Genomic DNA, 72,089 nt, shown 5'->3' with positions numbered 1-72,089 from the left:
TACAGGTAGTGATTTTTGGTAGAATTGAGTACTTGTGGGTTTCTGCACGTATGTTTCCATATAAACACGTGTTTATAAATACATTGTAGATGTATGCATATGTTTGTTTTCAGACACCACATATTAAGCAAAATGTATCTGAATAATGAAGATTAAGATCTCAGCAAATTAGGTATTTAACAAACAGTTAATGAATGCTTACCACAGAGGGTGGAGTCAAGATAGCAGAGTAAAAGCAGAGACTTGCTACAGCTCTCAACTCAAACCAAAGCCAAGTACCTGTAAAAATGACTCAAAAAAAATTATGGAGCTATGGAATCCATAGAATGATGGGTTGAAGCAAATCGTCAGCCTAAAACAACCTGGAAGGTCAAAGGGATATATCTATCACCCCACTGGGCTCTGGAGCAGAGCCCAGTCCGACATCGACCACTCCAGCACAGACTGGACCAGAACAGGCCTGGGGGAACTGCATGTTAGGCACCTGTGTCAATTTCCAGACTTCACAACCCCAAAATGCAAAGGAAAAATCAGAAGGTCTGTGGAAAACATCTGTTGGACCTGTGTGAGAGAGTAGAGTGGTCAGGACCCAGCTTTAGGGTGGCAGAGGGGTTGGAGGAACTCGAGGAGCTCTATTCCCATGGACTGTGGAGGTACTGTGGGGCTGACAACATGACCCCACACCTCACACACACTGGAAACACAGAACTACCTTGACAAAGAGCTCAAAAGTCAAGTAAATGACTGGGAAAATGAGCAAAACTTGGAAAAAGAAATAGACTACAGAATTGTGGGTGACAAGGAATACTAAAATATGCAAACAGAAGAAAGCAACAAAGTCAAAGTGCTACATCCAGTGGCACCAAGAACAATATAAAATGGTCTCAGGCCATGGAAGATCTCAAAAAGGATTTTGAAAATCATATAAGAGAAATGGAGGAAAAATTGGGAAGAGAAATGAGAGTGATGCAAGAAAATCATGAAAAAATAATCTGCCACTTGGAAAAGAGCACCCAAAAATGCTGAAGAAAATAACACCTTAAAAATAGAATAACCCAAATGGCAAAAGAGATCAAAAATGCCAATGAGGAGAAGAATCCCTTAAAACTGAGTATAATCCTTCAGTGGAAAAATTGTTCATTCGAATAAATAGAGGATTTTCAAGCATTCTTGAAGAAAAGACCAGAGCTAAATAGAAATTTTGACTTTAAAGCACAAGAACCAAGAGAAGCATGAAAAGGTAAACAGGAAAGAAAAATTGTAAGGGCTTTGCTAGAGTTGAACTGTTTACATTCCTACACACAAATATAATATTTGTAACTCTTGAGACTTTTCTTACTGTTAGCGAGGGAAAAAAAATATATATATATGCATTCTTATATAATTTTTATATACATATATAATATACATATACATATATGTGCTTATATATACATGCTCACATACACACACATATATTTACAGAAGGCGGAGAGCAAGTTGAATATGAAGTTATATCTAAAAATAATAAAATTAAGGGGAGTGAGGAACATATTGGAAGGAGAAAGGGAGAAATAAAATGGGGTAAATTATCTCTCACATAAGAGAAGGAAGAAAAATCTTTTTAATGGAGGGAAAGAGAGGGGAGGTGAGAGGGAAAACATGAACCTTACTCTTACTGGATTTGTCTTAAGGAGGGACTAACATGCACACTCAATTTGGCATGAAAATCTATACACTATAAGAAGGTAGAGGGCAAAAGGATAAATGGTTGAGGAGATGACCCAGGGGAGGGCAAATGGGAGGAAGGAGGAATTAGAAATACATACTCTTGAGGAGGAACAGAGTAAAAAGAGAGAATAGGATAAATGGGTCACAGGATAGGATGGAGGGAAATACAGTTTCTCTTTCACAATGTGACTGTTATGGAGGTGTTTTGCATGACTACATATGTAAAACCTATTTCAAATTGCTTGCCTTCTCAGTGGGGTATGTGGAGAGGAAGGAGCAGAGAGAAGTTGGAACTCAGTTTTAAAAATGAGTGCTAAAATTGTTTTTACATGCAGCTGGAAAATAATGCATACAGGTAATGGGGTATAGAAATCCATCTTGCCCTATAAGGAAAGAGGGAATGGGAATAAGAGAAGGAAGGAGTATGATAAAATTAAGGGCATATTAGTGAAATTGGTAATCACAATGCCTGCTGTCTTGGGGTGGGTAGAGGGGAGAGATAGGAAGAAAATTTGGAACTCAAAGTCTTGCGGAAGTGAATGTTTAAAACCAAAAATAAATAAATTAATTTTACAAAAGAAAAAAGATAAATGCTTACTATGTGGCAGGCATTGTGCTGAGCAGTAAGGATAGAAAGAAAGGAGGGAAAATTGTTCCTGACTTCTGGGAGCATAAATTGTAAAGAGGGAGAAAGCATGTAAACAACATTAAATACAAAATATCTACAGAATAGATCCATAGCTAAAGAAAAAAATGGCAATAGATTCAAGAAAAAAGATAGTCCATAAACTTGATAGAGGAAGGAACTAGAAGCTAGAGGTACTTTAAAAGGCATCCTGTACAAGAAGGTGAGACTTGAACTGATTCTTTAAAATCTGGGCAAACTAAGAAGCCTAAGTGAGGAGAAAGATTATTGCAAGCATGGGGGAAATCTGGTAAAAAGGCATGAAGAAGGGAGATAGAGAATCCTGTGAACCAAGTCATTAGAGCTGGACTTTAAAGTTTGATGAATGCTGTCTGTCTGTGTTCTTCCTTAGTTTTCAAAGAAGACCATGACATCAGAGAAATGATGACATGACTTGCACTTGACTTTGTTTTGAGTGAGGGAGGGCTGTGCAAGGTCACCAGCTTCACTTCTCCTCCTGGGTCATCTGGATTCAGTGAGCAGATATTCATCAGGATGACTGGAGAAGGCCCAGAATGCACTAGGAGACCTTGGCCTATTAAGGTACTCACTTAGAGTGAGGTAATGCCCATTCAGTGAATAGGCCTCTTTAAGAAGTGAACAGGGATGAATGCAATAACATTCCTGCAGAGTTAGGAAGGGCCTAAGCTATAAAGAACTTTAATATCCAAATAGAAGTCTTTATATTTGAACTAGTAAGCAGTAAGGAGACAAAGGAGATGATTTAGCAAGAAGATATTGTCAAACCTGGGATTTAGGAACATCATCTTGTCGTTTGAATAAATAGATTAGAGTGGAAAGAGACATAGTCAAGGAGATTCATTAAAATACTATGACAATTGTCCAGGGGAAAGATAATAAGGAACTTAACTATGATGATAGTCATGCCATTTACAGGGAAGAGTAAATATTTGCAAGATGTAGTGAAGAGATATATTAAGGCAGCCAAAAATAATGGATATGCAGGATAAGAGTGAGTAGTCTATATCTAGATTTCAAACCAGGTTACCTTGGAGGATGTTACTGGATTCAACAATAAAAGGGGAATTGAATTGGAGTGAGTCTTTTAGGGAAATAAATCAGTTTTGTTTTGGACATATTGCTTTTGAGATGACAATTGGACATCCAATTCAAGATTCCAAGACAGTCAGGAAATATTTAAGGCTGCCTGTAAAGGATTTGGTTTGTCCACAAGAAATGCCACCTCTTCATTTGAGACTAGAATTAAAGAGGAGATAGAGTATGTGTATGAGTGATATCAAGTGTGAATGTTAAATGGGGTATCTTGACAAATGGTTTGAAATTTTTCAATAAAGTATGAAATGAGGTCTTCAGCTGAGTAGTAGGGAGATTTGCAATAAGAATTTTGAGAAACTTGAAAGTTTGCAACAAGCATTGTGGATAGTGGCATGAGTAAACCAATTGGCTGGAATAGGCATAGGATGGTAAAGGTTTTATTAGAATGTTTGCCTTGCTCCAGAGAAGTCCCAATTGAAATTAAATAACATAAATCTAAAGGTGATACAGTCAGCCTAATATCAAATTCCTCAAACTGTTCAGCAGAATTTGAACAGTTACCTGATGGTAGGAGTAATCCTCCATTTGGGTTTGTAAGACCATGACTGGCCATGGAAAATGGGAAAAAAGCTATTCAGGAGTAGATGGTAAATATAGAATTGAGTTGGTTCATCAAGGGCTTAAAATTGGGAAGAGGAGAGTTAGCAAGACAGAAATAATTGCTTGGCAAAGAACTGAGAGGTAAAGGTAATGGAGATCTTAGTCATGGTGAAGAATATAGTTGAGTCTTTAGGCACTGGGAAAGATAGAATAACAGATATGTTGAGGTTAAAAAAAAGGAGGTTCATGAAGATGGCAGTGGAGTATCAGGGTGATGTCAAGATAAAATATTTATCCCTTTCTCCATGTGGCTGGGGTAGAAAAAAGTAGGATATGACAAGTGAGTAGATAAGGAAAACAAGTTTTGGTATTTGAGAAAACATCAATATATATGTTGAAGTCTCTTAGGATGGAGAGAGATAATGTAAGTAAGGTAATGAACTCACTGAGGAAAGAATACCCTGGTCGACATATGCACAATACCAGTATTTTGAATGGGTGAATCTCAAAAAGGGGAGATGTTGCTAAATGATGGCCATAGAAGAAGAAACTGGAAGTGGCAATGGGGAGCAAGGAGCATTCTATCTCTTCCATTTGGACCAATGATTAGAGGTTATTAAAGAAAATCAAGCAATGCTATAAAGGGTATCAAGCAAAACTGTATCATCAGGAGGGAACTGGATCTCAATAAGGACCAGAGTGAGAAAGAAATAATTTTAAGAGGACATGAAGTGTGTTAATTGTGTAGCATACTTTCCAGACGAAAGTGGAAGTGAAGGGATAGCTATGGACTGAGAAATTGAGAAGGGACAGTTTTTAATATGGATAGGACAAATGGAGCAAGCATTTGAAGATAGCCTATTGTGTTTATATGTTTATATATTCCCAGATTTAGAATTCCTGGCATGAGGAAATATTAAGGAGTTCTAATATGCTAACCTTGGAGGAATTATTTCAACAGACTATTTATAGGTTGAAGAAAAGTCTTTTGAGGAAGGCATGGTCTAATTAAAAAAAAAAAAGTTCTCTCATGGTGCGATATCCTGGCATGTGGAGATGATCTGCACTATGAAATTCTAGGAGACCAGCCTGATAGCAACACTGTGAGAAGAGGAAGTAGGGGAGGCCAGACGGGGGTGGGGTCGGATGGGCTGGTGCAGGTTGTGCATTGGAGAAAATCCTAGGGAGTTGGAGGTGAAAGGAGATCTTTTCCTGGGGAAATCTGCTCTAGAGAAATCCCCTTAGATTATGGAATAAGGAAGGTAGGTGGCTTGGTTTAGTCCCAAAGCATCACACAGTGTTTTTTTGTTTTTGTTTTTTTTTTATATTTCAGAACCAAATGTAGTTTGTGTACAAATATAAATACACACACGTATGTATACACACATGTATTCTAATACAACAGCAACAATCTAGCCTCAGAACTAATCGAAAAGAAATGCTGTTTTTAAAATCAAAAACAGAGTTTTTGTATTTATTCAAGAAGACTACTGGAAATCAACCTGAGGCATCTATACCTCTATATGACTCATCAACTCGTGCTTTGTACATTTTTCAATTCTTTTTTCAGACCCTTATGTATTTTATTTCACTCACTATGCTGTACATCCTGTCATCTCACTTCCTGACTGATATGAATCAACGGGCAAGATTCCTTTCTGTTATCTTTCTAAAGGAATATCTGTTACTGAGCTAAGCAGGGTAGAATGTACAAATTAGATTTTACTTTACTCATGAGTCTCAGTGGGCAAGGAGCAATTTCTAATATGAAGAATATTGAGATTTTCCTCTATCTTGAACTGCCTTTCATTCTCAATATCACCATCCTTTAATGTCTTTAAAATAGTATCACAAAAATATTCACTTAAAATAGTCAAAATAGGAAGTTGTTTTAAAGGCCACTAAAGAAACACATTGACTCATTATGACAAAGTTAAGGCAAATAACTTATCTGAATGTATGCCAACTAGAGATGTCTAGTAATAGACACCCATGAGTCTGTTAAAAATGATTTTAAAATTAAAGTTATATTTCTCAAAGAGAGTTGATAGGGTTATACTAGAATACTATTTTTCCCAAATTTTATTCAAATTCTAACCCAGTGATTTCAAATATACACAAGTCTAACTTCAAATTACTGAAACGTGTTTTCACCTCACTATTTTTTCTTTTTTTTTATTACAAAGAAATTTTAATCAAAAGAAACTGGTATTGGGCAAAACAAAAAAGAAATAAAGAGAAACATGACATGAAACTAAATACATATAAGGAAAAACATCTGTGGAAAATTTTTAAAAAGGGTAAAGTATTTTTATTTAATATTTACATCCAAGTCTCACAATATATATCATATTAAATACAGAATGAGTTGTAGATAAAAACTATTATAATACACAGATAATGAAAGAATAATAAATTTCTCTAAAATTTCCAAGGGAGATAAATGTTCAGTTACTAAACAAATAGAAGTAATTATAGGTAAATACTAGTTTTCTTGAAAATGAAAAAAAAAAAAAACAAAACCTCTCCCCAGATAAACAAAATAGAAATAAAAAATAAATTGGGGAAAACTATGGCAAATATACAGGTAAAAGTAGAATATCTAAGAATTTTTTTAAAGAAATTTTATTTATTTCTTTTGTTTTTATATAACAGTCATTTCTGGATACCCCTCTGCTCTGCTTCCTTCAACCTGAGAATTAAACGTTCTTTTTGAAACAACAGGAAATTAAGAAACACAGGACCAGATAGTTACGGTGTCTAGCAATGTCCAAAAATGTCTAAATCCGTGGTCAGCTCACTCTCTGATGCTTCGTTATCTTTTCTGAAACCAAGATTTGTTTACACAACTACTTAGAATTCAGCTTTCTTTTAGTATTCTATTTATATTGTTGCGTTCAATCTGTTCTCTTACATTGTTGCTATCAATCTGCACATTGTTCTCTTGGTACTTTTCCTTCTGTAGGAGTTCTTATAGATCTTTCTATGATTCTCTGAATACATTTGTCATTTCTATTTGCACAGTAACATTCCGTTATGTTAATACATCAGAGTTTGTTCAGCCAGTCCCCAACTGATGGATACCAACTTTGTTTCTAGTTCTTTGGTATCACTAAAAATGTTGTTATTAATTGCTTGGTTGTTTTTTGTTTGTTTGTTTTGTTTTGTTTTTGCATATGTGAAGCCTTTCTTCTGTCTTTGGCCTCCTCTGGTATATGTTCAGCAGAAAGATTGATAGGGAGGGACCAAGGTTCAGCCGACTCACACCCTCCTACCCCTTGGCTCCTCCTGCTGGGGCAAGGCGGAAATCCCGACCAAACAGACCTTATCCCCCAGATGGAGGAGCTGAACCTGCATCAGCTGCAGCTGCAGCTCCAGACACAGCCTTGACCCGGTCCCTCCAGTGGGTAATCATCGAGGCAGATGAGGAAGAAGCTTTGGAGGGCATCTGGTGCCCCTTCTCATAGTAGAGAGGAGGCAGCTGAGGCTCAGAGAGGGTATTGCCGGACTCCTCTTTTTTTCTTAATATTAGAATATTAGAAAAAAATATCGGGGTGCCTCTTTGGCACAAGGTAGAAGGGCAAGGGGTATTTTTTATTTTTGTTGATCCCGCTACTAAATGCTATGAGCGTTTTGATGTGCTCAGTTTCTTTCTAATAGTGGCACTATTGCTGTGGCTTGCCTGGTGAAGTCCTTAGATCTCTTGGGCTGGAAAATTTTCTCACCCCAATCTGTTGTTGGCTCTGCTACTCTGAAATTTGATATGATACATGATTTTAAAATTGTTTGGAGTTGAATATTGAAAAAGCTTAGCCAGGTTGCTGCCTGTACTCCACTACCTTAGCTTACCTTGGAGTAGAGACTTCCATAGCCCTTGAGCATGGTTGGATGAATTAACAACTCAATCAAGGGTGCATTAGAATCCTAATTTTCTCACATCCCTTCCAACATTTATCATTTTCCTTTTCTGTCATGTTAACCAATGTGATAGATGTGAGGTGGTATCTCAGGCTTTTATTAATTTGCATTTCTCCAATTAGTAATGATTTGGAGCAGTTTTAAAATATGATAATTGATACTTTTGATTTCTTCTTCTGAAAAATATCTATTCATATCCTTTCACTATTTAATAATGGGGAATAGCTCCTGCTTTTGTTATGAATTTGACTCAGTATCTTATATATCTGAGAAATGAGGATTTTATAAAATTATTATAAATTATATATTTTAAAATTATAATTATGTAATACATAAAATTGCAAATTTCACTCCAATTTTCTACTTTATTTTAAATTTTAGAGGTGTCAGTTATTTTGTAAAAAATCTGTTTAACTTCATGTAATCAAACTTATCCATTTTAATTCCTGTTATTTTTTAATCTGATTGAGAATAAACTCTTTATTCATCCATCTAACAGGTAAACTTTTTATGCTCTTTAATTTTGTTATTATATCACCTATTATTTAACCTCATTTTTAGTATAATCTGTGAAATTATGTCGAGTTTCTGCCAAACTGCTTTCGAGTTTTCCCAGCAATTTTTGTCAAATAATGAGATCCTGTCCTGAATGCTTATATATTTGTGTCTATCAAAGAACAGATTACTAGGGTCATTTGCTACTGTGTATTATATAGCTAATTGATTCCCCTGAGACAGAATTCTATTTCTTAACCAATGTCAAATTGTCTTAATTACTACTGCTTTGCCATATGGTTTGAAATATTATATTGCTAGGCTTCATTCCTTCACATAACTTTTCATTGATTCTCTTCATATTCTTGACATTTTGTTCATGCAGACAAATTTTCTTATTATTTTTTCTAGCTCCATAAAATGATTCTTTGATAGTTTAATTGGTATGACATTAAATAAATAAATTAATTTAGGTGAAATCATCATTTTTATTACAATGGTTTGGCCTTACCTATGAGCAATTCATATTTCTCCAAGTGTTTATATCTGACTTTATTGTGTTAAAAGTATTTTATAATTGTGTTCATAAAACCTTTGGGTTTGTCTTCGCATGTAGGCTTTCAAGTATTGTATATTGTTTGCAGTTATTTTAAATGATATTTCTCTTTTTATCTTTTACTTGAGATAAATACACCCATATATAATACATATATATGTATATAGAGAAGAGATTTATCTACACACATACAGATAGATATAAGTATGTATGTATGTGTGTGTTGATGATGACTAATATAGATAGATTTATTTTATATCCTGAAACTTAACTAACATTATTAACTGTTTCAGCTAATCTTTTAACTGTTTCCTTAGAGGTTTATAAGTATATCATCACGTCTTTCACAAAGATATATGTTTCCTCATTTCATATATTATTCAAATTCCTCTTTCTTGTCTTATTTTTATAGTTAGCATTTCTAGTACAATATATAAGGTATACTTCTCCCTCTCTCTCCATATATTTATATATGTATATACATACATACACACACATATGTGTGTGTATATATACATATATACTTGCACATACACACACGCACATATATATATAGACACTGAATGTGTGGTGTATATGTATGTGTGTTTATATATACACATACATACATACATACACATACACATATGTGTGTACATATATGTGTGTGTATATTTTTTTGAAGTATTCTAGATGAAAATAAACAAACTAGGTTTGAATACATTATTATGCTTGCAAACTTCCCTGACAAAGAGAAACACAAAAAGGTAAATAAATAAAACTACTGAGGAAAGAATAATGAAATAAATTACCCAATTTTTTCAAACTATTGATCTGAAGAGAGATGATGCATAGGGAGACTACCTTGATTGAAAATACTGTTTTATATTTTTGGAGGGATAAATTCTCTCTTCAGAAAAAGAGAAATAAAAATTCTAGGAGCAACTGGCATCCTGAGAAGTGGGAATACTTGGATCTAGAAAAAGAGATATCATAGAAAACAACAAATAAATTAATGATAGAGAGTGCAGGTCTTAGAATTTTATAAACATTTTGGGACAGAAGGAAATTTTCTGCCATAAGATTGTGCTTCTATACTCATGATCTCCCCCATGACTTGATATTTCTAAGACTGAGGTAAAATAGCAAAATGAGAGAGTGCCAAGATCCAAACCTTTATAGGGAAATTATTTAGAAGAGGAAATTCATATTTGGTACTTTAGAAATATTCTTTAAACTGAGGCTAAGGAAAAAATTTTTAAAAAAGATGATAGATCAAGGCATAAAAGTTTAGACTATCTATGGGAGAAAATGAAGTAAGACAATCTTTTCTAGAAAAAAAAGTGACAAACCAAAGCAAATACAGGGCAAAGACAAGCTATTTTGAATTAACCATTTAAACATGAACACAATGGTAAAAATGAGAGGAAGAATTAGATTACTAAACATATGTAAGAATATATATAAATATACATTTATATTTATATATTTAAGAAGGTTGTATGTAAATATATGTAAGAAATATATGTAAGAAGGAAAAAGTAAATAGACAAATAAACCGCCTAAAGTAGGGAAAAGTTTGAAAAATGTGAATGGGTTTTCAAGGATTAGGGAAAGGCACAGTATAGGCATGGTTAAACTTAAAGCAGAGGGGTAAGGGGAGGGAAGAGAAAATTTAAAAGTAAAAATTTTATGGAAGTGAACGCTAAAAACTAAAAACAAGCCAATTAATTTGAAACTTCTTTTTCAATTACATGTAAAAATATTTTTTAATCCATAATTTATCTATTTTCCATTCTCAACACTCACCTCCACAAGGACCTGACTTTAAAATTTTCTCTCCATTTCTCCCCATCCCTCATCCCAGGAGAGCATACACCCCATCCACTCCTTCCTCCAGTCTATCCTCTCTTCTGTTATGTACCCTTCTTCTCTCCCTGTCCCCCTCCACTTTCCTGTAGGGAAAAATAAATTTCTGTACCCCATTGCCTATACAGCTTAATTTCCAGTTGTATGCTAAAAGAAATTTTAACATTCATTCTTAAAGCTTTGAGTTCCACATGCTCTCCCTCTCTCCCCACCTACCCTCATTGAGAAAACAAGCAATTCAATATGTCCTACACGTGTAACAATGCAAAACACTTCCATAATAATTATGTTGAAAAAGCCTAACATTTCCCTCTGTCCTATCCTGACCTTCATTTATTCCATTCTGTCCCTTGACCTGTTCTCCAACAATAGTGTTTGTTTCTGATTATCCCTATCCCTAATTTGCTGTCCCTTTTATTATCTTCCCTCTCCTATCCCCTTCCCCTCTCCTTCATGCAGGGTAAAATAGATTTCTATATGTGATTGAGAGTGTGTTATTCCATCCTTAAGCCAAATCCCATGAGAATAAGGCTCAATTAGTTCCTTTCATCTCCCCCTCTTCCCCTCCATTGTAACAGTTCTTTCTTCCCTCTTTTTTTGTGAGATGATTTGTTTCATTCTACCTCTCCCTTTTTCTTACTTCTGGTACACTCCACTCCACAGTAAATTTTACTTTTGGGGGGAATTCTTCTTTCATATTCAGCTCACCCTTTGCCCTGTCTCTAAACACACACACACACACACACACACACACACACACACACACACACACACTCATGTTCATATACATACCTACAAATATATAATACAAAAATACACATATACCCACACACACCCCTACATATCTATCTATCTATCTATCTATCTATCTATCTATCTATCTATCTATCTATCTATCTATCTATCTATTCCCTCTAAGTACTCTAATAAAAAGGGTCTCATGAGTTACAAATAACATCTTTTCATATAGAAATGTAAGCAGTTTAAGTTTAATGAGTTCCTTAAGGTTTCTCTTTCTTATTTAAATTTTCACGTTTCTCTTTGAAAGTCAAATTTTCTACTCAACTCTAGTCTTTTCAACAAGAATGCTTGAAAGTCCTCAATTCCGTTGAAATTCCATGTTTTCCCCTGAAGTACTATACTCAGTTTGGCTGTGTGGGTGATTCTTGGTTTTAATTCTATACTTCTGGAATATCATATTCCAAGCCCTTTGATCCTTTGGTGTAAAAGCTGCTAAATCCCGTGTTATTCTGAATGTATTTCCACAATACTTGAATTGTTTCTTTCTGGGTACTTGTAATATTTTCTCCTTGACCTGGGAACTCTGGAATTTGGCTACAATATTCCTAGGAGTTTTCCTTGTGGGATCTCTTTCAAGAGGCAATTGGTAGATTCTTTCAATAACTATTTTACTCTCTGGTTTTAGAATATCAGGGCAGTTTTCTTTGATAATTTCTTGGAAGATGATGTCTAGGATATTTTTTTTTTTTTTTGATCATGACTTCCAGGTAGAACAATCAATTTTAAATTACCTTTCCTGGATCTATTTTCCAGGTCAATTGTTTTTCCAATGAGATGTTTCACATTGTCTTCTATTTTTTCTTTCTTTTTTTTTTTTGTTTTCTTTTATAATTTCTTGGTTTCTCTTCGATCTGCTCCATTCTAATTTTTAAAGAACTATTTTCTTGAGTGAGTCTTTGAAAGTCCTTTTGCATTTGGCTAATTCCGCTTTTTAAAGCATTCTTCTCTTCACTGACTGTTTGGACCTCTTTTGCTATTTGGGTTAGTCTAATTTTAAAGGTATAATTTTCTTCATCAGTTTTTCAGATCTCCTTTTCAGTTTTCATGATTTTCTTGCATGGGTCTCATTTCTCTTCCCTGTTTTTACTCCATCTCTCTTACTTGATTTTCAAAATACTTTTTGAGCTCTTCAGTGGCCAGAGACCGTTGCATATTTTTTTGAAGGTTTTGGATGTAGGAGCTTTGATCTTTTTGTCTTTCTCTGATGGTATACTTTGTCCTTGCTCATCTGAAAGGATGGAAGAAAATACCCGTTCACCAAGAAAGTAACCATCTATAGACTTATTTTTTTCCCTTTTGGGTAAATTCCCAGCCAGTTACTTGACTTTTGCATTTTTTGTCAAGTTAAGGTTATACTGTAGAGACATGTAAGTTCTCAGTTTCTCCAAGGTGACACAATCAAGGGAGAGAAGTTTACTCCTCTCCTGGCCTGCAGTGTGATCTGTGAGTAATCACAGACACTCTTCTCTTCCCAGGATCTGTGAATAGGATTCCCTCTCCATTGTCTCCACTAGCTCCACCACACCAACACTCTGCCTCACCCCAAGACCTCCAATCAGGGCTGCGATCCAGATAAGCTGCTCAATTCCCCAGGGTCTTTAGGATGAGGGCTTCATAAGTAGGCACTGCTGCAGTGACTGCCACAGCCCTGAAGCCAGGGCTTGGACCGGACCCAGGCCCCCCCCTCTCACCCAGGTGAAAGAACTTTCTTACAGACTTGAAGCTGTCTTTGGCGTTTGTGAGTTCAGCAATCTGGTAACTGCAGCTACTACCCGTGATTTTGTGCCCTGAAGCCTGTGCTGTTCCTGTCTGTGAAGTGTGGTGGCAAAGGCTACACTGTGCTCTACTCTGAGCTTGGTGTGATCGAACTTTTCTATCTGCCTTCCTGGCTCTATTTTGATGACAATTTGTTTCACTCTGTTGTTTTCTGGCTTATGCTGCTCTAGAATTTAGTTAGAGTTAGAATAGGTTTGTCCTCATGGAAGTATGTTTTATATAATTTCATGTATTTAATTCATTTCACATTGCTTTTTATTTCTCAAGGGTTGGAGAGGTAGATAGAGAAAGCATCGAAACTCAAAGTAAAAAAAAGTTTTAAAAATTTCATGTAATTGAAAATATTTACCAAAATGGATAAGAAATACTAAAAATGAAAACAAAAAGTGACAGTGACATCACAACAAAATCTCCCCAAAATGCATTTTCTGAACTTAGTATGTGCATTCAACTTCATTTGATTGTATCCTACTAGTTCTTTATAGATTTTTTCCTGCATACATTTTAAAAATTTTTTTTGTTCTTTATTTTATGGAATCAAAATTTATTGATAATTCTTTGAATCTGGAAACTAATAAAATTTCATTTATTTGAAGATTACTTTTCTTCACACATTCACTTTTTTCATAACGGATACAAAAGTTATCTTAAGTGACTTGACGTAATCTCTACAAAGTACTTCTGTCTGTTGCCATTCTTATAAAACAAAAAAGTTATTCTGCATTAACTTAACTATATATGCATTTTTATTGTAACATTTAGCACATGAACAGACTATTTTTCACTACAACAAAAAGAGTACAATATTTCCTTCTACAGACTATCTGTATTGGATTTAAAAAATGTTAACATTAAAAACAAAGAACCACTTTTCCTTGGAAACCCTTAAGCATCTTGCACATCTTAAACTTCTTTCTTGTGCCTGCGATCTTCTGCCAATTTATTCAGAAATTTCTTTAATTTCTGATAATGAGGCAAGCTGTTGCATCTTCCTCATTTGTGTAGAAGAGCGAATAGAATTTACAGTAAAATCCTGTCTTGGGTATAACACAGTCCATGCCAACAGGAATGTTGGGTTGATATGGTCCAATTCTATACTCATCTGGGATATCCTCCCTTTTAATTTCACTTTCACTATCTATATTTTCACTTGTCTCTTGGTTCAGACCCATTCCCCCAAAGTTCTCAGCAGATTCGGCACCTCTGGGCTCTGTACTGTCTTCATTTTTAATTGTATTTTCCAACGATCCATCATTCTCCTGATCAAGTTCCTCCATCTTGTTCACCTTAATTTCAACCAAACTATCATCATTTTTGTCACCAGATTTAATCGCCATTCCCAATTTACGAAGTTTCTGAAGTTCTGAATCTTCCTCATCACCAGCCTCATCTAGAGTGACAAAATCTTCCATACTCCCTGGAAAGTGATGCTTTTTGAGTTTTTTTCTTTGCTGCTGCTGAAGAACTGAGACTGATTTTCATTTTTTTCAAAGCTTTTTCTGAAGGTTCTTAATATCAGCAGCCACATCACCTAAATTTGCAAAGTCAGTTTCATCTTCCACTCAGCTGCCACTTTCTAGCAGTGCAGCTGCATCTTCTTCATCTACAAGTAGCTCATCTTCAGATGAAAGAAGCAAACCAGGTTCTTGCTCTGCCTGTTCATCTTTTATATCTTTATCAACATCTTCACTTTGTTTCTCTTCCTGTTCTTTTCCTTCAGCTCCAATATCACTCTTCTGGCTGCCATCAGTCTTGGATGTTTTATCACTTGGAGAGTCTTTGCCATTTGAAAAGTAAGATCTCTTTCAAGATTTATCTTTCTTTAACAGATCAATTCTCTGTTGGGAATCCGCAAAACTAATTTTTAGCATTTATCAGGTAAGTCAACCTTCACATATTGGCCCTGGAACCACAGTGCCTTTTTTCACAGTGCTCAACCATAGCCATGGCATGCCCTCAGGTCTCCATTTCTATGAAAGCCTGGCTCTTCATCCTCATCAATATGTAATTCCTTATCTTTCCATATGGCTCAGCAAGTCTGATGATGGCATTGTCAGAATAGCAAAAATGGGGCAAGTTGCTGAGATGGATCACCTGTCCAAGCTCAGGCTTCTGTTCAAATTTCTGATCAGTTTTCCCACCCTCAGGTTTCTTTATTATTTTATACTTCTATGACAAATGAACTCTTACTGGCTTCCCAAATACTAGAGCTGGTGTGATTGTGTAATAGTCCACTGCAGCCTAAGCATCTACTGTGGTAGACATTTCAATGAATGTCTCATTGATTTTATTTAAGATCAGATGATTTGAAATTACTCCAAATGGTTCAACCAGCTGCAAAAGTTGGTATCTCAAGGTTTTACCCCACTGAAAATCCATAATGTGAACAATTCTAATAGTTTTCATTCTGTCTTTTTGCATGTGTCTTAGTCCTTGCATATTTCAATTTCCGGCACCCATATTTCATCTTAGTCCAACAGGTGGTCCCCCAAGATGGAATGAGGGAGGAGGGGGCCCCAAAATTCCTGGTGCTGGATTTGTAGATTGCTGCAACATGAATAGATCACCTCTTCTAGATCCAGAATCATGAGGATTCCATTCTGGATAGATTTCAAGAACTTGGCAGCGTCGACTGTGTGTTGCTCCATTGATGTGTTGATTCCACTCCTTATTAAATGAACTGGCATATCACATATAAAGCACAGATCAGGATAACCTTTCAGTAAGAATCCATGGAAATCTTCAATATTGCTACTTGGAGGAACGCCTTTCTTTTTCTCAAAGAGAGATCTCTCTTGTAAAGGACCAGGACCAAGACCTATTCTCTCATACTCACTGTCAAATTTATGATAATTATGTGAGTGCTCACTATAAAAAAGATTCATCCCTACATCTTTCTCCTTGTCTTAATCTGTCATATTCATAATCTATTCTGTCATAATAACCAGATTCTTGACAATGATTTCCATGGTCATAATCAAGCACTGGGTTGAAATTTAGGACCACAATCATCAAAACTATCTCTTCCAAAGTGCATTTTTTCTTCCCAGTCATCCCTAGGTACTCTGTATGGTGGCTCCTATGTAGCAGGTCTGCCATCTCTACCATAACTCAATGAAAGGCCTTCTTCAGTTCTCCTCCTATTAAGTTGTAGAAGGATCTGGGGCAAATTCTCAGGAGTAATCTTGTCCTCTGGATAATGACTCAGTTCATCTAAATCTCTAGCAGACAGACCAAAACTGGCCAAAATGTTACTGGCCTGGTCTGCATCTGCACGGTGTTGAGAAGACAAAGGTAGTGGACCTCTATTTCCAGTGTTAAATATAGATTGCAAATTATGGTAAGAAGTTTTAGCAGAAGACAGTGCACTATGAGATCCTTGTTGATTCAATGAAGAACTCATTCCAAGATTCACTAAACTAGATGGTGTGCAATACCCTGGTTCATCTTTCCAAGAAATGCTGGCATACTTAAAGACTGGGTAGCAGCAGCAAGAAGGCCTATTCCTGCAGATAGGTGACACACCCATGACCTTGTGAGTCTCTACTGAGAGATGACTGCTGGAATGACTTGGACATTGTAGAACTATCTCTTTTCTACCTTGTGGATCAAAAAAGAAATTTTTTTAAAAAGACAGTTGAAAAGAAAGTTCAGACTTGAAAGCTAGTTAATTTTGCTTCACAAATGGTAACACCAAGAAAAAAGGATCTATAAGGACTGTAGATTCTTCTTCAAGCTAGGAATCAGCAGACATCTCCGATCCTCACCTCTTTCACTACTACCTCAGGGAAGGGGAGGAGGAGGAGGAAGAATGATGACACCTCTCTTCCAGCGGGACTTGAAAGCTCCCACAATCCCCCAGAGCAATGGTGGTGTGGCCCCTACATACATTTTAATCCTCTATGATTAAGACTTTTATATAAGTTGAGAGTTTTCAAGACTATCTTCTTTCAAATGCTTATCATAAATACATATATTCAAGATATATAAATATCCCATACAACATTTAATATTGATAGCTTTGGCCCAACAATAATATTAAGTTCATCAAGTTCTTTCTTTGTCTCTTAAATGAATACTTGTAACAATGATTACTTTGACCTACGACTTCATTCTGGTTTCACTTTTTAGGAAAAATTTCAACTGTGATATTTTTCTACTTCTTAGGAATGAAAGTTGCTCATATTTGGAATACCAAATTAAAGTTTATAGAAAGTCTAAAATATTGTATTTGTTATAAACCTGTTTTCCCCATTTTCTCTGCTCTGCCCCTTTTACTGAAAAGGTGGAATGGGGCAACACAGGATGAAGTTTTTGGTTGTTTGTTTCATTCATGGTAATGGAAAAGTAATTCATCACCAAGGGATCAAAGTTCTAATGATAAGCACTTTCTGTTCTTAGCTTATTCATGAAAAATATATGCTTTTTGATATTGGAAACCACTCAAAACTTTTCTAATGTAAAAAAATCAAACAAACTTGTTTTATTTTCAAAAGCCATATAGTTTAGCAACTCATATTCTACATGGAATGATGAAGCTTTAGGGGAAGACTGGAATAAAAAAATGCATATTGTACTTTATATGACAATTCCAAAATGTGAGACACTCATCCTATGTCTAGGTTTTTGTTCCTATGCTTTTTTTTTAAATTTCCAATTGGAACTAATAGTCATTTTTATATTAGATTAACTTCCTGTAAAATGTTTTATCTTTGTTTTTTTTAATGATCTGAATTTCTCTAAGTGTAAGGGACACTGACCACCACACCATCTGGGATGCCACACTGCCGGACATCAGTTAAACTGAGTCCGGTGCAGGGAAGGGTGAACAAGATGGTGCTGGAAGGGACAGCCCACACCTGGTTTGTTTTTGTTACTAGAGTTCCAGCTTGTGTTCATTACTATAGTTTCAGGTTTGTTGCCATGGTTCATTGGGCTGGCTGGCAGAGACTATATAATCAGAATGCTTGCTTGAATAAATAGGAATTGCTTCATGACCCACTCTCCCGCCTCATTCTTTTACTTGCGAGCTTCACAGGAAGATGAGCAGCCTGCTGGTCAGGCATAAGACTTGTTCCTCTCAGTGTGCTATGCTGATACAATAGAAACTTGACACCCAAACTGGGGCCACAAGCAGGGGGAAGGAGCAGGAAGCTCAGCCAAGGGAGTTAGAACCCTCAAGAAACTCAGCCGAGGGAGTCAGGTCCCTCAGGAACCCCAGCTGAGGGAATCAGGTCCCTCAGTAACCCCCCCGAAGGAGTCAGGCTCTCCAGAAGCCTAGACAGTTAGGACTCATAGAGTGTAGTGTACAGGAGCTATCAGGACAGGGTCAAAAGCAGATACCTGAGTGTGACAGGAAACCGTAGCCTGTTTGAATCACCGAGTGCCGCTGGGAGCGGATCCAAGAAGCGGACGCAGGAGAAGACATGCACATTCAGCTCGAGTGAGATGAGGTGTAACTGTGAGTAAAATTGAAATGGGGAAAACCTCACAAAAGTTGAGTCAGGGTCAGTACACATTCTTTCTATATAACATGATGAAGAATGTGTTCATAGAGGAAGACGGTGGCAAGGCAGTGCAAATGAGAACATTCACCACATCCTCACAAACAGCCCCGTCAGGGTCAGAAAGTAGTACAAGGGACAATAGCCCAGAAAGGCAGCCAACACCCATATATCCAAACTTAGAAGAGAGATGGAAGAACAGACAGATGGTGCAGGTTTGCAGGACAGTGTTAAAGAGCCAACTGATAAACTGAGAAACCTACTGAGGAAAGAAAAAAGACACCTCAGAGATAAAGCTTTGAAACTCCCAGGTGTAAAGGAGGAGACTAGGAGCCACTGTACTTTGTTCCAGAGTCTCCCTCACTTCCACTTGCAGTTTCACAACTTTTTCTTTCAAAAACATTTTTAAGGAGTGGCCACAGATGTGAATTTTTCTTGAGTAAAAGTTAGAACCATAAAGATTTTTATTTTACTCTATAATCCAGAAATGGTGTTAGAGAAGGCAATTTGTAATCTGAATTTTGTTGAAACTAAAAGATGTTGGAAAAGTTATGTTATTTAGAAAACCAGGTATTTTCACCTTTGCCTGTTAAAAAAGTTACAGCTAAAAAGCTGTTGTTATAATGCTAAACCTAAAATTGTTAATTGATTACTATATGTGGAAAGAAATGAATGGAGTAATAATTTATTTAGACTGGGTCTGCCCATTCAGAACAGTCCTTCTATATGTTTGGGGTTGGCAGACATGGGATCCATGCCAATTCCTTTTATTTTGTAAAACTGCCAAGGCTCCTTTCATGTGGACACAGTCATCAGTACTAAGAAAATTGTTTGGCTTGTATAATTCATAAATAATGAACATGACTTGCTCAAAAGTTGTAACAATTGGCTTTTATATCAGGACAAGTTTTAAATTTGAGAAGGAAGGATCTGAAATGAAATCTCTTATGTATGTGAGTCCTGTTAATCTTCATTGCTTATTTCAACTCCATAGGAATACAAATAACTGTATTTGACTTTAAGTTGGGATTAGTGAAATTTGCTGTTTAAGGTAAAAGCATTTGGGGCCATAAATATTTTTGCTTAAGTTTGAATTTGGGCATAGTTGTCTGCATTACATCAGTATCTGAAAGAATATGCCAGAAGTTACTCAGAGGGACTGTGATCCTTCATCCTGTACTGTTATCAGGTGAAATTTGTATCTGGAGAGGAAACACTGAGGGGACAATTCTAGACTCAATCTAGGATGGGATTCTCCTGGTCAGTTTCCCCACTGTGTCCTTTTATAAAGGAGTGTTTCCTACTTGACTGTTCCTGAGTATGGCTATAATATAGATACTGCATGACTGGAAAATTTCACTCCTATCTGAATTCAAACAGAGTCAAAGATGTTTTATATTTAGGAAATCTGTAATACCTAAGAATTTGGTTTGTTATAGTACTTGCATAGTGGCTAAATAAAATTTCTCTTCCATAAGGTCTCTCTTCTTGGATACTTGAGTTTCAGGTATCCAGGACTTGTGGATGGTTGGTTGGTTTTCCCCCCCTTACCAGCTACCAGCTTTCTTTGTGAAAGTGCTGTGGGCTGTAGCTGAAACTTGGAAGGTACCCAAAAGTTACTCAAATCTCCCCTCTTTTCTAAAGCCACATAAGCAATTAAGTTGGATTCTCTGTGTTAGGGTATAAAAATTGTGCTTCAGTTTTTGTAAGTTGCCTCCCTCCACCAGGTGGAGAGACGACCCTTTCTCGAGAATTGTAATATCACCTATCACCCTCTGAATCGTCAAGTTCCTCATACTGGTTAAAGACCTAACCCCTCCAATGTTGGGACCCTGTGAGGCAGGGTCAGCTCTACGTCCAGTCTCAGCAGGAAGCAGTTTCAGAAGCTGAGACCTTCATCCCTTATCCCAAAATATGTTGGGTCCCATCTGCTTAAAAGGGGACAGAGTGGGGTGTTTGAGTACATGTACTTGGACCCCAGAATTCAGGCCAGGTAGAAAGGATGAATAGGATCCTGAAAGAGAATATTGCTAAGCTTAAGGTTGAAACTGGCAAGACCAAAGGTGAGATGCTTTCCATGTGCACAAATAGGACATCACAAGAGGGATTGTAGAAACAACTAAGAGCAGAGAAAGAGATTTCAGGGCCAGGGAAAGAGACCAACTTTTAGAAGGAGACCAACCACACTGTGCCCAAAATGTAGGAAGTGTGCTACACACTGGAGAGGCAGTTAAGGATGTGCGTAGGCATATGCTTCAATGTTTTGCCACCCATGGTGTCCCACGACTATTAAAGACAGACAATGGCCCAGCATACATTGCTTCGGCCTTCTAAAAATTCCTCTCAGAATTCGGAATCTCTCATGCGACTGCGATCTCCTATAACCCCACAGGACAAATCATAGTAGAACGTGCAAACTGCACCATAAAACAATATGTCCAAAAACAAAAAGGGGGAGTTTCGGGACCCAGGTCCACTGCACACAATCACAGGTTCACGGTACACAATCAATTTTTGGAAATTAGCACTGGCACTATACACATTTAATTTTTTAATCAATTGAAATTAGCACTTTACACAATCAATTTTTAAAATTTGATGAGCACAGTCTTACGCCTGCCATGAAATACATGGTCAGCTCAGACTGACTGCTAGAACACATACCATACTAACTTGGGGCAAGGGTTATGCTTGTGTCTTTACAGGAGACAAGGACATCTGGGTACCAGTGAAAAGACTATGGATCGTACAGCACCAGGAAGAAATCACAGGGATTATGCCAGAGAAAGAAGAAGAAACTACAACCCCTGAGCTATGAAATTAGTCAGCTGCATCTTACTGCTTCTAACAGTGAGCCAGGCCGAGGACCAGTATTGGACCTTCGGACATTAGCAGACATTTGAACTTTACAGGACTGGAGAAGGGCCATCCTTGGTGTTTGTACAAAAAATGTAGCAGTGGGATTTAGGGAACAGTTGAGGATGGATCACGAATTCTATCAGGCCATTCTAATGTTATAAAATGATGTAATAGCTATTGGAGATGAACTGCAGGCCATAGAAACACAATTGGCTTTAAGATGTGATTACAGATATCGTCATTTTTGCGTGATGAACAAATTGTATGATGATACTGAATTTAATTGTGAAGAAATAAGAGCTCAGTTACATGGTTTAACACTCGCCAACATTTCAAGTGAAATGAAAGTGTTGGAAAAATTGGCATTGGATATAAATACTCAAGGGACAAAAAAGTTAATACCTGAAAATTTTGTTTTGGACATGATGCAATTGTTTGGTCATTCCACCTCATTGTTTAAATGGTTAGGTCCAGTATTGTCAGGAGGCATTGTTATCTTGATTGTTATATGTCTTATACCAGCATGTCTCAAATGTGCCCTACAAACTGTAAAAGATACAATGTGGATGCTTACTGAAAATCAATTCAAGTTGAGAGATGTACAAACCCGTGAAGGTCATCGGGTCTAAAACAATAAGGGGGAGTTGTAAGGGACGCTGACCACCACACCATCTGCGACACCACACTGATGGACATCAGGTAAGCTGAGTCCGGTGCAGGGAAGCGTGAACAAGAAGGTGCTAGAAAGGACGGCCCCACCCCTAGTTTGTTTTTGTTACTGTAGTTCCAGCTTGTGTTCATTACTATAGTTTCAGGTTTGTTGCCATGGTTCATTGGGCTGGCTGGCAGAGACTACAAAATCAGAATGCTTGCTTGAATAAATCAGAGTTGCTTCATGACCTGCTCTCCCACCTCATTCTTTTACTCGTGAGCTCCACAGGAGGATGAGCAGCCTGCTGGTCAGGCATAAGACTTGTTCCTCTCAGTGTCCTATGCCGATACCATAGCATCTAAGTATTCTCTCCTATTAACAGAACAATCCTAGTTTACAAATAACAAAAAAAACATGAAAAATAGCAATAATTGATTAAAAGCAGAACAAAATTTATCATGACATCAAAAAAGTCTGCAATATATGCAACACGCCAGTCATAGATCTCCCAACAACAGAAGGGAGTATTCTCATCTCAAAACATTTTTGGGTCTGTTTAAGGTTTTAAATTTGGCAATATGCCCTTTCATTTATTTTGTGCTGGTTATTCTTTTCATTTACCCTACTATGGTCAATTTCCATATTTTTTTGTCTACTTAATTCATATATACTCAGGGGTATTTGGGTATCTTTTCTGAGGGATCATTTACTTCCTTGAAACAGCTCCCTAATAATGTAATCTTGGGGTCAAAGTATATGATCAATTTACTTATTTTTTATTTGCAATAATTCAAGTTGCTTTATAAAAGACAGTACTAGAAATGGAGCCAAGATAACAGAGTAAAAGCAGGGACTTTTAGAGCTCTCTCCCCAAACCCAGGCAACTACCTTTAAAACTGACTGTGAACAAATTCTGGAGCTACAGATCCAAAAGAATGATAAAGTGAAGCAAAGCTCCAGTAGAAGACAGCCTGGAATTTCGAAGAGAGGTGGCTATCATTGCTGGGCCAGGAGCAGAATAGAGTCCAGCTTAGGCTACACCAGCACATACAGGACCTGGGCAGGCCTCCAGGGACTGGATTTCTGGCACCTGTGATGGTTTCCATACTTCACAACTCCAAAACACAAAGAACAAATTGGAAGATCAGTGGGGAAAAAACAAAACAAAACAAAACCTGTTACACCTGTGTGAAGGGGTAGAGTATTCTGGCCCCAGTCCCAGAGCAGTGGAAGGGGTAGAAGACCCCTCCACAGCCATAGCAGCAGCAGGGGCAGAGGCAGTGGCTATTTATGGAGCTCTACACACATAGAATGTGGGAGGATCAAGCGGCTGATGGTATACTCCCCAGCCCCATGGGAAGCAGAGAACTACCTTGACAAAGAGTTCAAAAGTCAAGTAAATGGCTGGGGAAATGAGCAAAAAACAGAAAAAGATTAAGATTAGAGAACCTTACTTTAGTGACAAGGAAGACCAAAATATACAAACAGAAGAAGACAACAAAGTCAAAGCTCCTATATCCAAAGTCACCAAGAAAAATATGAAATGGTCCCAGGCCATGGAAGAGTTCAAAAAGGATTTTGAAAATCAAGTAAGAGAAGTAGAGGAAAAATTAGGAAGAGAAATGAGAGTGATGTAAGAAAATCATGAAAAACTAGTCCACTTCTTGCTAAAGGGGACCCAAAAATGCTGAAGAAAATGACAGTTTAAAAATAGATTAACTCAAATGGCAAAAGAGATCCAAAAAGCCAATAAGGGAAAGAATGCCTTAAAAAGTAGAATTGGCCAGATGGAACAGGAGATCCAAATGGTCTTTGAAGAAAATAATTCCTTAAGAATTAGAATGGAGCAGATGGAAGCTAATAACTTTATGAAATATATATATATATATGTATGTATTATATATATGAATGTATGTAATATATATACATACATATATATATATATATATATGTATAAAACAAAAGCAAAGGAATAAAAAATTAATGTGAAACTTCACATTGGAAAAACAACTGACCTGGAAATTATATCCAGGACAGATAATTTAAAAATTATTGGATTACTTGAAATCCATGATAAAAATAAAAAGCCTGGACATCATTTTTAAGAACTCATCAAGGAAAACTGCTCTGATATTCTAGAATCAGAAGGTAAAAAAATTACTGAAAGAATTCACCGATCATAGAGTGAAAGAGGTCCCAAAAGGAAAACTAGGAATATTGTAGCCAAATCCCAGAACACTGAGGTCAAGGAGAAAATATTGCAAGCAGTGAGAAAGAAGTAGCTCGAGTATTGTGGAAATACAATCAGGATAACACAAGATCTAGCAGCTTCTACATTAAGGGATTGGAGGGGTTGGAATATTTTATTCCAGTGGTCAAAAGAGCTAGAATTAAAACCGAAACTCACCTACCCAGCAAAACTGAGCATAATACTTCAGAGAAAAAATGGTCATTCAATGAAATAAAGGACTTTCAAGCATTCTTGATGAAAAGATCAGAGGTAATAGTAAATTTGACTTTCAATATAAAGAAACAAGAGCAGCACGGACAGGTGAAGAGAAAAGAGAAATTATAAGGGACTTACTAAAATTCAACTGTTTACGTTCTTACATGGAAAGATAATATTTGTAACTCTTGAGAATTTGCTCAGTATTAGGGTAAATATAAACATGAAACATAAAAGAGGCAAGAAAAAACTTTTTCAATGGAGAGGAAGAGAGGAAATGAGAGGGAAAGAGTGAACCTTACTCTCATCTGATTTGGCTTAAGGAGGGAATAACATACACACTCAATTTTGTATGAAAATCTTCTTACACTACAGGAAAGTAGGAGCCAAAGGCTTAAGCATTGGGTGGGGGATAGTAGAAAGCAAGGCAAATGAGATGAGGGGGTAGTTAGAAGTAAAAACTTTTGAGGCTGGACAGAGTCAAAGGAGCGAATAGAATAAATGAGACCAGGATAGGATGGAGGAAAATAAAATTTGTCTTTCACAACATGACTGTTATGGAAGTATTTTGCATGACTACACATGTGCAACCTATATTGAGTTGCTTGCCTTCTCAATGGGAGTGGGTGGGGAGTTAGTAAGGGGGAGAAGTTGAAACTCAAAATTTTAAAAACATGTTAAAAATTGTTTTTACATGCAACTGACAAATAAGACATACAGGCAATAGATATAGAAATCTCTCTTGCTATAAAAGAAAATAGAGGGGAAGGGATAAGAGAAGGGAGGGGTGTGATAGAAGGGAGAGAAGATTGTTGGAAGGAGTAGTCAGGATGCAGGATGTCTTTGGCTGCATGGAGGGGAAAGGAGGGGAGAAAATTTGGAACTCAAAATCTCATGGAAGTAAATATTGAAAACTGCAAGTGAATAAATAATTACTTTTTACAAACTCTGCACTGAATTACAGGTCCACTAACAATGTACTGTTCTTTTTATCTTCCCACACAGTTCTGCCAAGAGTGACTATTCCACTCTTTTGTCATCTTATCTGATGGGCTGAATAGGAGGTGACTCCTTAGGTTTATTTTAATTTTCATTTTTCTTAGTGATTCTTTCTTTATGAATTCTTCTTCATTGTGAAATCTTTGGAAATGTCAATCTTTTTTTATATTCCCCTATCACTCACTTTCTGATTCCTCTTTCTTTGTTGTAGAATCTCTTGAAGAATGGAACTCAAAGCTGTCTCAAACTCCTCCCACAGTGAGAAATGAACTTTTGACCTGCTACAGTTTCTACTTCAAATCATTTTATGGGGATAGAACTGATTCTAAATGGATAAATGAACATTTGCTTTCTGAGACACTTGGTGCAGCCACATATAAATTATGGTCCCCTACCTTAGCACATTCTGTTTTTTAGTTTTTTTGGTTTAGCACTTCAGTGCCAAAGTGAAGTTATAGCCATGGGTTCTTCCCTTTTTATTAAGGGCAATAGAATTGAGGTCTGTTGTTCATTATAAGAGAGTGATATGGGGAAGGTAGGAGTAGGATAAAGGTAGGCAAAAACTTTAGCAATCATGAGGAAATTGCTAAATTATAAAATCTTTGAGGACATGGACTGTCATTTTCCTCTTTGCATTCTGAACACTTAATACAGTGCCTGGCACATAGCAAGCACTTAATTAATTTTATTGAATGTTAATTTATTAAATGGATATATTTAAGATCACAAATGGTTAGATTCTATATTATTGCTATAACTCAATTCTGAAAGCCCATTGACATGGGATTCTCTCATTCTTGGTAAAGGTCAGGCCCCTGTGCTTCTAGATTCTTTTGGTTCTGTGTAAAGCTCCTTTCATGTTGACTTCTTCTTATAGTCTTTCAGCGATCTGAAGGTCTGAAAACATTGAGAACTTGAATTCTGTTAATAAAAGAGTCATATGTCAATAAGCTTTGGGATCAAGAGGTATATGCTGTCTTTCCAGAGACAGGGGCTATTGCAGGAGGTTGTGGTGGATGACCTTGTTAGAAATGAGGGATTAGAAATTTCTGCTATTAATTTATCATATTTCCTTGTTATTCTTGGTGTCATGGGCTATGAAGATAGCTGCAAATACTTTATCTTTTATTCATATTTCTTATTTTGAGAAGTTTTGAAAGTTCTTGTGGATGGGAAAAGGTTTCAAATTCTCCATATTATTTGTAATTTAACTTGTATTTATTAGATTTTAAAAAAAAATAATGCTCTCAGGATATATTTCTAATTGATATTGTTGGGACAACATCTATTTCTGAGTACTTTTTACTGCTAACAGACTGATCTATAAAACAGTTTTGTAAGATACAACTGTACTATGAGTGCTTATTTTTTATTTGTTCCTGTAACCCTGCCAGTACCAGATTTTATTGTTTTTGTATACTTTGACCAGTTTTAAGATGAGATAGTACCTCAACATTATTTTCATTTATGTCTCTTAGTTTATTAGTAGAATTGAATAATCCAGAAATTGTAACGGACAGGGAAAAGACAGATGAGAATAGCAATGGAAATGATGAAGTTTAAATATTATTTGACAGTAACTTGACAATGCATCTAGAAAACTCTGTTTTTAAACCCCCAAACAAATGGACAAAATATGTGATTGTATCTAAATTTGGCTACAACATTCTCTTATTTTCTATAAAATATTTAAAAAGAAAGAAATTTCATGTAGAACAATGCAAATAAACAGATATTTCATAATTAAACTTAACTTCTTGTTATCTTAAATTAGCAGTAAGCATCTTCTTAAGACAAACAAAAATTCCAATTGATCTGTGGTCATTCTATGTTGCTCTACACATATTGCCTGATCTGTTTTATTCTGCTGAATCTCTAAAGTATGAACAAATAGGACAACAATATCAAAAATATTTTTTCACTCTTTTATAACATCTTTTTCATAAAATGCACCAATAAATGAGAAGCTTAGAGAAAAGCCCCATCCTTCAAGACAAATTACTAATCAAGAAAATATGGAATAATAGTGAACAATAATGACAGTATATTACAAATACTGAAATAAGACTTAAAGGCTCAAAATGCTATAGGAGTTTAAGCAAGGTAAAGAAAAGCGTGTGTCAGAATAACAGAAAAGTCTCAAAAACATGCTTCACTTGGCTACCAAATTAGTCTTCTTTAAGGGCAAGTCTACCTATGGCATTCACATCATCAAGACTATTCAATGAATTCCAGGGGCTGCCCATCTAATTAACACAAAATCTAACACAAAACCCTCTGTTTTTTTTTTTAAACCTCTCATGTCCTGGACCCTCTATAACTTTCTAGTCTTCTTACACCTTGTCTTCCTTCATTGAGTCTGTGACACAACGAAATTTGCCTCATTGCTCTACTTCTCATAGGGCACTCTGAGGAATAGAGGGGATTGTGATAGATTGATAACCTAAGGATAGGCCTTGTAGGGTACTAAATATCAGGACGATGAGTGTACACAGGGCATAGCAGGCAATAGTAAGCAACTTTTTTTTCTGAAGAAGGGTTGTATGACTTTACATATTTTCGTAAAATTAGTATGAGAACACTATAAATAATATATCTGAGTGAAGAGAGTTTGGAAATCACAAGAATAGCTTTGAGGTTTTTAAAAGAATTCAGATCTGAGGAAGTGAGACCTTGGAAAGGAACACAAAACCAGGGGATTGGGGAAGTTCATGAGATACTTTTTAGGAAAAATAATCAATGGTATTTAGTGACTAATGGTATATAGATAACCTTCTCTATTTTTGACTCTTAAGGCTTTGCCTTATGTCAGAATCCTACTTCCTTCCTTTGTCTTTTTTTCTGACAAAAGATGATCATCCTTTTGGATTCCTTGGGAGAAAATGGTTCTGAGGTATATATAATCTATGGCTCCTAACTTGCATCACAGTGCTGTCATTCTTCTTCCCCACAGGCCTTAAATTCTACAACCAGCATTCTCCCAGTTTTTATTTTTTGAACAATTTTTTTACTTCCTCCTGTTATCTTCCATTTATCAAGAAAATGTCATATCAATGCTTTCATTAAAGATTTCAAGGCTGTTAAATATAGCTGCTGCCATGAATGAACTATTTACTTACTGCACATAGTAGACAATATGAAACATAGATCAAATGCAAACATTTTAAAAGCATGCAATTACATGTCACTTTGAAATACACTATTTGCTTATAACTGACAATAGTGACTATTGGCAGGATGTCATTTGAATAAAAACTCTTGGAAAGACATTTTTAACTTAGATTAGCTATAATAAAAACTCTTGGAAAGACATTTTTTAATTTAGATTCGCTATGTGCTCATGTCGTGAAATGGACCTCTCCTTAATTATGAATGGTGGTTACCAGGAATGCATTCTCATGCTCCAAAGTTACATTCTTGCACTTTTCAAGTCTCCATCTGAAGTGCATGCTAAATTTATAGTCTTGACATTTCCACTTCTCTTTAAATTACCTCTGTGACTAGCTATTCAAATGTGTGGATGTTTTTTAAAGCTCTATTGTTCTCCCCAGATTTCTGCTGTTAAAATGAACTTCGCGTTTGGCACTTTAAAAGTGATGAGGATACTAACTCGAGAAGAAATTGTACCTTAACAAGTGATCCACCATTCCTGCAAGAAAATATTGATCACTATGCAAAGAAAGACATGTTTTACGCAGGGTATCCTTGCCTCAGTCACTTTTTTATCCTTCCCATGTCTCATTTTTATGTCGTGAGCCAAAGTTACCAAAATCATAAGACATTTATTAAGCCATTATTGCATAAAATAACTACTGAAATATTTAGATTGGTATAATCTCTGCCCTCTAAGATGGTATGATGTAAGCATGTTGGTGTTTCTTCAGAAAAGTGTAAATTATCTTCAAATCTTCCCTGTCCTTCTTCCACTTGTCACTTAGTTCTGCTTTTAAACATTTAATATTTACTGTTATTGTGGAGACCCACATTAATTCAATCTGTAGACCATATTAATAGCTTCCTTGCCAACTTCCCCTACCTCTTTCTGTTCTAATTCATTCTAAATATCCTGTTGTCAGAGTAATATACTAAATATACTAAACAGATAGTATTTTTAAACATAATATCACTATTTGGATCAGGAATTTGATTTTCCTCTTTTTTTTTGAACAAGGCAAATCAGTACCAACGTCCTCTGCTTTAATTGCCACTGGATTCTGGTGGTGTAGCTAGGGGATACAATGGATAGAATCCTGGGGCAGGAGAGAGGAAGATCCATATTCAAAGCTGACCTCAGACACTTACTACCTGTGTATCTACCAGGGCAAATCACTTAACCCTGTTTGACTCAGTTGTCTCATCTGTAAAATGAACTGGAAAAAAGAAATGGAAAACTATTCCAGGATCTTTGTCAAGAAAGCCTCAAATGAGGTCATGTAGAGTTGGACTTGACTGAAATTATTGATCAGCAGCAACAACAATGATATTCTGGTTGTGAGAGAGATAGCGCACAAGTTATAGAGTTACAAAATCTAGGTTCTATTTGAATTTCTGCTAAGAAGTTGGGCAAGTCACTAAATTAAACCTTTTTTAATCAGCTGTATAATAAGAAAGTTAGATTAAATTGTATCCCTAGACCCTGATAGATTTAAATTAAGCACATCCTATTAAATTTTATTTTGCTAAATTTATTCTATTGGTCACATCAGTTAACAGAGTTTTTAAATTCTGATTCTATCATACATTTTAGCTATCTCTTCCAAACTTTTATACTGAAACAGTATTTTATCTATTTTCATGTCATTGATATAAATGTTCGACAGAAAAAGACCAAGAATAGGACCACTAGAGACATCTATGTTAATATGAACACATTTGTTTCACTTCTTGGGTTCAGACATACAACCAGTTTCTAAACAATACATGTCATTTTCTATATACATCTTTCTATATTGTCCATAGGGTGTCATAAGATACTTCATCAAATGTCATTACAGAACAGAACTGTGCTATGTGGATATGCATGTGTGTATGTATATGTATACATATATATGCACAGAAAAACACATTAGTATATATATACACATATATACACACACATACATACATACATACATACACACATATACAATTACTGAACTACCCATTTATTAACCTTGTAAGAAAATACTGATATTCTAATATGGTCTATTTTTTTCTTAAAATTTGTTCCCTGGTGGTGATCATCATTGTCCCTTCTAAATACTCACAGAGCTTTCTTTTAGTAATTCATGTTAAAATTTTTCCAGCAATCAATATTAAGTTTGCCTTTAGAAGCAATCTCCGTCTTTGGTGGAATAACAGTGTAGTATCCTCCAGTTTCTAATCGCAGATTGCTTTGATTATCCAATTTTTTTTCAAAAATCCCAAATAGTAATTCAATAATAACAGCCTCAGTTTCTCTTAGTACCCTATGATGTGATTATTCCAAGGTTACTTGCTTGATTTTAAACGGCAATAGGTGTTCTATATTCCTCGCCTTATGTATCATTGGATTTCAATTCCCATTTAACTATTTATTTCTTTTCTCATTCTAAAGATTAACCTGTTTTATTTCAATAATTATTATATTATAATGAACAATAAGGTTTTGTTTCTTTCTAGCTGTTTGGATGGTACTGATAGTAGAAGTATTCCCCCTCCCCTTGACAGATACCATTGGTGAGGTTGTAGTTGTGGAACATCTCCTCACACTTCAAACAGGACCCTTCGTTTTTTCTTCCTCCCCTTTAATAGTATTTTATTTATTAAATGGAAAGATAGTGTTCGACATTCACTTTTATAAGATTTTGACTTCTGAATTTGTTTCTCCCTCCTTCTGATTCTTTCTCCCCAAAATAGCAAGCAATCTAATAGAGGTTAAACATGTACAATCATATTAAACATATTTCCACATTAGTTACGTTGAGAAAGAAGAATCAGAACAAAATGGAAAAACCATGAGAAAGGAAAAACCATCAAAAAAAAAGAGAGAGCTAGAGAAAATAGTATGCTTTTTTCTGCATTCAAGTTCTTTATCTGAATGTAGCTAGCAATTGCTGTCGTTAGACTTTTGGAATTGTCTTAGATGATTGTATTACTGAGAAGAGCTAAGTTGATCAGATTTGATCTTCATACAGTGTTGCTGTCATAGTAAAACAATATATACATTATTCTCCTAGTTGTGCTCATTTCACTCACTATCAGCTCTTGCAAGTCTTTAAAGGGTTTTTTTTTCTGAAATCTGCCTACTCATCATTTCTTGTAACACAATAGTGTTCTCATTACATTCATGTGCCCCAACTTGTTCAGCCATTCCCCAGTTGATAAGCATCCCCTCAAATTCCAATTCTTTGTCACTACAAAGAGAGCTGCTACAAATATTTTTGTACACGTGAGTCCCTTTCCCATTTTGAAGAACTTTTTGGTATACAGACCAAGTAGTGGTATTGTTGAATCAAAGGTTATGCATTTTTAAAGCCCTTTGGGCATAGTTCAAAATTACTCTAAAGAATGAGTGGATCAGGTCACTACTCCACCAACAATGCATTAGTGTTCCAATTTCCCCATTTCTACTTCAATATTTATCATTTCCCTGTTTTGCCATATGAGTCAATCTGAGGGTTATGAAGTGCTACCTCAGAGTTGTTTTCATTTGTATTTGTCTAATCAATAGTGATTTAGAGCATTTTTTCATATGATTATAGGTAACTTTAATTTCTTCATGTGAAATCTGCCTGTTCATAATCTTTGACCATTTACCAACTAAGTAATGACTTATATTCTTATAAATATGACTTAGTTCTCTATATATTTTAGAAATGAGGCCTATATCAGAAACATTGGCTTTAAAAATGTTTCTCAGCTTTCTGCTTTCCTTCTTCTCTAGTTTCCATTGGCTTTTTTTGTATAAAACATTTTTAATTTAATGTAATAAAAATTATCCTCTTTTTTATTTCACAATGTTTTCTATCTCTTTCTTGGTAATAAATTCTTCCCTTCTCCATAGATCTGACAGGTAAGCAATTTCTTGTTCTCCTAATTTGCTTATAGTATCACCCTTTATGTCTGAATCATGTTCCAATTTTGACCATATCTTGGTATGTGGATAGGATCTTTTCATTCAAATTAGATTGTCATTTGAAGGTAAGTGATCGAAAGAGACTCTGAATCTCAAAATGAAGAAGCTATAATCCCTCCAAAAAGTTATAGGGGAAAGTGATGTTAGTGGAAGGTTATAAAATGATCCTAGGCTTTAAGACCTTTCACTCTAAACACACACACATACACACACACACATATGTACACACAAATACATATTATAGAATGATTTACCTAATGGTATGAAATATTAAGGGACAAAGAAAAGTCTATCCCTTTTAAAATTTGAAATGAACCACTTGCATAAGTGGTTTCTAGAGTTGTGAATCACTATTGTATCATTCTTTTATTTTAAATTTTCCCCATTTTCTTTTTTATGTCTATTTATAAAATTTTAGTTTTCAACATTAATTTCCACAAAATTTTGAGTTCCAAATTTTCTCCCCATCTCTTCCCTCCCTCTGCCCCAAAACACCATGAATTCTGATTACACCTTCTCCCAATCTGTTCTCCCTTCTATCACACACCTCCCTTCCCTTATCCCCATCTTCTCTCTTGTCTTGTAGGGCAAGATAAATTTCTATACCCCATTACATGTTCCCTAGTTGTATGCAAAACAATTCTCAACATTCGTTCCAAAAACTTTGAGTACCAACTTCTCTCCCTTCCTCCCTCCCCACCCATCCCCACTGAGAAGGCAAACAATTCAATATAGGCTATATATGTGTAGTTTTGCAAACAAATTCTATAATAGTCATGTTGTGTAAGATTAATTGTATTTCCCTCCATCGTTTCCTGCTCCCCCATTTATTCTATTCCTTCATTTGACCTTGTCCCTTCCCAAGTGTTTACTTCTATTTGCTCCATCCTCCCATCTGCCTTCCTTTCCATCATCCTCCCACCCCACCCATCCCCTTCTCTCCTACATTCCCATAATGTAAGATAGATTTTCATACCAAATGGAGTTTGCATGTTATTCCTTCCTTAAACCAGATGTGATGAAAGTAAACTTCACTTTTTCCCTCTCACATCCCCCCATTTCCCTTCTGTTGAAAAAGCTTTTTTTTTGCCCTTTGGTGAGAGATAATTTGTCCCATTCCATTTCTACATTTCTCCACCAAGTATATTCCTCTCTTAATTTTATGTTTTTAGATCTCATCCCTTCCTATTCAACTGACTCTGTACTCTCTCTCCCTCTGTACATATATATATATATATATGTATATATATATGTATATACACACACACATATATATATACATACATGTGGATATGCATATATGTACATGTGTGTATCATTCCTCCAAATACTCAAATACTGAGAAAAATTTCAAAAGTTACAAATATTATCTTTCCATGTAGTAATGTAAACAGTTCAGCTTTAGTAAGACTCTTATCATTTCTCTTTCCTGTTTACCTTTTCATGCTTCTCTTCATTCTTGTGTTTGAAAGTCAAATTTTTGATTCAACTCTGGTCTTTTCAACAAGAATATTTGAAAGTCCTCTATTTCATTGAATAACAATTTTTACCCTGAAGTATTATCCTCAGTTTTTCTGGTTAGGTGATTCTTGGTTTTAATCCTACTTCCTTTGACTTCTGGAACATCATATTCCAAGCCCTTAATCCCTTAATGTAGAAACTACTAGATCCTGTGTTATTCTGATTGTATTTCCATAAAACTCAAAAAACTCGTTTCATTCTAGCTGCTTGCAACATTTACTCCTTGACCTGAGAACTCTGGAATTTGGCTACAATATTCTTAGGAGTTTATCTTTTTGGATCTCTTTCAGGAGGTGACCAATGAGTTCTTTCAATATTTATTTTTTCCCTCTGGTTCTAGAATATCAGGGCAGCGTTCCTTGATAATTTCATGAAAGATAATGTCTTGACTCTTTTTTTCATCATGGCTTTCAGGTAGTCCCATAAATTTTAAATTGTCTCTCCTGGATCTATTTTCCAGGTCAGCTGTTTTTCCAATGAGGTATTTCACATTAGCTTCTATTTTTTTTTCATTCTTTTGTTTTTGTTTTGTGATTTCTTGTTTTCTCATGAAGTCATTAGCTTCTATTTGCTCCATTCTAATTTTTAAACTATTTTCTTCATTGAGCTTTTGAACTTCCTTTTCCATTTGACTAATTCTGCTTTTTAAAACATTCTTCTCTTCCCTGGCTTTTTGGCCCTCATTTACCAATTGAGTTAACCCATTTTGAAATATATTATTCTCTTTAGCATTTTTTGGGTCTCCTTTAGAAAGCTGTTGATTGGCTTTTCATGATTTTCTTGCATCACTCTCATTTCTCTTCCCAATTTCCTCCACTTCTCTTACTTGCTTTTCAAAATCCTTTTTGAGCTCTTACATGGTTTGAGACCATTGCATATTTATTTTGGAGGTTTTGGATGCTGAAGCCTTGATTTCCTATGATGTTATGCTTTGTCTTTCCTCATCTAAAAGGATGAAAGAAAATACATGTTCACCAAGAAAGTAACTTTCCGAAGTCTTATTTTTCCCCTTTATGGGCATTTTCCTACCCAGTCACTTGGCTTTTGAGTCTTTTGTCAAGAAGGAGGTGTACTCTGGGGACCTGTAAGTTCTCAGCTCCTCCAAGGTGGCACAAGTTACTCCTCTCCTGGCCTATGCTCTGTTCTGTGAGCTACCAAAGCTCTTCTGCCCAGGATCTGCAAGTAAAATTTCCTTTCCAGAGCCTCCCTAGCTCCACCATACCAGCCAGCCCTCTTTCTCACCCCAGGGTTGCCACTAAGGGCTGATATCCAGATCAGTGGCTCAATTCTTGCAGTGACTTTAGGTCAGGGCTCCAACAATGGACACTGCTGCTGCTGCTACCCTGCTGTTGCCTGGGGCCAGGGCTAGGGGAGAACCCTGCTCCCTTCTCACTCAGATGAGAAAGCTTTCTCACTGACCTTTGAAGCTGTCTTTGGCATTTGCAGCTTGAGGGATCTGGGAACCAAAGCTGCTGCTAGGGATTCCACCCCGAGGCCTCTTCTGGTCCTGTTCCTGCTGGTGCTGTGTGACAAAAACTAGGTTTGACTCAGTGAACTGTGCTTGCTTTGTTCCTCATGCAATAGATCTTTCCTTTCAGCCTTCCAGGCTGCCTTAGGTTGGAAATCTTTTTCACGCTTGACGTTTTGTGGTTTCTGCTGCTCTAGAATTTGTTTAGAGTCATTTTTGCAGGTATTTATGGCTGTGGGGGAAGAGCTAGAGTAGTTGCATCTTTCTAGTCCACCTTCTTGGCTCCACCCCCTGTTATATCACCCTTGTCCCTAAATGGCTAGGTCATGGAAACCAAATAGTTAGGCAATCTTTTGCTCCTCTTACTAGAAAGTGTAGCAGATGGCCCACGTCCCTACATGGCTTGGTAAAGTGGTTGAAGAAAAGAGACACGGGAGGTGGGAAAAGATAGACCAGTTCTGTTTATTGATCTGAGGGTCAAGGTATTTATAGACAGAAACTGCAAGTCTACGTGAGATTCTGCTCCTCTCCAGTTCCCAGAGATTTGGCCAGTCCTATTGTCTTTAAAGGCTGTTAGCCTAGAGGACATCTATTTTACATATCCCCTGTCTTCTGTAGTTCCCATGTTTGTCTCACAGAGACAGCAACATCTGGGAGGCATGGAGAGCCATACTGGATGATAATGGGCACAGTCTCAAAGAACAGTTTCCCCGAAGGTCTTTCCTGATCTTGTCAACAGCACTCTATCCTGGCCCTCAACAAGAAAGGACAGCTCTATTTATTTCCTTTAACCTCTTCTCTATGCTTTTGTATGGTCCAGGTAATGGTAAAGTTTGTTTGGATATTGGTGTGACCAGTTGCCTCAGATAACACGAAACATGAAAAAATGTATTTGGAATTTTAAAGGAGAGGTGTTTGAGAATGGTGTCTTTACAAAGAAGATGGGTCATTGTCAGTGTGAGCAAATCTACAAAATTAAATGAGACATTCACACCAACAATTGTAGCATCATTATCCAAGTGATTGTCATTCTTGATGACATTAAAGATCTTGAGATATTCACAACCTTTTAAAAATGACATGCAAGGTGTGTCACACTTGGTTATTAAGATGAAATGCAGTTGGAGTTGTAAAAAGTGTTCCTATTGTAATAAGATTTAGCTTTGTAAGTATCCTTCACAAAGAATACGTATTTTCTAGCTATATTCATGTAGACAAGTATTGTAATGTATCTGGGCATTAATTTCTTCAATTCTGAAGTAGGAATAATATCTGTAATACTTACCTCATAGGATTGAGTACTAGTTCAACAACTATTCATTAAGTACTTATTCTGTGTCAGGCAGGCACTGGGTTTAGCAGACTTCAAAAGATATATTCCCTAACCTCAAAAAAGCTAATATTCTTGTAGAAGCAGGAATGCAACATACAAATGTAGGAGTGCATTTATAAGAAGAACAAAGGAAATGTAACACCTAGGAGCTGGAAGACTAATAACAGGGGGATAAAGCCAAGTTAAATGTCTGAGACAGCACTTGAATGCATCCCTGAAGAGAGCTAGAGATACTAAGAAATAAATGTGGGAAGGGAAAACATTCCATGCATGTATGTGGCTTCTTCAAATTAAAGAGTTAGAAAATAGAATATTCTGAACAAGAAAGAGGAATAATTTGGATTGGCTCAAACACAAAATTTATGGAAAAAATTTGCAATTAGAATAGAAAAAAAAGAAACCAAGTGTGAAGTGCTTGAAATACCAAACTGAGGAATGTATTATTCATACTATATTTAATAAGGAAACAATGAAACTACCAAAGCAGGGCATTGATGTGGCTAGACCTATGCTTTCAGGTTATTGTTTGCAATTTATTTTCCCAATTGTTTAGAAGGAGATGGAAAGAAAGGAATAAATATTTATTGTGTACCTTCTATGTGCCAGAACTGGTAAATAGTTTATAAATACCTTATGATGATAATTGGAGAGATGAGAGGATGGAGTACATAAGTTATTGAAATAGTCTCTGTGACTGTCAATATTGCTGTATCAAAAACTGTAACATTTTAAAGCAATTTAGAAATCATAAAGTATGTTAATAATGCCAATCATACTTTTACTGCTGATGGAGATAATATTCCATAAGAATTAAGGCTAATATTTCAACTATAATCTTTTTTATCTTATTTTCTACTTGTCTTGTGCATTAATCTTGTGTTCCCAAGTAGATTGTAAGCTTCATCAGGAAAGTAATTGTATCTTATTCTTCCTTTATTTTCCGGAGTCAATGATATACCATTGTTGGTTAATAAATAGGATGGAGAAAGAGAGGAAAAAAAGTGGAGAGGCAGGGGAACAGAGTGCAGTTGAGGTTGGCCATTGCACTACTAGAATGAAGGGAGCTGTCCCATAAGTGACTTGTCATGAAAATTTAATGGAAGTCCATTATTCAGCTTTCCAATATCCTTCCCATTATGTCTGGTCTGATAGAATTTATTCAATCCAATATACGTAAATCAGTTGCATACTATGTTTCAGATACTGTAAATTATGCTAAATGCTAGAGATACAATTAATAAACAAGAAATCCTCTGCCCTCAGGTTTCAAATCTAATGAAGGGAGACAACACACAAAATGAGTCAAGAGAATTGGAGTGGAGTCTGAGTTACGGAGTTCTGTGGAGTTAAAAACAGGTAGAGCAGCAGATGCAAAGTTAAGTGATCTGAAAGTCCAATTTCTGTTATCAATAAAGGAAGGCACTCAAAGGAGTTTAGTACAACTTTTCCTAGTTCACCAGTCACAGGGAAGAGGAGATTAGGGGTGGCCATGCCAGACAAAGCTTTATTTAGTGGTCTGATGATGAAGTTAAAAGTCATATGCTCGTCCTGGGTGGAATATTTTGTTCGTTGGAATTGAAACCAAGCAGGTAGGAGCAATTAATTACTTTCCCACTTCTAAAAGACTATAGTTTGCTTTAACCTCCCCTAACTCTTTTCTTGGAATAGAAGTGGGAGAAGCTTCTTTTTAGCTTCATTCCAGATTTAATGAACAGTGTTCAACTTCCACCGTTTTTAATAGTTTACTTTATTTTTTAATTATATAATTTATTTGTTTTCCAGTTCTCAACATTCACTTCCACGAGAATTTGAATTCAACATTTTCTCCCCATCTTTTCCCACTCCCACCCAAGTACAGTATTAACCCTATTCACCCCTTCTTCCAGTCTGTCCTCCCTTCTATTACTCCCCCCTTCTTCCATCCAACTCCCCTCATTTTTTTGTAGGGCAAAATCGATTTCTATACCCTATCACCTGTATATCTTATTTTCCAGTTACCAGCTAGAACAATTTTTAACATTCATTATTAAAGCTTTGAGTTCCATATTCTCTTTCTTCCTCTCACCCCACTCACCTTCATTGAGAAAATAAGCAATTCAATATAGGTTATACATGTGCAACACTGCAAAATTCTTCCATAATAGTTATGCTGTGAAAAGCTAACCACATTTTCCTCTGTCCTATCCTGCCCTCCATTTATTCCACTCTCTCCCTTGACCTGTCCTCCCAGTATAATGTCTGCTTCTGATTACTCCTTTCCCCAACTTGATGTGCCTTCATCTTCTGTCTCCTATCCCTTTCCCCCTTGTCTTCCTGCAAGGTAAAATAGATTTCCATATTCAATTAGTGTGTGTTATTCCCTGCTTAAGCAAAATCCCATGAGAGAAATGCTCACTTATTCTCTTTCATCTCCCCCCTCTTTCCGTTGATTGTTAAACCTCTTTCTTGCCTCTTTTATGTGAGATGATTTGTTACATTCTACCTGTCTCTGTTACTAACTCCTAGTACATTCCACTCAACAGTAAATTGTTGTTGTTTAGATATTCTCCCTTCATGTTCAGCTCACCTGTGCCCTCTGTCTATGTATATACACACACATACACCCCTGTATATATACATACCTACACATATATAATATACACGTATATGCATATTCATACACACCTACATATAAATATTGTTTTTCCTCTAACTACCCTAATACTGAAAAAGGTCTCATGAGTTACAAATAGCTTCTTTCCATGTAGGAATGTAAACAGTTCAACTTTAATGAGTTCCTTAAGACTTCTCTTTCCTAAACCTTTTCATGTTTCTCTCTTCTTATAATTAAATTATTTTATTTTTTTCAGTGTTCCACAATCACTTCCATATATCTTAGATTCTTTCTCCTCCCTGCCTCTCCTTCCTCCCTTTGTCCCCACTCCCTCATTGAGAAGGCATACATTTTTATACAGATTCTACACATACATTTCTATTAAATACATTTTTGCCTTAGTCATGTTGCATAGAAGAATTAACATGAACGGGAGAAATCATAAAGCAAAACAAAACATAATCCAATGAAAATAGTCTGCTTCATTCTGAGACCTAAAACTATAATTCTATTTTTTTCTAATCATAAAACTTTTATTCCACTTACATCAACTTAATACACATGTTCTTAACTATTATATTTGGATTGTTCATGAAAATTTCATAAGACATTAAACAAAGCTAGCCATCATCTCAAGTTATTTCCCTGTTAATTATTTTTACAGCACATACATGATAGGTAAGTATCAAAAACAATTACAAAAGCAAAAAACTTTAAAAAGTTAAATATATGGGTTTTTTGTTTTACTACTGTGTTCAATATACAGTGACTTTATGAATATCAAGTAATTCATTTTTACTGCATCTTTACTTGCACATTTGTTCTTAGGTTGCCTAAAGTATTTAAATAAAAATAAAATGAGTTTAGCAAAAATAATGAAAGCGAACAGCAGGTAACTTACAGATAATGGAATGTGAACTGTTTCTGCCCTTCTCCAGAGTAAATTGAGTGGGTTAAAACTTTGTCTTAAGAAACACTTTTGCAGGTGGAGCTAAGATGGTGGAGTGAGAGCAATGACTCACCTAACCTCTTACACAAACACCTTCAGATACTTCTAAAAAGAGAATCTGACCAAATTTTGGAGGTGCAGAATCCAATAGGAGACAGAGTGTGGCAGATTCAAAGCCCAGGACAGACTGGTGCAAGTTTCCACCTCTGTGAGGCCCCCTCTCCTTCTTGTTCACCTCTGCCATAGTAGGGGAAATCCCTCTTAGCTATTTTGCTAGCCTCAGATGTTATGAGACTATATGCCCCCTCTGCTTTTCCCACTGATCCAGGATTTTTCTGGGGAAATGTTTTATGGTTCTTTTGAGGTCAACAAGGGGGGAGGAAAGACCATTTGCTGATCACTCCACCATTGTGTCTCCCGGAAGTTCAAGTAGGTGACTTTTAGAGGTTTAATCTGCAGGCCCAAAGTCTCAGGAGCTGCTGCAGCTGATATCTGCAAACTTGCACTAGGACCCAGGTGAGCCTCAGCGCTAGAAGAGGAGCCCCAGGAGGGGTTGACTCTCACATTAGTCTCTAGGTGAGTATCAGTACTCCAGGGGAAACAGGAAGACAATAGGGCAGCTGGGATCACCATCCCCAGAGTTTGCTTTTCCCTCACTTCAGCTGAGGAGATCTCCCATGACTAGACCACTACTCCGACACACTTAGCAGGGTAACACCAGTGCTGATCAGGGATACACAAAACAAAAAGATGAAAAGACACTTGCTCTTAGCTTTTTCACACAAGTTAACTCAGCACCAAGTTCTGCAGCTTCTAATGTAAGGAATGAGAAGTCACAACACACAATCACCATCACAAACAAAAAAAACAAAACAAGTGCGAAAAAACCATAGACTCTTTCTATGGGGACAAGGACCAAAACACAAATACCAAAGATGTCACTAGTGAGACTTAACTTCCATCTGAAACTTCAGAAGGGACTATGAACTGCTCACATGCACAGATAGCTCTCCTTGGAACAGTTGAAGAAAGAGATAGAAGAAAAACTAGCCAATGATTTTAAAAATATGAAAAAAGAATTCACTGATGAGAACATCTCTTTAAAGAGAAAAATTGAACAAATAGAAAAGGAATCACAAACCTAACTGCAAAAATTCGACAAATGGAAAAGGAAACATAAAATCTAACTGGGAAAACTGGAAAAATGTAAAAGAAAGTCCACAAATTAACTGGAGAAAATAACCCCTTAAAAGGGAAAATTGGACAGATGGAAGAGGAGATGCAAAAGTTAACAGAAAAAAAAAATTGATAAAAATTAGAATTGGGCAAATAGAAACTAATGCCTCTAGGAGACAGCAAGAATCAGTGAAACAAAATCTAAAGAATAAAAAGATAGAAGAAAATGTAAAATATCTAATTGGAAAAACAACTGACCTGGAAAACAGATCCAGGAGAGAAAATTTAAGAATTATTGGCCTGCCAGAAAGCTACAATGAAAAAAAAGAGTCTGGACAACATCTTCCAGAAAACCATCAAGGAAAACAGCCCAGAAGTGCTAGATCCAGAGGGCAAAATAGTCATCAAAAGAATCCATCTTTCAGGTCTCAAAAGGGATCCCAAACTCAAAACCCCAAGAAATATCGTTCCCAAATTCCAGAACTATCAAGTGAAGGAGAAAATACTACAGGCAGCCAGAAAGAAACCATTCAAATATTGAGGAGCTGCAGACAGGATCACAGAGGACCTTACAGCTTCTACATTAAAAGATCAAAGGAATTGAAATCCAATATTCTATAAGGCAAAGGAGTTGGGACTACAACCAAGGATCAACTACCCAGCAAAGTTCAGCATAAGATTTCGGGCAAGGAGATGGTCATTCAACAAAGTGAGGGATTTCCAGACCTTCCTGACAAAAATGCCAGAACTTAATAGAAAATTTCATCTTCAAACACAGGTCTCAAGAGAAGCATAGAAAGGTAAATGGAGTGGAGGGGGGAAACTTTTTACTCAATTTGGTCAAACTGTTTTCTTCCCTATAAGGGAAGATGACACCCATTAATCTTGAGAATTGTACACCTATTATGAAATATAGAAGGGGTATATTATATATTACATAGAGTAAATGATGTCATGTTAAAAATATGATTTAAGTATGTGACGGGATTGTAACAGGAGGTATAAAAAGAAGGAAGCAGAAAATGGTAAATTACATCAAAGGAAGAAGTACAAAATTATAGTAGAGGGAAAGAGTGGAGGGAGATGAGCATTGTTTGAGAGGTACTCTCATCTGATTTGGTTCAAGGAGGGAGCAATAAACTTAAGTATATAATTCTAACTAGCTTTATAGGCAGTAGGAGGGGAAGGTGGAAGAAAGGGGAGGGGAGGCTAAAATGGAGGAAAGAAGCAGTAAGGGTAAAGGGGAGTAAAAGTGAGGGGGGCTAAAAGAAGGAAGGGAAGGCTGCAGGAGGTGGTGGAGAAAAGTGAAAACTAAAGTGAAAGGGAGATGGGAGAGCTAAAAGCACAAATGGTGGAAAAGAGGATGGAGGGAAATACACAGGCCACCCCAGGATTTTCCTGCTCATTCATACTGCTGTGGTAGAACTTGCTGTACTGTGGGCTCTCCCTCCTGTAGAACAAATCCTATCTGTCGACCTTTCAGTCTCTCCTGGTCTGTGAATCTGCCACCGTCTGTCTCCTATTGGATTCTGCACCTCCAAAATTTAGTCAGATTCTCTTTTTAGAGGTATCTGAAAGAGTTTATCTAATAGTTTAGGTTAGTAGTTGCTCTCACTTCACCATCTTGGTTCCGCCTCTGACACCTAGTTCTTTAAACCTCATTTCAAATGGTGTTATTTTTAGTTTCTTCCTTATCTGGGTTACTTTTTTGAATTCTCACCGTATTATGAATATTTTTAATAAAAAGAGATACAAGAAATGAATAATTATTCCAGATATGTATTGACAAGGGTTAAGTACATTGGGAGAATCACCTTCCTATTTCTGAATATGATTTCTTCACTCAACATCTGATTTTGTTAGATTATTTTGACTGCCTTATTTTGTTGTTAATTACTGGTAAGTGATTCAGATTTAAAAAAAAATAAAGTCCTACCTATGTTTTAAAATCTCTTTAAGGCATTCCAATTTAACCTTTTTCTTTGAAATATAAGGAATTAAAATAGGTGAGATGATAGAGTATTTATTCAGCTATAATTTGGCCTCAGAGTAGTGATGCAGTACTTCAGTATTTCATTGACATTATTCGTCTTTTTAGTTATGAAGTCAATGGGGAACAATTTTACCTACATTTAGCATTGATTTTATACTGATGTGAGGTTAATTTCCAGTGCTGTCACCATTTTCCTCACCATTCACATCTAATGAATTTCCAACTTCCATTGTTTCTACCTCAGCAATACTATTAATATGTGGCTCCTCTCCACTTATCACAAAAACAGTATTTTGTTGTTTAGTTGTTTCAATTGCATCTGGATTTACATGACCCTACTTGGAGTTTTCTTGGCAAAAATATTGGAGTGGTTTGTCCTGTCCTTTTCCAGTTCATTTTACAAATGAGGAACTGAGAAAAATGGAATTAAGAGAATTGTCCAGAGATATACGCAGCCAATAAATGTTTAAGGCCATGTTTTAATTCAGGAAGAGGAGCCTTACTGATTCCTGACCTCTAACTACTCTATCCACTGTGCCACCTAGTTGCCCTACATTACCAGTATAATTCAGTTCTTGTTTCATAAGTATTGTCACTCAAAAGATGTGTGTTGCTCGTGGTTACACTGCAAGTTATGCATGGTAATACAGTGGGAGAGACTGTATTTAAACTAAAGTCTTCTGAATCATCCTCACTCTTCCATACTCCCTCTCTTCTTTAATCTGATCTTCAGAAAGAAGCCATGTTCAACCAGAAACTTTTGATTTTTCTTCATTGCCTTTTGGACAAAGTGTAAACTCTCTATGATGACATTTAAAGCCTTACATAGCCTCACTTTAATACTGTGTTTCAAGATTATTTCAGTTTAATCCTAACACATGCTAAATTATAGTTAGATTATAATATCAAATCTACCTTTGTCTTTTCAAATTCTCAAATTCCTTTGTTGATTTACATAGACTGCACAACAGAACTGTAGTGAACTACATTCATATAATGCCCAGTATGAAATCATCTGCTTTTTGAACACGGTTTAGGAAGGACTTTACACCATGAATCCTTTCCCAACCTCTGCTCTTCACAACTTCTAATTGAAGCAAATCCTTTATCTCAAATATCTTATACCATTTTCTTTTTTATTACTTTACTTTTAGTTTTCAACTTTTACTTTCTTAAGTTTTCAATTTTCCCCTTCCCTCCCACCTCCCTCCCCAATATGGCATGCAATCTGATATGGTCATACATATGCATTCGTATTAAACATATTTTCACATTAGTCATGTTGCCAAGACAAATTATAACAAATAGGAGAGGACATGAGAATGAAAAACAAAACCAAACAGAAAAGAAAATAGTTGGCTTTGCTCTGCATTCTGACTCTATAGTTCTTTTTCTTTGGATGTGGATGGCATTTATTATCATGAGTCTTGTGAAACTGGTTTAGGTCCTTGAATTGCTGAGAAGGGCTGTCTATCAAAATCAGTTATCTCACACTGGCTGTTTCTGTGAACAATGTTCTCTTGGTTCTGCTCATGTCACTCAGTATCAGTTCATATAAGTCTTTCCAGGGTTTTCTGAAATCTTCCTGTTCATCATTTCCTATAGCACAATAGTATTAAATCACATTAGTATTCCACGACTTAGTCAGCCATCCTCAATTAATGGGTATCCCCTCAATTTCCAGTTCCTGGCCACCAAAAAACATGCTACTTTAAATATTTTTGTACATGTGGGTTCTTTTCCCAGTTTTATGATCTCTTTAGGGTATAGCTCTAGAAGCAGTATTGCTGGGTCAAAGGGTATGCACATTTTTATATACTTTTGGACATAGTTCCAAACTCCTCTCCAAAATGGTTGAATGAACTCACAGCTCCATCAACAATGAGTTGGTGCTCCAACTTTATCCCATCTCCAAATTTATCATTTTCCTGCTTTGTCATGTTAGCCAATCTGATACATGTGATGTGGTACCTCAGAAATGTTTTGGTTTGCATCTCTTTACTCAATAGTGTTTTAGAGCATTTTTTCATATGACTATAGATAACACTAATTCCTTCCTCTGAAGACTGTCTGTTCATATCCTTTGACCATTTACCAATTGGGAAATTACACGTATACTTGTAAATTTGACTCATTTCTCTATATATTTTAGAAATGAGGTCTTTGTCAGAGACACTAGTTGTAAACATTCTTTCCCATTTTCCTGCTTCCCTCCTAACCTTGGATGCATTGGATTTGTTTGTGTAAAAACTTTTCAATTTTATGTCATTAAAATTATCCATATTTCATTTAATAATGTTCTCTGCCTCTTGTTTGATCATAAATTCCTCCATTCTGCATAAATCTGACAAATAAACTATTCCTTGTGTCCCTAATTTGTTCATGGTGTCAACCTTTGTACCTAAATTTTATACCCATTTGGAGTTTATTTTGGTATCTGGGATGAGATGTTGGTCTATGCCCTGTTTCTGCCATCCTATTTTCCAGCTGTCCCAGTAGTTATTCGTGAAATAATGACGTATTATTCCAGAAGTTGGGGTCTTTGGGTTTATCAAGCAGTAGATTATTACAGTGATTGACTACTGTTTCTTGTGTACCTAACCTATTCCTCTGACCCACCCTTCTATTTCTTAACCAGTACCAAGTACTCTTGATGATTGTTGCTTTATGATACCATTTAAGATCTGGGATGGCTAGGCCACCTTCCCTGGCATTTCTTTTCATTAATTCTCTTGTTATTCTGGGCTGTTTTTTTCATCTAGATAAATTTTTATAATATTTTTCCCAGCTCTAAAATATTTTTGGTAGTTTGATTGGTATGGCACTGGAAAAGTAAATTAATTTGGGTGGAATTATCATTTTTAATATATTAGCTTGGCTTACTATGAGCAACTCATATTTTCCTGTTATTTGGATCTGACTATATTTTTATGTTTTTTACCTGTGTTCATATAATCACTGGGTTTGGTTTGGCAAGTAGACTCCCAAATATTTTATGGTGTTTACAGTAATTTTAAGTGAAATTCCTCCATATATCTCTTGTTGTTGGGCGTTGTTAGTAATATGTCCAAATGCTGATGATTTATGTGGGTTTATTTTATTTCCTGCAACTTTGCTGTAGTTGCTTATTATTTTAAGTAGGTTTTACTTGATTCTCTGGGATTCTATAAGTATATCACTTATATCATCTTCAAAGAATGATAATTTAGGGTTTTTTTGCCTTTTCTAATTCCTTCAATTTCTTTTTTTTTTTAATTGCTAAAGCTAATCTTTCAAGTACATTATTAAATAAGTGCAGTGATAATGGACAACCTTGCTTTGCCCCTGATCTTGCTGGAAATGTATGTAGCTTATCCCCATTATGTGTAATGATTGCTAAGGGTGTAGGTAGGATGCTACTTATTACAAGGAAGGCTCTATTTATTCCTATGCTCTCTAGCATTTTTAATAGGAGTGGGTGTTGTATTTTATCAAAAGCTTTGTCTACAGCTAATTTGATTATCACATCTTTTCTTTTAGGTTTGTTGTTGATATGATCAATTATATTGATAGTTTTCCTAATATTAAACCAACCCTGCTTTACTGGTATAAATCCTACTTGATCAAAATGTATTATTTTAGTGATATTATAGCATTTTCCTTTGCATGCCCATTAGATGCTATTTAGTCCAAATAATAAGTTCATTGAAATGGACAAATGTATTAGAATTTTCACTATTCACAGATAACATTTTGTAAAATATAGTAATTGTCTTCAGTCCAATGGAAATATGCAAAGAGAATTTGAAGAATATGACCATTTTACAGGGGATACATTATTCACACTAATCAGAAACTACCTACATGTATACTTTTTTCTATACTTGCCTTTTTTCCCAGTGTTAATTTGTAATATACTGTAATGATGAATTACTTTTTAATTTTACTTTTTCAATTGCTTGAGAAATAATATGAGATTAATATTGTTTTTTTTTAATCAGAAAAAAGTCTCCTACACCTTATTTAACCTTCACAAAGGAAAACAGATCCTTGTTAAAAATATGCATGGACAAACAAAACTATATGCATCTATCTATCTATCTGTTTAGATATGTGCGTTCATCCTTTGTTGCCAAAGAAGACCTTGCCATCAGAGAAATGATGACATGACTTGCACTTGACTTTGTTTTGAATGAGTGAGAGCTGTGCAGGTCACTAGCCTCACTTCTCCTCCAGAACCATCTGAATCCAGTGACCAGATATTCATCAGGATGCCTGGAAATGACCCAGGATGACCCAATTGGGGTTAAGTGACTTACCCAAGGTCACAGAGCTACTCAGTATCAAGTGTCTGAGGAGAGATTTGAACTTAGGTCCTCCTGACTCCTGCACCAGTGCTCTATTCACTATACCACCTAGCTGCCCCTATATGTATAGATGGATAAATAGATAGATAAATAGATAGACAGGTAGATAGATAGACAGATAGACAGACAGATAGATAGATAGATAGATAGATAGATAGATAGATAGATAGATAGATAGATAGATAGATAGATAGATAGACAGACAGAAGACAGACAGACACTTTTTTCTGGGATTCTTCAAAATTTCTCATTTTATCTAACATGGAACCTTTGGAGTTCCCTGTCATGTGGGAAGTAACCACATTTGATCAAGTGCCTGTACCTTTAAAATTGTGAAACAGAGCAGGACACTCTCTTTTGGAGATCCTTATGGTGGTATGTTTTTCAGTGACTTCTATATACTGTACCTATGTTGGATGCCACGAAATGAACAAGTGAAAAAGCGTGATTTGCTTTTTCTTCTTTAACTCTTTTTCACCCCACCTCCAGGAAATGGACCTGGAGGTGTTTGGTTTCTATTGTTACTGATTGTTCTTAGTTCTGTATTGCTAGATAGAGGTGATTGTTCACCTGAAGAAGAGATCATGGGGTCAAAATTGCAAGTAGAGCATCCCAGCCAACTAACTCATCAAGGAAATACTGAGAAGCTAGGATACCTGGAACCAAAGCCACAGGGTCAGGTTTGAATTTGCAGCTGGAACAGTTCTCAACGAAATAAGTTAATCTGTGAACTTAAAACTCTTCCCCTCCCTAGTGATGGAGCTGGTAAGAAGAGGGAGGAAGATTAAGCCTTCCTCATGTTGCTATATAATATGAAAATTTACAACCATATATATTACATATATATATACATATATATATACACACATATATATACATATAATCATACATGCAACATATATATGTATATATATATAATATATATATATTATATATATATATATACATACACACATATATATATGTGCGACAAAATCAGGTCCTCTGGAAAGGTGATACATGGGGCCATGCTGTAGTTCTCTAATGGAGGGGAGCACAAAGGTAATAGATGCATCACTAAAGAATTACTACTGTATCATGTTTTGTATCCAGGAATGTTGTCCTCTGGACATAAGGGAACTTGTAGCACCTACATACAAAGCAGATAGTTTATATACCTGTGGGGCACTGGCTCTCCCTGACACCAAACACTGAGACCATACAAGTCATATCTAGCACCATATGAGAAATATAACTACAACAGGGTTCTATTCCTCATTGCTATTTTTAGGAGGAAACTAGAATGTGTTCACAGATTTTACATTTCTGCTGTTAATTCACTAATCAGAATAAGGATTTGGCCTATTTGACAAGTGGATCATGCATAATCCCTCAACCCCTGTCATGTTCTCTTGATGACAGCACATTCAAAGGTTTTAAAATTTCAGCACCTTCTGGATTTCCCAAAGAGTATCTGCCCTCTTTCTTAAATGGTTCTCCTCCTTCAGATGCAGGTTGACCTTCACCACATCTGAAATGCCATTCTGCCCCAAAACACATGGGACACTAAGGAAGACATCCTCATTAATGCCATATAGGCTCTTAATCATGGTGGAAATTGGATGCACTCTCCTAATATTCTTCATAATGCTTTCTGCAATTCTGTCACAGACAAGCCAATGACCCAGGAAGTGTAGCCCTTCAGTTTGATTACCTCATAAACACTTTCAATCACCTGTTTATGAACATCTTTCCAATTCCCTGCATTGGCATCATTTCCCAAAGAAGGATGAAGGTTCTTTAGAGACACACCAACAAGATTCACACCACTCCAGACAGGAACACTGGATTCTCAATGTTCCCCAACAACCCATCCATGACAACTTGAAGAAGAGATACCAAGTCTCTCCTCCCCTAGGTAATGGAAATGGCCAGAATCCAGATTGTAATCACTTCTAATAACATAGTTTTTAGGAAAGCCACTTAGCTTCCATGCCACATAAGTCAAAATATCCACTGAATTGGAAACAATAAGCAGCTTGCGATTAGGATTGTATTTAACAATACTGGGAAAGATAAACTTAAAGATATTCACATTATACTGGACCAAATTAAGATGAATTTCTCCCTCCTGTTCACGTACTCCATCTATAACAATGACCAGTTTTGAGTTTGCAGTCAGCCTATCGTCTTTGCCAGAAGCAATCTTCGGTGTTTTGAGGAAAAGGCTACTATGTTGGAAATCCATCATTTCTCCCTTTAGTTTGTCTTCTATTACATCAACTAGGGCAAGTTCATCAGCCAGTTCTTTTGTAAAGGTATTAATGGTGCATGCCATGCCAACTGTACTAATCCCAAAAAACAGTGATCTTGTTCTGGGGAACCTGGTCTTCCTTTAGGACATTCAAGATAAACTGATCCTTGAGAGTTGATGCCATTTTCGAGGGTATCTGTGGGGATAGCGAGGTTGCTGGTCAGGCTGTAAAAGTTCTGATTTAGATGTGAGGTTGCTGCTCCCAGGCTTGCACCATGAGCATATCTATTTCAGTAAATCTTTCTTTATAAAAGGTCCACTGTGATATGTTTAAACATACTGTTTACACATGCGCATATATACACATGTGTTCCTTTACCATCATAGTGGTAGTTCAATTATTCTTGATAAAAAGGAACAGAGCTATTAATAAACTTTGAAGCTTAAACTCAAGTAAAGAGAAACATATATGCACTAAACATGAATGAGCAATCAAAGTAACTTTTTATTATCACTTTTTTTTTCCATTTTGTTATCCTTCCAGACTACTCTTTGATTTCAAATTTGTTCTTTGTGTGATGCTTTGCATAAATCTGGAGAGAAGGTATGGATTGCTTCTGTTGCTGCTATCTTGTGGTGTTAATTTTGTGGTATTCTAGTATCATAGGGACAGTTCAGGCTGCGGACCTGCAGGCTATCAGTGCTCCCAAAGTGGTAGGACCAGGGGTTAAGATCTCATTACTACACATTGGTCTATGTGCTGTAAGTTCTTGATTTTCTTTGAGTGGAAGAACAAGTAGAATGCAACTAGACTCAGGCACCATTAGCCAGCCAGGAAGATCTGCTTTTTCAGAGTGCCAGAACTGTAAAGTTCCCTTTAGTCTGGGCTTGGCACCTTGGTTATTGCTCTTCAGCCTTTGGACTAATCAAGAACCTGGAAATGAAACTTGATTCTGCTAGTTGAATCCATTCGACTTCACTGCTCTTTGCCTCTGAACATACTCTTTAGTTGGCAGCCTAGGGCATATGACTCCTCCTTAATCTGGAGTCTGTAGACTGAAGGGGGTGTTTAGAGCTTGATCAGAAATCAAAGATGCCAAAATCACCTACTGCATCCTGGGCTATCATCAATTTTCCTGACTTTTGTTTTGCCACCAGACTTAATTGACTTGAAGAGAGTGAAGTTAGTGATTTATGCATCTCCATTTCACTTAAATTCAATTCATTAGCCAATTAAAACATCACCTTGTTACGTACATGGATCCTCTTAGAAAATGAAGGATGAACAACAACAACAGACTAAAGAGTCTGTCGTGTATCTGTGATTTGGCACAGGGTAATGAGTTGCTCAAATTCATGTTGACCCATTTCCCCACATCCTGTAAAAGGTTGGAATGCCCATTGTGGGTTTGGGTTCTCCTCTATGCAAATTTTTTACCTTCATTGGAATCCTCTGTGTGGTGTAAACTTGTCCAGACCCTATCCCCATTAATCATGGATCTGTGTATCCTCTGTGCTGACCAGTACTGAGAAAATAACTCATTTTTATGTTTTACCGGATTTCACCCTCAGAATCTGGTCGGCTGTATTTTCTGGATATGTTGTGAGGAGGTTTTTGTTTTTAATTTTGATGGGGAAGAGAAGGTCATTGTACTTCTGCCTGGCACTCTTCTATGTTGGCTCCATTTCTAGTCTGGTCATTCTTTTTTACAGTATTGATATTATGAGGACATATGAGGTCTGATCTTTGAGATATCTGCTGTCAAGCCAAGAAAACCAATGGAAAAATCTCAACATTACACACCACCCACCCACCCACACACACACACACACACACACACACACACACACACACACAATGATAATGACTAACAATATTTTTTCTCTTATCAAATTGGGTCGTGGTGGTAGAATGCTGAATTATATTTTTCCTTCAACTGAAACCATTCAGAATTATAGTTTTATACAAATAGGTGCGGCAGATAGAAATTGAAATTAATGGAGTAAATGGTACATAAAAGGGCATATTTGGTACTCTATTGAAGTACTGCTAATAAAGCTTATTTTTTAATTTAGTGACTGTAAATTAGTTTCTTGCAAAAAAAAATATGAACTTGGATCAAAATCAACAATCCTCTTTACTTTGCTGCAGGACTCGATGGTCACCAAAATGTTACCATTTCCTCAAGTCTCAGTTCAGTTCTGATTCTTCCTTGAAAGCTTTCCTAAGGATCTCACAACGAAATCACTTAGTTGTCTTTTTCCCTATATGCTATGCTTCCTCAAATAGGTTGCAGGTTCCTTGAGGACAGAATTGTGCTTTATATCCTCTGTCAAGAAAAAAAAAGCCAAGGTCTCTCATTACATCCAGGACCATCGCCACTTGTCCTGACCTGTGACTTGCCAATGGACTCCTCCAAATGACTCAGGAAGAGTAAGGCTAATGACTTTGTGTAGTCCTGTATCATTTAAATATGATTCACTTACAAATCAAAATATAACCATTATGATGTTATTGGCCCTCTTTCAGAAGATAAGATGAGCAACAGCAACAATCTTTAACCAAAACGTAGGTTGGATAATGGTACTGATGATGGCATTCATTTTAAATTTTGGAGGCTATACTAATTTTTCCACTATGATTGTCTAATCAGTGTTTGGACACCATCATAATACCATTCTTATAGGAATGGCTTAGATTAAAAAAAATAATGGAGAGATGGCATATCATTGGACACATAGTTCAGAGTTAAAAAGACCTGTGTTCAAGTTCCATTTCTCACATGTGATAGTTGTATAACCAAGTAATCTTTCAGTTACTCAGATAAGTAAGATTTGCTATTCTGCATTAATAGGGTTTTCACACCAACATGATCTTCACAGCACTGAAACAAGAAGTCTAGACTACTGTTCCCTCTCAAAAATCATTAACCTGATATAGTAAATAACTAGCACAGTAATTTGGCACAAAAACATAAATTATACTCAACATTATCATCAATCCATCTTTGACAATTACTCTCTTAGTAGTCTTGGGCAAATAATTCAGTCTACTAGAATCTTAGTTTTCTTTTTTCCTATAAAATGAGGGCTTGGACAAGATGGTCACTGAGGTCCCTTTTAGATCTCTTATTCTGCAGTCATCGTACTAGGATTGTTTCTTCAATCTGAATTCCAAAAAGTATAACATGGGAGGAACAAGTACAACAGTCACATCAAAGAATTATATTGCATTTGTATGACATACTTTTATTTGGGGAGAGTTCAATTCAATTACATTCAAATACATTACCTATGTATTCCTAAGTATTTACTATGTGGAAGGGAAATATTGGGAATCTATAGGCTTCACCAGTCTGCCTAAAAGGTCCATGACACAAAAAATGTAAAGAAGCACTACAGTATATTTATTATCAGTTGTCAAAAGAAATAACTGTTGCTTCCATGTAAAATATCTTTAAGTGCTTGACGATATTTATTTTCTCCCTACATAAGAAGTCCATCTCTAGTTGAGAATCACCCTCCCAGAAAGGAAGTTCATGTAGTTTTTGTAGGATTTCATAGCAATACCCAATGTGTTTAAGATTTATTCTCCAATAGCAAAATGGTCAACAGATAAGGGAAAAGAAAGACATTTCTGAAAAGGAGAATTAGAAATATTAAGGATTATGTGGAAAAGACCTTTAAAATATCACAATCAAGAGATATTTAAACCAAAACAATTCTGAGGATTCACTTCACAACTACTTAGTTGTCAAAGATGACAAAGGAAGGGAATAATCTGTGATATTGGGGTTGTGGGAAGATGGTGAAACTATTGTACCATTAACAAAGCTATGTATTGACCCAACAATTCTGGAAAACATTGCGAAATTATACTAAGTAAGAAACAAAGAAAAAAAAGTCTATGAACTTTGGATCAGAGATTCCTCTTCTGGACATAGATAACTATTTGCTGTGTTAACCTCAGCAGTTTCTCTTGTGGGTATTAGAGATTAATTTTCAACTAAAATAGAAGTTCCTTAATGGCAGAGTTCATGTTCTATGTTTCTAAATTCTCATGTTATCTATTGATCAGTCAAGGAATTATGAGGCACCTACTACATGGCATGTGCTAATTAGCTATTAGGAATATAATAAAAGTGACAAAGTCTTCCCTCAAGGACTATATGTATTTTCTACTATATTTATCACATTATAGGATACCAAAGAGGTACTTAAACAATTCTTTTTGATTTATTGAAAATTAGGAATCTTGGTAATTTTTTCAATCAGTCACAACCTTGAAAGTTATCATCATTCACATGGGATATACGATTAAACTGAAGTATTTTAGACCCATGATAATTGGGAATATAAGAGGATATCGTCTTTCATTGAAATCGTAGAAGTCTGATCTATGGAAGTATCATTATTCTTGACCAAACATATTCTGAAGGTCAGGGAATCTGGCTTTTTTGACTGAATTTTACACTCTCCAAATCATTTCAATAAGGAAAATAAAAACTGCCGTTTGTGAGAAAAAAATTAATTAAAAGGTTTAATTTTTAAATAGCTGTTTTCTGAGCTGCATTAGTCTTTAAAATTAAGACACAGCAAGACATATTAAGAATACTATTTTCTAATGTGAGTAATAGACCATATCGCAGTCAAAAGAAGTAATTCGATAAACTCACCTGGCATCAGCATACTAAAAATGTCTCATTTCAAAATGTTGGTAATTGTATGAAATGTCCTTAAACTTGTCCCATTATTGCATTTCTTTCACTGAATTTTTTTCTCTTCATGGCATTACCAAGAATGTATTTGAATGTAGGTGATGATGCCAATAGTGATTTGCTGGTTAGGCTTACTTGAAATGAGAAAGTAAACATCTCTGAATATATGAATATAAGAAAATGGTTCTTTTCTTTATAGACGATGTTGTATAACATGAAAGCAGAAATTTGCTCATATGATTAGGCTGGATTTAAAATTATATACATACATACGTACATACACACAAGTAGATATATAGATATAATTTATTCATAACAGGAGGAGTGAGTAGAAGACATTCTCCTTGTACCATATTTACATTTAACAATTCAGTTAAATTTAGCATTTATTAGATGCTACATCCAATGTGCCATGCTAAGCCTATTGCAATGAAAAGTGTTCCCCCAAAAAGGCCCCTACTCCCATTTTTTGCGTTCTTCTGTGCTAAATACAAGATTCAGGTGTATAAATAGAACACAAATAAAATTGAGGAAGGGGCAAGCAACAAAAATGTTAGGGTGGAAGAGAAAAGGAGGACTTTACTGAAGAAGTGCAACCTAAGATGGACCTTTAAAGAAAGACAAAGATTATGAGTAGAGTACATATGAAAAGGGTGCATTTCCATCATAGGAGAATTTATGCAGGGGTCACTTGGAGGTAGATTACTGAGTACTGAGAACAACTGGTAATGCTATTCAAATAGAGTTTGGTAAGAGAGTAGAATATAATGACTGAAAGTATAGGTAGAAAAGTTGTGTAAGGCCATAAATGCCAGTGAAAGAGATGACATTTGGACTGCTAGGTGGTAAAAGGGTAAAGATTGGGAGATTCAGATTTGGGAACACTCAAGTTAAAATTTTGTTTCACTCAATTACTAGGTGCATGACTCTAAACAAGCCATTTAATGTTTTCCCTTTTGGTTTCTTCATCTGTAAAATGAGTATGAAAAAAGCACCCACCTCATAAGACTGTTGTGAGAATCGGTTAAGATATGCCATGTCAAAAATTTTGCAAACTTTAAAGCACTAAACAACTGTTAGTTGTTGATAATAGGCATTGGCAGTGTTGTGGTAGGTATATTAACATTATAGGCACTGGAGAGCAAACTTTTTTTAAGTAAGAAAATTATATGGTCAGTTCTACACTTTAAGAAGATTACCTAGATGTGATTTTGGAAGGTATGTTGGAGAAGGGAGTAACTTGATGAGATTATGATATTGTGTCCCTAGAGACTGGCATAAAACCTAATACATACTCAGTGATTAATACTATTTTTTCATTAACTGTGTGACTATAATAGTTTAGACAAGAGGTAAGAAAAATCTGAAATAGATTTCATAAAATGAAGAAACAATGTCCTTGAAAGCTATCTTAATCCAAACACTTCATTTTACAAATGAGTAAATTATGCACACATGCACACACACACACACACACACACACACACACACACACACACACACACTCACCCCTTAAGTGCCAAGGGGGGGAATTGATACCAGATTCTTTGACTCTGTTTCAGAAAGTTTCTTTTTTTAAAAATTTTGTCACATTTATTATGAGTTCAGATTATTGCCCAAATTTATGGGTTATTTTCCTTGCAATTTGGGTAATAGTTTCTTTGAGTGTTCAGATGCTAATTCAGTTCATATGTATTATATATTGATATATCATCTATGGTTCCATTAAGCATAATGTAGTTTTCCTTGTTTTCTCTTTTATACTATTTGTTATCATTCCTGTCTGATCTGAAATCATGATTACTCCACTATTTTTTTTTTTAGTTCACTTCAAGTATTATAGATTCTGCCCCTTATTTAGCCCCCTATTTAACAATGTTACAATCTTAATATTTTTAATGTGTTTCAAGTAAACAACTTATTATTAGATTATTGTTTCTAATTCATCCTGCTGTCCTCTTTCATTCTGCTAATTTGTTTCATTTAATGAGAAAGGTCGTCTCATTTACCTTCATTATTATAATTTTTTTATGTATTGATTTTCATTGTTTCCTTTTATGCTTTTGAAAATAAACTTAACCCTTCTCTTTGCAATGTGCAAAAGGTGGCAAGACATAATGTGTGTTTTTACTCGATGTTCAAAAGTGAAACAATCTGTTGTTGCTTGCCTGCTCCTTTTTCTTCCTGTTTCCTTCCTCCATGAAGTTGTTTTACCCTTTGTTTTAATCCCATTTTGTTTTTCAAAATTTCTTTTAGATGATAGATTACTTTTTTGCTTATAACTGCGACTTTACTGATTATATATTTCTTCTTACACTTGATCTCTCCTCTTCTTTTTGCTGTCTATTCCCCAGACATGTTTAACGTATTTATACACCAAAGTGAGGATATGAGAGGGATAGAGACAGAGACACATAGACACACAGAGATGGACACACAGGGTGAGACAAAGACATACATATAAAAAGAAAGTGTTTCATCATTTTTATGTAGTTCAGAAGAAAGTAAGTTATGTATGGTAATTGTTGCCTAACTTCTTCTATTTATGCATACTCTTTGTCATTTGCACTTTGATTATGTGGAACATTAAATTTTATTCCTTCCTCACTTTTTTTCTTCCCCTTCCTTATCTTCTTATTTTTTTCTCTTAATCTCTCTCCCTCCCCCACTTTCAATTTATTTAGTATTTTATTGCCCTAAGTTACATGTAAAACAGTTTTTATCAATCATTTTTAAAATTTCTAGTTCCAAATTTTCTCCCTTCCTTCCTCACTCTCCACCTCTACCCATTGAGAAGGCAGGCCATTTGATATAGGTTATTCATGAATAGTCATGTAAAACATTTCCATAATAGATCATGTTGTGAAATAAAACATAAACCAAAAAAAAAAAAAATAGAACCTCAAGAAACATGAAGAGGATAAAAGAAGTGTGCTTTAATCTATATTCAGACACCATCAGATCTTTCTCTGAGGATGGATAGCATATTTCATCATAAGTCCTTTAGAGTTTTCTTGGATCATTGTGTTGTTGAGAACAGTTAAGTCATAATTAACTGATCATCTTAAAATATTGTTGTAACTTTGTATAGAGTACGCTTCACTTTGCAACAGCTGATGTGAGTCCCTCCAGGTTTTTCTGAGAGCATCATTTCTCATCACCCAGTAGTATTCCATCATAATCATATATAACAATTTTTTCAGCCATTCCCAATTATTGGCCATAGCATCAATTTCCAATTATTTTCCCCCTCAAAAAAACTGCTATAAATATTTTTCTACATATAGGTTCCTTTCTTTCTTTAAGTACCTTTTGTCATGCTTTAATGGTAATTTAAATAGGAAGATCTTTTCCATTCATTAATACACCCATGTGACATGCTTGGGACACATGGAAGACTAGGTCACATGAGTCTGTGGTGGGAGGAATTTACTGAAGGGGTGGACCAAGAAGGGTGGAACAGGAAGAGGCAGAACTAGAGCAGAGTTGAGAAGCAAGTCAGTCAAGAGAGCAGTCAGAGCTGGGAAGGATGCAGGCAATCAGGCAGCTGGCTAGTGTGAGTGAATGAGCTTGTTTATGATTTTGTTTAACAGAGCCTGCTTGTAATTTGGTTAAAGGAGTTGGTCTATGGGAAGACAAGTATGGGGGAGCCTTGGGGATGGTGCTGTCCTTTGCATTGTTATTGTGTATAGAATTTTGTTGCTATGATGGATTTGGCTTTCTGGTGTTGGGATTTGGCTGTCTGGCATCCAAATAAATGTATTGATTCTGTCTTCCATGTGGAGAGTCTGTTGTTTTTCACAATTCAGAATTGCACTGGGATATTCATGGCCACTGTAGGCACAATGAATATTGCATTGACACTACAGATACGAATCTGGTAGTGGTATTGCTAGGGTATACATGGTTTTATATCTCTTAGGGCATACATTCTTTGCACTACAGAAAGGTTGAATCAGTTCAAACATCCAAAAATATTGTATTAATGTCTCATTTTCCCCACATCTCTTCCACTATTTGTCATTATCATTTTCTGTTTTATTAACCAATCTACTAAGTATGAGGTAGTATCTCAGTCAATCTAATAGTTATCAGGTAATATGTTAGAATAGTTTTAATTCGCATTTCTCTAATCATTAGTGAGTAAGAACATTTTTCATATGGCTATAGATGACTTTATTTTATCTGAAAATTGTTCATACATTTTGATCATTTGTCATTTGTAGGATGGATCATTATTATAAATTTTAATCTCTTCCCCTCCATCCTATCTGCTTCCCAGTGTTTATTCTATTCTCTTACTTTTTTTATCCTGTCCCTCATCAAATATGTTTTGCTACTGATTCCCCCTTCTTCAAATCTGTCCTCAATTATATCACAACCCCCCCTTAATTATCTTTCCTGCCTAAATTCCTATAGGACAATATAGATTTCTATACCTAACTGAGTGTGTGTAGTATTCCCTCTTTGAGCCAGTTCTGATGAGAGTATCATTCACTCACTCCTGCTCAACTCCCTCCCCCTTCTCCTCTGAAGTGAAAGCTTTTTTTGCCTTTTTTGTGTGGGATAATTTGCTTCATTCTAACTCTCCTTTTCCCTTTATGTCATGAAATTCCTCTCTCATCCCTTAACTCTATTTTTTCTATATCATCCCTTCATATTCAACTCATCTCTATTTGTTCTTTGTATATATGTTCCTTATACCTGCCGTAATAATGAAAAATTTTTAGGAGTTATAAGTATCATTTTAGCATGTAGGAAAGTAAACAATATAACTTTATTATGTCGTTTATATTCTCCCCTTCCTATTTATCTTTTTATGCCTCTTTCGGTCTTGTATTTGAAAGTCAAATATTTTATTCAGCTCTGGGCTTTTCATCAAAAATATTTGAAAGTCCTCTATTTAATTAAATGTCCTTTCTTATGGTTATGTCAATAGATGCAGAAAAAAGTTTTGGACAAAATGCAGCAGCCATTCCTATTAAAACACAAAAGAAGACCAAGATGGCGGAGTAGAAACATACACATATGCTAGCGCCAAACTCACAGCCCATAAAATACCTGTAGAGAAGATCTCCCTACAAATTCTGGAGCAGCAGAAGCCACAGAACAGAGGAGTGGAGGAGATTTCTGTTCCAGAGAGACCTGAAAAACTGACCCGAAAGTTCTGTCGCACCCTGGATCCAGGGCAGAGCCAGCCCTGCCTTGGCCACATGGCACCAAGGGGAGCAGATCCCAGCAGGCTTCAGGGACAGAATCTCCAGCAGTGGCACAGGGCCCTCCATCCACAGGTACCAAAGGTCAGTGAGAGGGCCTTTTCAGCTCGCCAAGAGGGGAGTGGGGTGTCCCCATAACTCAGGCCCCCTCAGGAGGCAGGAGCAGAGGCAGCAGCAGACAGGGGCTCCCAAAGCAGGCAGAAGCTCAGATCCATTGTTGAAGGTCTCCCCATAAGCCCCCTGAGGGAACTGAGCCCTGTGTGGTGGTTCTGCCTCTACCTGAGCACCTGAACTTAATCTCACACTGAATAGCAGCCCTGCCCCCGCCCAAAGCCCTGAGGCTGGGAAGCAACATTTGAATCTCAGCCCCTAAGTGCCGGCTGGGCAGATCTGGAGGTGAGGTGGGTGTGGAAAGGAAACTCAGAACCCAAGTCACTGGCTGGAAAAATGCCCAGAAAAGGGAGAAAAAAAAATAAGACCATAGAAGGATATTCTCTTGATTAACAGATATCTCCTCCCTTCCTTTCCAAGGAGGAAGAACAATGCTTAACACCAGGGAAAGACATAGAAATCAAGGCTTCTGTATCCCAAACATCCAAAATAAATATTCAGTGTGCTCAGGCCATGGAAGAGCTCAAAAAGGATTTTGAAAATCAGGTTAGAGAGGTGGAGGAAAAACTGGGAAGAGAAATGAGACAGATGCAAGAAAAGCATGAAAAGCAGGTCAACACCTTGCTAAAGGAGACCCCCAAAAAATGGTAAAGAAAATAACACCTTGAAAAATAGGCTAACTCAATTGGCAAAAGAGGTTCAAAAAGCCAATGAGGAGAAGAAGGCTTTCAAAAGCAGAATTAGCCAAATGGAAAAGGAGGTTCAAAAGCTCACTGCAGAAAATTGTTCTTTCAAAATTAGAATGGAACAGATGGAGGCTAATGACTTTATGAGAAGCCAAGAAATCACAAAACAAAACCAAAAGACTGAAAAAATGGAAGAAAATGTGAAATATCTCATTGCAAAAGCAACTGACCTGGAAAATAGACCCAGGAGAGACAATTTAAAAATTATGGGGCTACCTGAAAGCCATGATCAAAAAAAGAGCCTAGACATTATCTTTCATGAAATTATCTGTTCGGCCTAGAGGCCGATAGACTACCCAAGCCTTCTTATCTGTCGTCCAGGTCTTCGGTGACCAGCCAGATTTACGTGTTGAGAGGAGACTTTCCAGAGTCGTACAAGGCTTAGGCTTTATTCAGGGTCTTAGTTACATTTGCAGGGTGAATTCTTCCTTAGGAGAGAGGAATCCTCCTCCTCCCAAAGGCAAGGATCACACAGCAAAAGGATGGGAGTGGAAGAGGGGAGGGACCCTCTTCCCTCTAAGGCCCCTTCAGTGCAAAAGGAATGCCTTCAGGCTTTCCTGTCCCTACTTAAGCTCTCCCAGCCGCATAGTTTGCACTTGAATACCGTGCCTGCTCTCAGCCCCTAGCTAGTCAACAACAGGTGTGCTCTGACTGCAGGCCGATATCAAGGGTGGGATGCTCTCCTCAACAAGTTTCCAACTGACAAGAGGTGGAAATATACAAGACAGCCTGTGTTTCTCGCCTCAATCCCCAGCTGTTCACTGGGGGGCCTCATGAGAACTCTAAGATTTAGAGGTCCTCACTTTTACCTCCCTGAGACTGTCCTCATGAAACTGAGCTTACACTCCTAACAATTATCAAGGAAAACTGCCCTGAGATTCTAGAACCAGGGGGCAAAATAAATATTGAAAGAATCCACTGATCGCCTCCTGAAAGAGACCTGAAAACAGAAACTCCTCAGAACATTGTGGCCAAATTTCAGAGTTCACAGGTCAAGGAGAAAATACCTCAAGCAGCTAGAAAGAAACAATTTTAGTACTGTGGAAATACAATCTGGATAACACAGGGTCTGGCAGCTTCAACGTTAAGGGATCAAAGGGCTTGCAATAGGATATTCCAGAAGTCAAAGGAAATGTGACCAAAACCACCAATCACAGACCCAGCAAAACTGAGTATAATACTTCAAGGGAATAAATGGCCATTCAATGATATAGAGGACTTCCAAGCATTAATGATAAAAAGACTGGAACTGAAAAGGAAATTTGACTTTCAAACACAAGAATCAAGAGAAGCATAAAACGTAAACAGAAAAGAGAAATCATAAAAGACTTTCTAAAGCTGAACTGTTTATATTCCTACATGGAAAGAAAATATTTTATAACTCTTGAGACTTTTCTCAGTATTTTGGTAGGTGCAGGAATTTTACATACACACACACACACACACAAATAGACAGAGAGTACAGGTTGTGTTGAATCAGAAGAGATGATATCCACACACAAAAAAATATAAAATAAAATAAATTCAGGGGTGAGGGAGGAAAATACTGGGAACAGAAGGGGAGAAATGGAATGGGACAGACTATACCTCATGAAAGAGATAAAGAAAAATCTTGTTCAATGGAGGAGAAAAGAAGGAAGGGGAGAAGGGAAATGTGAAGCTACTCTCTCCACATATAACTTGAGGAGGGAGTAACATGCTCACTAAATTTGGTATGAAAATGTATCTTACACTACAGGAATGTAGGGGAGGAGGCAACAAGTGGGGTGAAGGGAATGATAGAAGGGAGGGCAAATGGGAGAAGAAAGTAACTAGAAATAAATCCTATTGGGAAAGGACAAGGTCAAATGAGGGAATAAAAAGATAAGAGGTGACAGAGTAGAACACAGGACAATATAGTTATACTACACAACATGATTATTATGGAAGTCTTTTGCAAAACGTCACATATTTAGTCTGTATTGAATTGCTTGACTTCTCAGTGGGGATGGGGAGGGAGAGAAGTTGGAATTGAAAGTATTAGCAATGAATGTTGAGAATTATTATTACATATAACTGGAAAATAAGAAACATGGCTAATGGATTATAGAAATTCACTTTGCCCTACAAGAAAAGAGAGAAGATGAGGATAAGGGAAGGGTGGGGTGTGATAGAAATGAGGGCTCATTGAGGGAAGGGGTATTCAGAATGCAAGGTATCATGGAGTGGGGGGAGGAGAGAAATGGGGAGGAAAATTGGACATGTTACCAAGTGATGTAAAAGCCATTAGTATTAAAACAATTGACTGAAATAATTACTGAGACCAAATCAGAAACATTAATTTGGGGGAAAGAATTTTAGTTTAAGCTTCCTAGAGACAGGTAACTTCGGGTAAAATTTGGTATTGATCTAAAAGTTAAGGTTTAATGGTAAATTTAATTGCATGATTGTTATTTACTCAGGAACTAGAATATGTATAGACAGGCATGTAAGACACTTAACACTTGCCTCAGTAAGCCTGTGAGATGCTGGTAAGAACTGAAAAAGGTGATTTCATGGGAAGGGTGGGAGAGAGGCTGTTCAGCCTGGGCTGAGGTAGGATTCTCCTGACTCAGTTTCCCCACTGAAACCTGGCAGACTTTAAGCCTGACTGAATGCAATCTACTCCTGCCTGAAATTGACATGAAGTTGGAGAGATATTGTTTCCCTGCAATGTCCCTACTCTTAGTGACATTTTCCTATAGTCAAAAGGTTTGTAAGTTTAATACCAGATGTATTAAATGATAGATTGCTTGTATGGGAACATCCGAGGTTAAGTCTAAAATTAAACTCTTAAGCTTAGGACTTTACACCAACAACAATAGGTTAGGGTCTTTTAATTCTTAATAATAGTGTGAAGACAATTAGGTCAAGGTTTTATGAAGTTAGCATGCTTAGTTATTATTTGTGTCTCAGTTGGTTACTGTTAAAAAAAAAAAAAAAAAACTTCGTTTGTGGTCTATATTGTAAATGCTTTAAAAGAAGTATCACTTGACCAAAGTTGGAATTGTTTTGTGTGATATGAACTGTGTTAGAAATGAAAAATAAATAGGTCATAAATGTGTAGCCAGGAAAAACACTTCAATAATATTTATGTTGTGAACGACCAACTATATTTCCCTCTGTCCTATCCTGTCCTCCATTTATTCCATTCTCTCCCATCTGTCCTTGCACAAATATGTTTGCTTCTGATTATCTCTTTCCCTAATTTACTGTCCCTTTTAATATCTTCCCTCTCCTATCCACTTCCCTTCATCTTCTTACAGGGTAAAATAGATTTCCATACCCAATTAAGTGTGCTATTCCCTCCTTAAGCCAAAAATCATGAGAGTAAGGTTCACTTATTCCATTTCATCTCTCCCTTCTTCCCTCCATTGTAAAAGCTCTTTCTTGGATCTTTTAAGTGATATAATTTACTAAATTCTACTTTTCACTTTCTCTTACTCTTAGTACATTCCACTCAAGAGTAAGTTTTATTTTTTAGGCGTTCTCCCTTTATATTCAGCTCACCTTTTCTATTCATCTCGGGACTTTTAAACAAGAATGACTGCAAGTTGGTGTGGAAGGCATTCCAGCCCAGAGCAGAGAACAGCCCAGCATGGAGAGGACCTTGAATAGGCTTCAGAGAGCCACCAGCAGCAGCAGTTCCCAGATTGCTGAAACCACAATTCTACAGACAGCTTCAAAGGTTAGTGGGAGTGCTCATTCACTCAGAAGAGGGGAGCGCTGCCTGGACCACTAGGAGCAGGCACTGCTGCAGCAGCTTCCATTTTTGGAGCCCTGCCTAGAGCCCCTGAGGCAATTGAACCACTGATCTGAATCTTAGCCCTGAACTCATCCCTGTGGTGAAGAGGAGCTCTGATGTAGTGGAGTTGGAGGGAGTTATGGTGAGAGAATTCTAATTGAAGATACTGGGCAGAAAACTTTTTGGTTGCTCCCAGACTAGTATGCAGGTTAGGAGAGGAGTAAACTCCTCTCCCTTCACTGTGGCACCTTGAGGGAACTTTGAACTTATACATCCCCAGAGTATAACCTCCTCTTGACAGAGGACTCAAAAGTCAAGTAACTCAGTGGGAAAATGCCCCCAAAAGGGAGAAGAAAGAAAATTATAGAAGGTTAATTCCTTGATGAACAAGTATTTTCTCTCATTGTTTCAGATGATAAGGAACAAAGCAGAACGTTATGGGGAGTCAAGGCTTCTGGATCCAAAACCTCCAAAATAAATATGCAATTGTCTAAAGCCATGGAAGAGCTGAAAAAGAATTTTGAAAACCAAGTAAGAGGGGTGGAGGAAAAATTCAGAAGGGAAATGAGAAGAATGCAAAAAAATCATGAGTAGTCAGTCAACAGTTTGCTAAAGGAGACCAAAAAATGCTGAAGAAACTAACACGTTTTAAAATTGCCTAACTCAATTGGCAAAAGAAGTCCAAAAAGCCAATAAGGAGAAGAATACTTTAAAAAGCAAAATTAGTCAAATGGAAAAGGACGTTCAAAACTCACTGAATAAAATAGTTCTTTAAAAAATAGAATGGAGCAGATGGAAGCTAATGGCTTTATAAGAAATAAAGAAATTAAAAAAAACAAAAACAAAAGAATGAAGAAAAAGAAGATAATGTCAGATATCTCAGTGGAAAAAACAACTTCCCTGGAAAAAAGATCCAAGAGGGGCAATTTAAAAATTATGGGACTACATGATATCCATGGTCAAAAAAAGAGCCTAGACATCATATTTAATGAAATTATCAAGGGAAACTTCCCTGACATTCTAGAACCAGAGAGCAAAATTAATATCGAAAGAATTCACCAATCACCTCCTGAAAGAGATGCAAAAAGAGAAACTACTAGGAATACTGTAGCCAAATTCCAGAGTTCCTAGGTCAAGGAGAAAATATTGCAAGCAGCTGGAAATAACCAATTCAAGTATTGTGGAAATACAATTGGGATAACACAGGATTTGGCAGCTTCTACATTAAAGGGATCAAAAGGCTTGGAATATGATATTCCAGAAGTCAAAGGAAATAGGATTAAAACCAAGAATCACCTACCCAGAAAAGCTGAGTACAATACTTCAGGGGGAAAATGGTCATTCAAAGTTATAGAGGACTTTCAAGCATTCTTGTTTGAAAGACCAGAACTGAATGGAAAATTTGACTTTCAAATAAAAGAATCAAGAGAAGCATGAAAAGGTAAACAGCCACCAGAAATCCTACAGGACTTTCTAAAATTAAACTGTTTACATTCCTACATAGAAAGATAATATTTGTAACTCTTGAGACTTTTCTCAGTATTTGAGACACACACACACACACACACACACACACACACACACACGGAAAGTGCAGAGTGAGTTGAATAAGAAAGTATGATACCTAAAACAATAAAAATAAGGGGTGGGAGAGGAATATACTGGTAGGAGAAAGGGAGAAATGGACGGGGGCAAATTATCATTCATAAAAGAGACAAGAAAAAGCTTTTTCAGTGGAGGAGGAAAGGAAGAAGGTGAGAGAGAAAAAGGGAAGCTTAATCCTTTCACAGTTGGCTTAAGGAGGGAATAATATGCTCACTCAATTTGGTATGAAAATGTATCTTACACTACAGGAAAGTAGGGGAGAAGGGGATAAGTAGGGTGAAGGTGATGATAGAAGGGAGGACAAATGGGAGAAGGGACTAAGAAGTAAACACTTTTGGGGAGGCACAAGGTCAAAAGAGAGGATAAAATAAATAGGGGGCAGGATAGGATGGAGGGAAATATAGTTAAGTCTTACACAACATGATCATTATGGAAGTCTTTTGCAAAATTACACGTATGCTACCTATGTTGAATTGCTTGCCTTCTCAGTGGGGATGAGTGGAGAGGGAGAAAGGGAGCAAAGCTGGAATTCAAAGTATTAGGAACAAATGTTGAGAATAATTTTTGCATGCACCTGGGAAATAAGACATACAGGTAATGGGATATAGAAATCTATCTTGCCCTACAAGAAAATAGAGAAGATGAGGATAAGGAAAGGGAGGACTGTGATAGAAGGGAGAACATATTGGGGGAATGGGTAATCAGAGTAGGGCATATATGGGGAGAATATTTGGACCTCAAAATTTTGTGGAAATGAATGTTGAAAACTAAAACTAAATAAAGAAACGCACAGACAAACAAAATAAAACTATAAAAAAATGATTGGTGGTCCTCTGTTTCATTGAAATTACATTATTTTCCCTGAAGTTTTATACTCAGTTTTGCTGAGTAGGTGATTCTTGGTTTTATTCCTATTTCCTTTCACCTCTGGAATATCATATTCAAAGCCCTTTGATTCTTTAGTTTAGAAATATCCTAAATCCTGTATTATCATGATTGTATTTCCACAATACCTCAATTGCTTCTTTCTGGCTGCTTATAATATTTTCTCCTTGACCTGGGAACTTTGATAGTTTGCTACAATATAGGAGTTTTTCATTTGTGGTCTCTTTCAGGAGGTGATTGATGAATTCTTTTCTTTTCTATTTTATCCTCTTGTTCTAAAATATCATGGCAGTTTTCTTTGATAATTTCTTGGAAGATGATGTCTAGGCTATATTTTGATCATGTTTTATTCAGGTAGACCGATAATTTTTAAATTATCTCTCCTGGATCCATTTTCCTGGTCAGCTGTTTTCCCAATTAAATACTTGACATTGTCTTATATTTTGTCATTCTTTTGATTTTGTTTTGTAATTTCTTGATTCCTAATAAAGTTATTAGGTTTCATCTGCTTCATTCCAATTTTTTAAGAGCTATTTTCTTCAGTGAGCTTTTGGACCTCCTTTTTTATTTGGCCAATTCTGCTTTTGAAGACATTCTTCTGCTCATTGACTTTTTGGGCATCTTGATATTTGGGTTATTTTATTTTAAAGGTGCTATTTTCTTTAGGATTTTGAGGGTCTCCTTTAGCAAGGTCTTGACTCATTTTTCACGATTTTCCCCATCGCTCTCACTTTTCTTCTCAATTTTTTTCCATCTTTCTTACCTGATTTTCAAAACATTTTTTCTCCATAGCCTTAGACCACTGCATATTTTTTTGTAGCTTTAGATACAGGAGCCTTGACCTTGCTGTCTTCCTCCATTTATATGTTTTGTTCTTCTTCTAATTGTATGCTTTGCTCTTTCTCATCCAATAGGATGGAAGGAAATACCTTTTCACCAAGAAAGTATCCTTCTATATTCATATTTTTCCCTTTTGGGGGCATTTTCCCAGTCAATTACTTAACTTTTTAGCCCTGTTTCAAGTGGAGGGTATACTGCCCCAGGCTTTGGAGGTTTTGTTCAGCTCTTCTCTAGGGATCTTTAAGTTTCCAGTTCCTCCAAAATGTCATAGTCAGGGGAAGTGGTTTACTCCTGTCCTGATCAGTGCTCTCGTCTGTGAACAACCAAAAGCATTCTTTTCTGCCCTGGAACTGCAAGTAGAATTCCCTATTCACAACCACCACCAGCTCTGCCACACCAGCACTCCTTCTCATCCCAGGACAGCCACTCGGTACTAGCAGTTTGATTCCCCCTTGGTCTGCATGTTGAAAGCTCCGGAAGTGGCCACTGCTGTCCCAGTGGCTGTAAGCCAGGCTGTGGCTGTGGCTGTAGCCTGACAAGCTCCCCTTTCACCCAGGTGAAAGACATTTCTCATTGGCCTTTGAGCCCTCTTTTATGTTTGTGGTTTGAGAAATATGGAAGCTACAGCAGCTGCCTGGTGTTCAGCACTCTTCTGGCTGTGTTGCACTCAATTCCAAGCCCAGTGTGATAGACTCTTCCTGACAGCCTACGAGGCTGCCTTAGCTTAGCAATCTGTTTCACTTTGTCATTTTGTGGTTTCTGCTGCTCTAGAATTTGTTTAGAGTCATTTTACAGGTATTTTAATAGCTTTGACGCTAAAGCTCGGGCAGGTCCCTGCGTCTACTAAGCCATCTTGACTTCACCTCCAGGTCATTGTTTTTCCAATAAGATATTTTACATTGTCCTCTTTTTTTTTTTTTTTTTGGTATTGTTTGATTTTTTAAAAAAATTTCTCAGCTTTCATTTAGTCAATTCTAATTTTAAAAGAACTATTTTTCTTTGATCTTTTTTGCTTCCTTTTTCATTTGGCTAATTGTACTTTTTAAGGTTTTTTTTCTTCAGTGACTTTTTGTGCCTCTTCCATTTTTCCAAGTCTGTTTTTCAAAACATTCTTCTTGCCATTGACTTTTTGTCCCTATTTTACCATTTGGTCTAGTCTGTTTCATATATTATTTTCTTCAGTATTTGTGTGTGTGTGTGTGTGTGTGTGTGTGTGTGTGTGTCCTTTACTGTGCTGATTGTTCATTTTTCATGATTTTATTTCATCACTTTCATTTCTCTTCACAATTTTCCCTCTGTGTCTCTTATTCAATTTTGAAAATCCTTTTTGAACTTTTCCATAGCCTGCAACTAATTCAGATTTTTCTTGGAACCTTTGGATGCAGAATTTTGATTTTGTTATCTTCTTCTGTTTGTGTTTTGATCTTCCTTGTCACCATATTGACATTCTATGGTCAGAATATTTCTCTTTGTTTGCTCATTTTCCAAGCTTATTACTTAATATTTTACTCTTTGTTAAAGTAGGACTCTGCTTCCCGGGTGGGGGGTGCATTGTCCTAAATTTCAGTGGTTTTATGCAACGGTTTTCAGAGACACTTCCAGGGACCTTCAAGTTTTTAGTTCTGCCAAGGTGATATGATCTAAGGAGAGGTGTTTACCAATCTCCTGGCCTGTGTTGTTGTCAGTTAGTGACGATAAGAACTTTATTATGCCCTGGAAATGTGTCAATGATCTCTGGTATTCTTTAGCCACAAGTTGTGGTATGCTAGTGCTCCTCCTTGTCCTGGGCCTAAGACCCACAGTTGGGACCCAGATTCAACTATAGGCAATGCAATAGATCCTTGTGCTAGATGCCAGCAAAGGGAGCCCTGAAAATCTCCTTCTGACTTGTTTAATTTCCTCATCATTTGTGGGCTGAAAGGTCTGGAAACTGTCCCTTCTCCCACTGAATCAGTTGCTCAGAAACCTGCTCCTGGTTTACTGGGGCACAGTCTATGCTTGGCATGGTCTGTGCTGGACTATGCTTCTATTTCACCCTGCTGCAACACACCTTTCCTGCTCACATTTTAAGTTGTCTTGGACTTGAAAAAAAAATGTTTTGCTAATTTTTTGTGGCTTCTGCTTCTCCAGAGCTAGGTTAAAGTAATTACTTAAAGGTATTTGAAGGGATTTGGTGTAGAACTCAGGCAATTCCCTCCTTTAAAACCAACATCTTGGCTCTGCTTCTTTATCATTCTTCTCTTAAGAAAATTAAAATATATTCAACGCCAGGCACTCTCTAATTTTTATCTAACTCCCTTTATACCCTATTAGTGGCCTAAAAATTAGGTTTATGAAGGGATTCTTAGTTTTTTTCTTTCTAATTTCTACCATAAGTATATGAAAATTTTATCATCATACGGGCCATTTCAAGTCTGAAATGTGATCATCTTTTGAATTTTCCCTTTACTCTTATCGTTTCCTTTTAAAGTTTTAATCAGCTTCACTTTTTTTTAAAGCATCAGGAAATCTTGAAAAAAAAACTATTTGCAGATTACTTTTTAATATTTTCCCTTAAAGAATATTCTTTGTTTTATGGGGTAAGTTATTCTCAGCATCAAGCTTTTGTTTTTTGCCTTATGAAACAGCATAATACAAGATCAACTTATCTTTTTTGTGGTAGTTAACACACTTAATGTGGTTTGAACTGTTTCCTCGATAGTTGAATTATTTCTTCTGTTTTGTTTGCAATACTTATATTTTGATCTTGAAGCTGCTGATATGGACTATGATAATTTGGATTATATTCCAGGAGGGGAAGGTGAATTCTTTCTGTTTTTATTTTGTCTTCCAGTTCTAATAGATAAACACAGTTTTAACTTGTGATGTCTTGAGATGTAGTATCTTTTCCCTTTTATGGTCCTGGGTTTGAGCAATGTTTCTTCTTAGAATATGCTTCTTTTAAACCATGTCACTTGTTTTTCATAAAATTTGTCTCATATTTTTCAGTACTCTGATTTTGTTTTAATATTTGTTGATGTCTCATGGAGTCAGTGTTTTCTTATTTGTTCACTGTAAATTTGGATTCTATCTTTTAAGTAAAGTTTAACCCAGAGTCACATGGGTAGAAGGTGTCAGGGGTCAGATTTGAATTCAAGAAGATGAGTCTCTCTGACTTCAGGCGCAGAACACTATCTACTGTGCTACCTCACTGCTCATGAATTAAATGTACATTTCTAGGCAAAAGAGTGAAGTGATAATTTGCTTCTATTGTTTTTTTCATACCATATATGAAATATTGTCTAGATGCCATATTTTAGGAAGATAATTGACAACATGGGCTATCTAAATGAAGGTAACCATGATCATAAGAAAACTGGAGACCATGGTAGAGGAGGATCAGCTGAAGCAACTGGGGAAGAGGAAAAAGAAGGCTTTATTTTAACATGATAGCTCCAGTTATTAGCTGCAAGATTGTCATTTAAAAAAATATTCAATTTATTTTACCAACAACAAAGACAGGAGTAATATATGAAAGCTACACAGAGGGATCTTGGGAATTATTATTTTAAGATGCAAAGAAAAAAATGAAAAAAAAATATACATCCCTCTCCTCTGCAGTTCAAAAGAAAAGATATAATCTTGCCATTGT

At 36.4% G+C, this 72,089-nt stretch overlaps 1 long non-coding RNA gene and 2 pseudogenes across 1 annotated transcript; 1 reads left to right on the top strand and 2 right to left on the bottom strand.

Moving 5' to 3' along the window:
• Positions 1-14,204: 14,204 nt before the first annotated feature.
• Positions 14,205-16,994, bottom strand: LOC140508962 (matrin-3 pseudogene; annotated as a pseudogene).
• Positions 16,995-18,407: 1,413 nt separating this feature from the next.
• Positions 18,408-27,619, top strand: LOC140505384 (uncharacterized). Its single transcript, XR_011967479.1, has 3 exons — positions 18,408-22,468; positions 25,873-25,931; positions 26,078-27,619. It is a non-coding gene; the product is annotated as an uncharacterized lncRNA (long non-coding RNA).
• A 22,137-nt stretch (positions 27,620-49,756) lies between these two features.
• LOC140507724 (L-lactate dehydrogenase A chain pseudogene) lies at positions 49,757-50,758 on the bottom strand (annotated as a pseudogene).
• Between the last annotated feature and the right edge of the window lie 21,331 nt (positions 50,759-72,089).

This window comes from Notamacropus eugenii, chromosome 5 (genome assembly GCF_028372415.1).
Source record: "Notamacropus eugenii isolate mMacEug1 chromosome 5, mMacEug1.pri_v2, whole genome shotgun sequence".
NCBI lineage: Eukaryota > Metazoa > Chordata > Mammalia > Diprotodontia > Macropodidae > Notamacropus > Notamacropus eugenii.
Note: the sequence above shows the minus strand (reverse complement) of the source record. Positions and strands in the feature narration are given on the sequence as shown.